Source organism: Silene latifolia, chromosome 11, assembly GCF_048544455.1.
Source record: "Silene latifolia isolate original U9 population chromosome 11, ASM4854445v1, whole genome shotgun sequence".
Classification (NCBI taxonomy): domain Eukaryota; kingdom Viridiplantae; phylum Streptophyta; class Magnoliopsida; order Caryophyllales; family Caryophyllaceae; genus Silene; species Silene latifolia.
In genome coordinates, this window is record NC_133536.1 from 118201499 (window position 1) to 118273587 (window position 72089).

Consider the following 72089-nt stretch of genomic DNA (forward strand, 5'->3'; position numbering starts at 1 on the left):
AGATTTACACCCTCAGACTTACATGTTTGACGAAATGAGATGAACTAAGATAACGATTAGTGATGCTCGACTCGAATGTAGACGAAAGTGCCCTCGTAAGAGGAATTAAAACAGATTGATTAAAGTTGATTATGGTGGAGTTGGTCAATTGGTCGGTCATGCAAAACGAGGCTGGTACTCAGAAGGATCCGAGCTTACGTGGTCGAAAGTTCAAGCACGTAAACGCCAAAAAGTAAGAACGTGGTCTAGAATGCAAAGGGAGAAGAGAAGGGCGGACACTCGCGTGAGAAATATGTGAAACCGAAGGTCTCTATTTATACTAATCACGTGGAGGAAGTAGGGTTTTTCGGAGAAACTTTGGAAGTGAATCTCGAAACGATATGAAAAGGTACGAAAAATACGCAGAAAAGGACTTGGGAAGAGGCGCAGCAGGCACTGCGTCTCTTGGAAGAGGCGCAGCACTTGCTGCGTCTATTCCCAAGTGGTTTCCTCCTGCGGAAGAAAGATTTCCGTGTTTAGTTTATGGAATAACGGAATAATTTGGTTTTCCTTAATATTTTGTGTGAATATTACGGGAAATTGTTTACCAAAGATTAAAAGATTTATAAAATATGGAATAGAAATATCCGGAACATTCCAGAATATTCCGACTCGACATTTTAATGGTTGTCAGAAAATGAAGACGGTTTTAGGCCCGGAATCCAAATGTACTCTAATTACTGCCAAAACGACCGTATCGGCACGTAGATGACATTTAAGAGGTAGACATAAATGTTTGAGCGATCACTTGACGATAAACTTACGAACTGTCACAAATTGTTCCGCGTACCAAACATGCGGCCAAATCATCACCGGGTGGTTTGCGGGAGGTGCAGAAATGAGGTATCTACACCCAGTGGGCTGCCACCCTTGAGCGGAATTGAACACCATATTGATCTTGTACCAGGTTCTGTTATGCCTAACTGACCTGCTTATAGGAGTGATCCAGCAGCCACTAAAGAGTTACAACACCAAATTGAGGAACTCATAAGCAAGGGCTTTGTCAGGGAATCTCTAAGTCCCTGTGCAGTCCCTGCACTACTTCTCCCTAAGAAAGATGGAACATGGAGGATGTGTACTGACAATAGAGCCATCAACAACATCACTGTCAAGTATAGGTTCCTAATTCCAAGGCTATATGATATGCTTGATGAACTGAGTAGTGCCAGAATTTTCTCTAAAATTGATCTCAGACAAGGATACCATCAGGTAAGAATCAGGGAAGGAGATGAATGGAAAACTACTTTTAATACAAAGCATGGGTTATAAGAGTGGCTTGTGATGCCATTTGGGCTCTCAAATGCACCCAGCACTATCATGAGGTTGATGACTGGAGTGCTGAGGCCATGCTTGGGTCAGTTTGTTGTGATATACTTTGTTGACATACTGGTTTACAGCATCAACAAGGAATAATATCTCAGGCACCTTGGGGTGGTATTTAAAATTCTCAGGAACAGAACCTGTTTGGAAAGCAAGAAAAGTGCACCTTCATGGTTGAAGAGGTGACTTTTCTAGGCTACATTGTATCTGGAAGGGGTATATCAGTGGAGCAGGAGAAAATCTCAGCAATTCAGTCCTGGACAATCCCTAAGACAATCACTGAAGTCAGGGGATTCCATGGGTTGGCTTCCTTTTACAAAAGGTTCATTAAAAACTTCAGCTCAGTTGTTGCACCAATCACTGAGTGCATGAAGAAGGGAGAGTTTCAATGGACTGATAGTGCTCAACAGTCCTTTGAGAGGATTAAGAATTTAATGTGTGAAACCCTTATCCTGAAGCTACCAGATTTTGATCAACTGTTTGAGGTTGAGTGTGATGCCAGTGGAGTTGGCATTGGAGCAGTTTTAATTCAGGCTCAGAAGCCAGTGGCTTATTTCAGTGAGAAGTTGAGTGGAGCTAAACTAAAATACTCTATCTATGACAGGGATTTTCATGCTATCATCAGAGCCCTGATGCATTGGAATCATTATCTCAAGCCTAAACCATTTGTGTTGCACTCAGACTATGAGGCCCTGAAATATATCAATGGTCAACACAAGTTGAGTCACAGTAATGCTAAGAGGGTGGAGTTCTTGCAATCATTCACATTTTCTAGCAAATAAAAGGAGGGAAAACAAAATGTGGTGGCAGATGCATTGTCAAGGAGGCACTCCCTACTATCAGTCATGGAACATAAGGTCCTTGCACTACAACAAAACTCGTTATGGACATCAGTCGACGGGCATCGGATTATCTGGTAAACCGATGTACATAACATGCACATCGGTTGTTTGCAAAAACCTGATGTGCATATAATTGTATGTACATCGGTTGCGTTAAAAAACACATGTCCATTATTTCTGATTTTAAAGGACATGTGATATTTAATAAAACCCATGTCTATATAAAAGTCATGGACATGGAACATTGCATTTAACCGATGTGCATCTAACGTGAAAATTATAGGCGGCAAAAATATTTGCCTCGCCGCCATCACTTATAATTTCGACTACTTACATTCTTCCCAAATCCTCTCTTTCACTCTTACTCCCAAACCCTAACCCCCAAAACCCCTTACTCACTCTCAACCTCCCATTCTTTCTCTACTCTCAATCACTGCTGTCTCCATATTTCTCGTCCACAACACCATTACCCGACCAAACTTATACGGCATCCTATACACTCCCTTCACCAAATATTAACAAAATCATCAAACCCTAATTGTTCTAATTGGGGGCTTCTGAAATTTTGGTGAGTCGGTGCCTAAGAAGAACAAAATGACTGTTTGGTTGCGAGTTTCCGTCAATTTCAACAACATTTCTGGGTTAAACCAAGGTTTGATAGTCTCACTTTACCTAAATTTGAATTTCCACCCTTCCCTTTTAATTTAGCTTAAGTTTCATAACTTTTGCTTATTATTAGGCCCCTGTGTGATTATTGTTGTTGTTATTGCTGTGGTGTTCTTTGTTAATGCTCTCAGTATGCCTTCTTTCTTTTACTCGTTATCATCACTTTTTTTTTCTTTCGATTTCTACTACTCCGTATTTATCATTTGAATTCGGGTTTCACTGGTGATAAGCTAAATACCGATACTACTAACCGAGATCCGCAACCGGTACATAATCCCTTTTTCCTTCATTTTCTTATTTCCATGCAATTTTAATTGCTTGAATAATGCTTATATTGTTGGAAATTATGGATGAGTTTTAATTCTTGAATGATATTCAGATTCATGGAAATTCCGGGGCCATTGCCAGAATTTTGCTAGAATTTTTGCTGCTGCTGGTTGTTAAATTACACCTTGTTGAGATTTCCTTGTCTCTCTCTATTTTCGATGGATTATTCAGGTGAGTTGTCCATTTATTTTTGTGTTATTTCTTTGATTCAATTGATTTTGAGCCATCTTCTTTCGATGTTGATTCTGGGTGAGTTGACTAATTCTATACTTATTGTTGCTAGTAATTGTTTCAGACCGATTATTGTTATTGAGGAGATGGCTTGTTATGGTATCGATCATGTTGTAATAGATTTGCCTAGTCTCCAGACTTTGAGATTGAGCGGCGATTTTCAGTCTCTAGCTTTCATAAATGTTTGCAGTCTTAAAAGCGTATCATTATCATTGCACTCAATCAAGACCTTGACAATTGATTCTGTCACTCTTCTTGCAAGCTCTTGTCAAATCCAGTACATCAGTTTTAATGGTCACCTTTGTAAGGTAATGATGCGTGTGACTTCTAGAAAAACTACTGCTTTTGTTTTACTTTGAGTAGTAGATTATATAGTTTATTTTGCTCTCTAACCTGAAGTCCTTTCTGCTTGTGCATGTAAGTTCTTCGCTGCAGGTGGCATCATAATTTTTATTGTATGGTATATATTGGTGCATTTTTTTTGTATGATATCTTTATTCTATTTCATTCCTCATTCCATGATATTAGAATCATCTGAAAATATGATCTAAAACTCGAGATATTAAGCTTTGAGTGACAGCATGTAACTGATGACCTGTGCAGTAACAGTTCAGCAACTGGAATAACTATTGGGGTTATTGTGGTGTAATAGTTGAGCATATTGTAGTATAGGTGAGTAAAAATGAAATGTTGAGTATGAGATTTGACATTCATTCTGGTGTTAAAACTGTAGTTTACTGTTAAGGGTGTGTTGCTGCATTCATCTGATTCGAGACTTTATTAATTGTAAAACAACTCAACAGTTAAAGTAGGAAAGGTTAGAGATGTTGGAATAAGTGTCCTCCGACAATAATGCGATCACAACTGTCGATCATGATGATCACATGTTTAAATCTCATTTTTAAGAATACATGTGAGATGTAATATTTTACAGTCAACTTGTCCACACATATCGGTAATGATTGGCTGACTAGAGTTTGACATTGTTGTCGTGCGACGGTGGCGATCAGAGTATCCCCTTAGGTCATACCTAAAAGGTGACACTCTTAATTGATTATTTAATTGATCGTATGTCGATACGGGTTAATTAAATTGCTTAAAATTGACGGACGATTTTGTGAGTATTATTGACGTGTCTTATTGTAATTCGATTAAATAAGATATGGTCTAAGTAATCAAATTGTTTTATTACTTAGATAAAATTGTTGTTTACGAAACAATTGAAATAGAATTAATAATTTATTATAAATACAAGTTGTTGTAGTTTATAATTATATGACCCATTTTGGTACAAGTAATTATGAATTACTAATTATTTTTGTATGTGACATATTTAATTGTATGATAATTTTTAATATGTTAAAAATACATTATAATGTAACATGTCAAGTAACATGTCACATATGTCACAATTGACAAATGACAAAAATAAAATGGACCACCATGTTATATGGGTGACCGAAATTAGAGGGTTTTAGGGTTGTTTTGTTTATTCTACAAACACAATCATAACCCTAGAGTGTAGGCATGCAAGGCTAAACATTTTGAGAAGAAAAAACCTATAACTAGGGTTGCATGCTAGTCTCTTGTGAAGAGCAAAAAAATAAAAGGCATTGGGCATGCTACCCAAGGCTTGAGATTTTCGGCCACCATGGGTAAAAAGAGAAGAGTTTTCTTTTCAAATTATTCATTCATTTTTCATAAAAACAATTTCTAGTGTAAGAAATTATAAAAATACTCTCTACATCTTATGAAAAATTAGAGAGATAAAATCTCCAAAATCCTTCCTCTTGGCCGAAATACAAGGGACAAAAACAAATAGTTTTGGGTCATTTTTAGTGAAGATTATTATTATTCTAGATCAAGTAATATTAATCTATTAAGAGGTTATCTTGGGTATAAGTCTTTGGGAGGGATTCTAAGCTTGAATCCTTGTTCATCCATATAAGGAAAGCTCAAGAACAAGTAAGAAAGAGATCTTACTTGTGCCCAAATAGCCGAAAATTAGATGGTGAGAAATAGATTTTTCCATCTCTTTTATTAAAGTTTGCATGCATAAGATCTAGATTTAATTTTATGACTAAATTAATATAACACATATATGAATATCTTAATTAATGAGATTAATAATCCTTACAAGCGGTATCATGAGCCTTAGGTTGTTTGCATGCAAATCGGTTTATAGTTTTTCCGAGTTATATGATTAACATACAAAACTAATTAATTTGGTTTTATGAAGATAAACCTAAAAATAACCTTGCATGTTATAAGTTTCTGGTCCTAAGTGATTTTTAGGACATTTTGGTTTATTTATGGATTTTATTGTTCATTTTATATAATAATGGCATTAAAATGTGATTATATTGATAAAAATGTCATTTTTGGACTAAAAATAGCTAAACTTCGATTGTTTCAGTGGGTTTTGGATATGTTTTCACATATATTATCTACTGATGGCCTGTAAATTTTCATAATAAAATGAGTTGTTATGCTCGAAATATGGATTTTTCAAGTTAAAATCGTATTTAAATGGGAAAATAGGTTAATATGAGTTATATTTCGAATCTGGTCATGGAAATTTAGTATGTTGTCACATGCAATTTTACAAGATGTGTGTAAAATATTTGGCTATAATGAAGTCTTTATGCATGATTTATGAATTTTTGATGAAAAATCACATAAATAGTGACTTTAATTAGTAAAAATGCTAAAACATACTTCATGACTAAGGAAAAATGTCACATGTTGCATTTTATCATATATTTCAGATCTAAAAGTGAAAAGTTGATAAAAATAATTTTTCTCATTTTTATGCTGATAATTGTTAAAATCAATAAACCGCAACATTGTTTTTCTCGATAAATTTTCGAACTTTTTAACCTAAGTTTTTGAACATTATGAGTGTCATGGTATTTTTCCAGAATGTTCATGAGTTTAAATTTCAAATTTTGAAATTATTTTAAATTTTTATGATTTAATTTGAAGTTTATGGCATAATTTTGTATTTTAGGTCCATTCATGAACAATATTAAGAAATCTAGGTTAATTATTGTCAAATGTTAGTGGAGACTAATTTTGAGTCCTAAGATGGTTAGGGTAATTAACTTGTACATAAATATGATTTTATGTAATTATTGTGATTTTAAAAGGTTAAATCACGCAAATCCGTAAAAACCGATTAATATACGATATTGGCTCCTTAAAGGCGATTTAGAATAAAATCAAGCATGTTCATACATATTATAATGCTGCATTTTATGATTGTAATATTTTAATTTTTATGTAATTTTTGAATTATGTAATTTTACTTAGTATGGCCTTAGTTTTAATTGATATTACCCGAAATGTATGGGAATATCGATTCGGTTGTAATTTATTGTGATCTCGTATCACCGTTTTGTAATTTAATAGATTTATTTTTATTTTTAATTAAAAATGTATAATAGGAAATTATGTAATTTATTATGTAATTTATTTATTCCGAAGTTCCTTGAAGACGGTGTCACTCGAGAAGGCGATCCATCAAAGAAAATGTTGCCTTGAAATGCGTGCCAAGACCGAAGTTCAAGGGACCAAAGGAGTTGGTTTCCGAATTTGTAGTTTATTAGATTTACTATTCTAGGAAGGCCATACTAGGATTTTATTTATGCTTTGCATTTTATTTATATGTTGCATGCATCGCTAAATCGCCATAACTAAAACATGCATTATCATTAAATCGTATATATCGACCGTGTCAATTACAATTATCGTAGTTCACCGCTTTAGTTCACTTAAAACGTGATAGATAATAAATTGACATGACCTCTCGCTAAAATAAACAATTGAGACTTAGCCTTACCAAAAAGTAGAAACCATGAAAACCTATTTCGTGAGGGAGTGCACTCGGCCTTACTGGGGTACAAACCTTGCTACGTAGGGGAAGTGGGTGATAAATGTCTATCCACTGAATTTATGTTAATAAAGGGTATTTCGGCACACCGTGCCCTAAGTTAATATGAATTTGGATCATGGACACATTTATTCGAAATTTGGATTGAACTCAACGAAAGTATTCACGACGATTTCCGGATGTGTTTCGGGTTAGAGATAAATATTAATGTAATTTTATCGACCAAGAGTTCTAAAAGTAGAATCGTTTAAAGAGTTAATCCACCAGTTATGTTAATAAAGGGTATTTCGGCACACCGCGCCCCAAGTTAATATGAATTTGGATCTTGGAATCATTTATTATAGTTGGGTAGAAGTCACTATATAAATGTTCATATCTTGTTAAAATATTTACAAGTATTAATAAAACGATAAATGTTAAGTTTTCCACTACTCCGTATCATATTGTTCTATTTCTTTACCACAATTCATATACGATATCATTTCGATTTTTGATTCAAATCTCCATTAAAACATCGTAACTAAAGACAAAACTTGAATTTTTCTTCTAAAAACCTCGTATTATCCATTGTACGGATCTCTTGTGAAGAGTATAGATAAAATTTATTCGTGATCAAAAGGGTTTTTTTATTCTTGACTAACATATCTACTTACAATGAATTGTTTCTCATATGCTTAATTGAGTTAAGTACTTTGAAACGTTACATCATTTTGGTAACTAGATTTGTTTGAAATCAAAATTGACCAAAATACCGCAACCACTTCAATGAAAGTTTTAAGACTAAACAAACGAATGAAGAGTAGTCTTCATGAATTTCAATTTTGCTTCTCTTAGCAAAAACTCATTAAAATGAGTGGGAGCTCTTAAACCGTTAAGAAAAGGATAAGGTTTTAAAGAAGTAAAATTAGAATGGAATTGATACAAGGTAATGTTAAAAGTAAAGTTATTGAGAATAACGATACTAAACCTATCAATCCCGACCGATAAAGTTTCCATTGTCTTAATTGTTGGACGCTAGAAAGGAAACTACCCCAAATTATTGAAGAATGAACAAGTTAGTTGTGGGACATCTAATGGGACCTTCTTCTTTAAATGTTTATTTGATTAACATAAATTTTGCTAGTACTACTTCGTCAATATTAGAAACCGATGGTGGTTTTCATCATTGTATTTGATACATAGGATGATTAGAATATGACGACTAGCAACAATGATGTTGAGAGATAGAGTCATTGTGTACTCAATCTAGTTTTTGGGTTTAGAGTTGTACTTAATTGTGACTATTAAATGCATAAACTCTAAATAAAAATATAAACTTGTAAAGATACGAAAGAGGTTTCACTTTTGTGACCCTATACACCACGATTTGATGTATGGCTAGCCCATTATCAAGGTGAATATATTCTAAACCAAACTATAATGATACATCATGTAGATGATGCAAGACTCAAATTGGTATCCCAAGATTAAACCTTAAAATCTGGAATGATGAACGCAAAGAGTTATCGAGTACTCTTGAAACCATTAGGTTGTTAATCTTATGGTATATGCGTATCTTGTATTCAAAGCAAGTTGTCTCGTGCTTTTTGGTTGAAAAGGAGATCGAGGTTGTAAATCATTGATCCAAAATAGGTTGATCATTTTCTTTTACCAACGATTTAGGTTGACACTAGTGTGTTCACTTAATAAGGTAAATAGAGAAATCTTTGAAGAAGTTCAAAGAGTTACAGGAATCACGATTTAGTCGTGATGGGATTATCAAAGTGAAGACTTTGATATACGCCAAAGGAAATGTGATATAGTATCACAAATTAATCTCTCTTAGCACGCATTATGGGATAATGTGTGGTTGGATAAAGAAATCAAACGCTATTCGATATGGTTTGGACTTCAATCAAGTTACTTTGAGTTACTTGATCCTTTTGGGGATTTTATCATTTTGTCTAAATTATTTTTCCACTAAATCTAAAACGAATCATATGAGATATGAAATGGTAAGGTACCATGTTTGTAAGTTTTCAAAAGAAACAAATGCTCATTTTTCCTTATTATAATCACGAGTACAACGAGTTTGTGGCTCGTGAAGCTGTCATTCTAAAATACAAGTTTATTTCTAGAAGACAGAGTGGGAGAAATTATTCAAGAGCCACAAAGAATGTTATGTCGCAAGAAACTGGTCTTTCTTGGCTACATGAGACGTTTTGTGTAAGACGTTGTTTCTTCAAAACCTAGGAGGTTAAAGTCATCACTTGTTGAAGATGATGAATTAGTGTTACTTTTAGAAAGTAAAAAGCTTACAACTTACAAAGCAATTAATTGACTCATGTTACTTCTAGAAAGTAATGAACATATGACTTGCATGAGAATGTTTAAGTCACAACTCAATACAAGGCTTAGAGCCATGAAAATCCGAAATAAAAGGCTTGATTAGTGACAAAGGGTTTTGCACTAATAAAGAGAGATTTCAAAGCTTGATTGGTAGCAAAGGGTTTTGCACTAGTTGAAATGCTTAAGTCTATTTGGATCTTCTTAGGGATTGTGTTTCATTATGATGATATACATATAGCAAGTGAATCTAAAACCCACTTCTTCAATTAGAAGGAATGTATTCAATACATGTCTTGAGTTTTGTAGATTCTTGCAATCCTGAGATAATGTGCAACTTAAGAGAGGGCCTTGAGTAGGCATCAATGAGTTGGAATCAATGATTTGATCATGGTATAAAACTTTTCTCGATAATTCGAGAAGTTGTGTTTATACATGGAGTTTAGTGGGAGTTACGGAAATTTTAATTAGTCTTATATGTGGATGACATATTGATCATTGGGAATGATTTGACACTTATGGAGTATTATAATACAACTTTAATATCCGGATTTATGGAGATAAATCCACATGATATTAGCATCAAATAAGAAGTCTTATGTTGATAAGATTCATGATTAGTTCAATCGAGTTGAACATATTTGATTGATTCCATTTGTTTCCGCTGCCGAATCAATTAAATAGGAAATGATGTATAACACTTCATATACTTTAAGTATGATGAATTGTTTCAAATCGAATTTAAGTAATAGTTACCAAGTAAGACATAAAGATTACCCTTAAGTGCTTGCAGAAGCATTAAGGATGTAAAGCAAAGTGTTTTTGATGCAATTTTGTGTAAGGGTGTTACACAAATGATTGACAATTGAGATTGCGCATGGTTTCCGACAAAACCATAATCAAAACACATTAGGATGGTTAAGGAACCATTATGGCTATGCTATTTAAGAAATAGATTTGCTAGAATCGTTCTAGGCAATAAAGAACAATGAGAGATATTTACAACGGAAATTGAGTACACTTGCAATCATGAGATGTGCAAGAAGGATGAGTCCCGCACACTGTGAAAACAGTGGGAGCTATTCTAAGGTTAGAGAGCTTATGTCTAGATTAAATCTAGACACGTACTCAGAAAGTTTTGTAATGCAAATGTATACATTACAAAGGAAAACGAGAATATAGTAAGGTTGAGTAAGGTACAAGAAGTTGATAAAACCTACTAACCAAAGCCTTCTCATAGGCTTAACATGATGAGTCATGTCTTATGTCATTTCAATTGCATTGAGATGAATAACTACACATAAGATGAAAATGGATTATAAAAATATAAAGTAGTAATCAGGTATTGACTGTTCATATGTAATCACATTTGTCGTTCGAGTTTTTAAATCTGAAAACTCCTTTTATACTTTGTTATATCCAAACGGGCTGTAGAGACAATATTGAACCCCGTTAAAGTGAACCCGGATTAACATGGTATTTGCCCATAGTCACTTGTATGAGGTGACGTCTCGAAGTTACTAGAGTGTGATGCAATTGATGGCAAGTTCAAGTGCCATAGAGTCATATGAGATGACTAGTCGATCACATAGGCAGACTGTTAGGAACACTTTGTCGGGCCTTATGACCGCTTATAGAGTTCTGGAAAATTTATATAGTCTGGTCGTGGCGAGAGCTACTATAGTATTCTAATGAGTCGATTATTTTGACTAAAGACTGTTCGCCTAAGGTGGCACAGTTTCAAATTAACTTTGATTTGTGTTACTACGACCTTCGTAAATGGGGTCAAATGGGCATATTTTGGGTTATGTGGCTATGGCTAGTCGAAGGGAATAAGTGCGATAGGAATTGTCCACCCCCTTGTCATGGTTAAAACAATATCTCAGGGCCACTCGAGGAGTAATGAACTGGAAATGCGTGGCCACGCTCGGAAGGAATCTATGGTAGATGATTCCGGTCAATCAGTTATTCTCCAGATCGAGGAAACCACTCTCGATATGATCATTTGGAAGTACGACCTGAAAGACACCTTGCATTGAGTGGAAGATAGTAACAGGACAAGAGAATTGGTGACACACACTTGTCGAGGACAAGTGAGAGATTGTTGGAATAAGTGTCCTCCGACAATAATGCGATCACAACTGTCGATCATGATGATCACATGTTTAAATCTCATTTTTAAGAATACATGTGGGATGTAATATTTTAAAGTCAACTGGTCCACACATATCGGTAATGATTGGCTGACTAGAGTTTGACATTACTGTCGTGCGATGGTGGCGATCAGTTGATCCCCTTAGGTCATACCTAAAAGGTGACACTCTTAATTGATTATTTAATTGATCGTATGTCGATACGGGTTAATTAAATTGCTTAAAATTGACGGACGATTTTGTGAGTATTATTGACGTGTCTTATTGTAACTCGATTAAATAAGATACGGTCTAAGTAATCAAATTGTTTTATTACTTAGATAAAATTGTTGTTTACGAAATAATTGAAATAGAATGAATAATTTATTATAAATACAAGTTGTTATAGTTTATAATTATATGACCCATTTTGGTACAAGTAATTATGAATTACTAATTATTTTTGTATGTGACATATTTAATTGTATGATGATTTTTAATATGTTAAAAATACATTATAATGTAACATGTCAAGTAACATGTCACATATGTCACAATTGACAAATGACAAAAATAAAATGGACCACCATGTTATATGGGTGACCGAAATTAGAGGGTTTTAGGGTTGTTTTGTTTATTCTACAAACACAATCATAACCCTAGAGTGTAGGCATGCAAGGCTAAATATTTTGAGAAGAACAAACCTATAACTAGGGTTGCATGCTAGTCTCTTGTGAAGAGCAAAAAAATAAAAGGCATTGGGCATGCTACCCAAGGCTTGAGATTTTCGGCCACCATGGGTAAAAAGAGAAGAGTTTTCTTTTCAAATTATTCATTCATCTTTCATAAAAAAAATTTCTAGTGTAAGAAATTATAAAAATACTCTCTACATCTTATGAAAAATTAGAGAGATAAAATCTCCAAAATCCTTCCTCTTGGCCGAAATACAAGGGACAAAAACAAATAGTTTTGGGTCATTTTTTAGTGAAGATTATTATTATTCTAGATCAAGTAATATTAATCTATTAAGAGGTTCACTTGGGTATAAGTCTTTGGGAGGGATTCTAAGCTTGAATCCTTGTTCATCCATATAAGGAAAACTCAAGAACAAGTAAGAAGGAGATCTTACTTGTGCCCAAATAGCCGAAAATTAGATGGTGAGAAATAGATTTTTCCATCTCTTTTATTAAAGTTTACATGCATAAGATCTAGATTTAATTTTAATTATGACTAAATTAATATGACACATATATGAATATGTTAATTAATGAGATTAATAATCCTTGCAAGAGAGTCTAGGTTATAAGAAGAGGCTATTGTCGTCCTTGTCATGCATGCTCTTTAGCTATATCCATTATGATTTTCCAAAAGTCTTGGTTGAAACTTTACATTATTTTTAGGTTGACTAAGAGTCTTGGCAAAAAAGAAACTAATAGGCTTTATGTTCTTTCTTAATAATATTGTTTTTGGTTTTGCTTGTTCTTCTACAGACTATCAAGACTTCATTAACAGAGTAACCGACTAGTAAAGCCTGGATTGAGAGATATAGAGTTGAGCAAGTTCGGGTCAGAATGGTATTGTAGAGCATTCTTCTGAGCAGTCCTCTTGCAGTGGCTATAACTCAAGATATATAGCTGACCTATCCATGATTCTAATCTCAATTAAGGTTAGCATTTCAAGCTCTCTATCCATATAAGAATGATAGCAACTAGTGAGAATAACTCCATATATTAGCTCCTAAATTCAGGCATGTAGTAATGAATAATCAGAATGTCATAATGTTCATTAATCCCTGAATTTGCATCTGAATTATATGAATGCTTGAAATTTCATTTGGCTTGTTTGCTTGGTAAGATAATGAAAGACCCATAGTCCTAACTATTATTACAACTTTCATAATTCAAGCTTTCATATTTGGAATAGCATGAATACTATCTATGAGTAGGTAGACAATAACTCAGGTTCATTGGCTTTGATGACATGTAGGATGAAGCTTGAGTTGCTGGAGGGAGTGGAATTTTGTTGAGAAGCACTAATGGTGGTAAGTCATGGACATGTGACAAAACAGCTGATAATATTGCTGCAAATCTGTATTCTGTCAAGTGAGGCCTTTCTATAATGTTCTTATACGTTGTTTGGATGAAAACAGCTGAGAGAGGTAGAAAAGGGCCTTTTTTTTAAACAATTAGTCAGTTTACATATCGGTTTATATTTTTGTATAGGTTAGTCGTCTAAGTAAATTTGACACATTATGTAGATGAATTTTTTTTATAATTGGCTTTGGATAACCGATTGATTGTATACAGATATTTTTTGTTGATTATGGAATCATTTTGCATTGTCATCATGTGTACGACTAATATGGGCAACAACGTAATATTTTATTTTTATAAAAAATAATAATTATAGACATCGAATTTTTGCAAAAAACTGATGTCCGTTGATCAAATAGACATCGGTTTTCCTAAAATTCGATGTCCATTGATCAAATAGACATCGGTTTTCCTAAAAATCTGATGTCCATTGATCAAATAGACATCGGTTTTCCTAAAAATCCGATGTGCAAATTTCAATGGACATCGGTTTAAAATCCGATGTCCATTAATCCACAATGGACATGACCAAACTCTACATCGGTTATGTATCTGATGTCCATATAGCGAAAAGTCCGATGTCCATCACAAGTTTTGTAGTAGTGTTGGATTTGAACTTATGAAAGAGATGTACAAGGAGGACCCTGATTTCTCTGAAAAATGGATAACCCAAACTGAGGGGCAGAAGATCCCAGGGTGCAAGTATCTCTTGCAGGAAGGGTTCCTGTTCTAGGGCAACAAAATGTGTGTACCTAGAGGTTCTTACAGGGATCTGCTGATAAGGGAAGTTCACTTAGGAGGCTTAGGAGGCCATTTTGGGGTCCAAAAGACACTAGACATACTGCAGGATCAATTCTATTGGCCCAGGATGATGGGAGATGTCCAGGTCATTCTCAGGAGATGTTCAGTGTGTCAACAAGCCAAGAGCTCTTTCCAGGCTAGACCATACACTTCCTTACCAGTGCCTGATAAGCTATGGGATGATGTAAGCATTGATTTTATTGTTGCATTACCCAGGACTCAAAGGGGCAGGGATTCTGTGATGGTAGTTATTGATAGATTCATCAAGATGGCTCATTTTATAGCATGTAAGAAGACTAAGGATGCTTCCAGTATTTTTGAACTCTACTTACAGGAAATTGTGAGGCTGCATACCAATTACCAAAGACCATAGTATCTGATAGGGACACCAAATTCATGAGCTATTTCTGCAGGACCCTGTGGAAGCTCCTGAAGACAAAGTTGATATTCAGTACTTCTCACCATCCTCAAACCGATGGCCATACAGAGATCACCAACAAGACATTGGGGAGGATACTGAGGTGCATAGTCAGCAAGTCCTTAAAGGATTGGGATCTGAAACTGTCACAAGTTGAGTTTGCATTCAATAGAGCACCATCTGCTACAACTGGTCATAGTCCATTTGAGATAGTCCATGGGGTTAATACACTTATACCCTTAGAACTGTCCAATATTCCAAGAGGAGAGGTGAACTTTGATGTTAAGGCCAGGGATGAGCAGATGCTAAGACTACATGAATCAGTCATGAAACAAATTGAGAAGGCCAATGAGATGTACAAGAGGCAGTCTAAGGTCCCTCAAAAGAAAAAGGAGATCATGCCAGGGGATCTGGTCTGGATACATCTGGGAAAAGAAAGATTCCCAACAAGGAGAAAGAACAAGCTAATGCCAAAAGCTGATGGTCCTTTTGAAATTGTTGGAAGGATTGGGTCAAATGCCTACAAGGTTGATCTACCAGGTGACTATGGAGTACATGGCGCTTTTAATGTGGGAGATCTCAGTCTTGTTCAACCAGGGGAAGCTGCATCAGGAGCCAGGAACCAGGCCAACACTTACCAGGAATCAGGCAACAATCCTAACAGCACTACCCTAATAACAGCCACTGCCTAGCGTGCTTTGGGAGGTCATAAGTTTCAGTACAAGCTCGACCACCAGCTACCACCTTGCTAGCTAAAACTTTGACCAACTAAGCTCAGAAAATTCCTAGGGAACCAGGCTTATTTCACACTACATCCAAGAGAAAACCAAGTTGAAAGGTAAGTTGTTGAAAGGGACATAAAGCATAAAGCATAAAGCAGATTGCCATTTCTGGCTAAACAAGAGGAGAACTGAGACTAAGGTCCTTTTTGTTTGTCTCTCCATATTTCAAATATCACCTAGAGCCAAAGTCATGGCACCAGCTGCACCCACTCGTCCTTATACTTCCAGCCAAAGCAACACAGCAGCCAAGGAAGCAACATGTCCCTATCAGTTGGAATTTCTGTTGTTTTATTGCAGTTTGCTTTAAATCATTTTGTTATCATTTTTAAAATATTTCCATCACTTTGTTTGTACCCTAAGAATTAATCTTGGCTCTTAGATGAGATTTCTAGGTTAAAATTGTAACAGAAATCCAAGGGAGAAGCCTATATAAGAACCTCTACCCCAACTGCACTGAGGCAGTTTTTTGATGAATACTAAACTTGATATTTATCTCAATTTAAAACCTCTTTAACTTATGCTTAGTCTGTAGTTAAGAGTCAGGCTTGGTGACAACCTGTTCTAGGCTGTGGTTATTGATCAATAACATGTGGCAAAGTTTATTCAATCATGTGCACTGACTGTGGGTTGTCTGATCTTTGTTGTTGATTTGACTTGTGAGTTACCTATGCATAGACTGTGGTAATTCTCAATTTATGTCGTCCAAAATATTAGCTTACTTCCCTGTGAGTATTGTCTGGGATTTGAGTTGATAATTATATCTTTTAGCGCTTGTTCAACCTCTTATACTACCCATGTGTCAAGCTGTCTGATTCCTTCTGTCAGTCAGTCTCATTTAATCCAGTTAAAATACTTAAAGTGTCTCTAAAATCTTGAAATTTCACACAAAGTTGGTTTACTCAGTTAAATAATTTGCCACCAAGTTTCATGAATTTAGCTGCTCCTTTGGTATTTTTAGTTCTTTTCCGAAAGCTCATTACATTCCTGAGAAGCTTCAAAAAGGTCAATCTAACAAAAGTTTGAGTCCTTGTGTCAACCCTGGGGTTTGACACTACAGATAGTCTATGAGGTTAATCCACTCATGCCCTTATAACTGTCCAATATTCTAAGAGGAGAGGTGAACTTTGATGCTAAGGCCAGGGCTGTGCAGATGCTGAAGCTACAAGAATCAGTCAAGAAGCAAATTAAAAAGACCAATGAGAAATACAAAAAGCAGTCTAAGGTCCCTCAAAGGAAGAAGGAGTTAGTTTCCTTTCCTTATCAAAAAGAAGAAAAGAAAAGGAAGAAGGAGTTCATGCCAGGAGATCAGGTCTGGATTCATCTGAGAAAAGAAAGGTTCCCAAATAGGAGAAAGAAGAAACTTATGCTAAGAGCTGATGGCCCCATTGAAATTGTAGAAAGGATTAGGTCAAATGCCTACAAGGTTGATTTACTAGGTAAATATGGAGTACATGGCACTTTTAATGTAGGAGATCTCAGTCCCTATTATGAATCAGATGATGAGGAGGCTACAGGCTTAAGGACAAGCCTTGTTCAACCGGGGGAGGCTACAGTAGGAGCCAAGGACCAGGCCAACACTGATCAGGAACTAGGCCACAATCCTAACCACACTACCCTGATAACAGCCACTGCCATGCCTGCTTTGGGAGGTCATAAGTATCGGTACAAGCACAACCACCAGCTGCCACCTTGGCCAGCTGGAACTTTGATCAACTAAGCTCAGAAAAATCTTAGGGAGCCAGGTTTAATTCACACTGCATTCAAGAGAAAATCAAGCTGAAAGACAAGTTGCAAATAGGGACATTAAGCATAAAGTAGAATGTCATTTGTGACTAAACAATGAGAGAGTTGTTGCATTGGTCTTTTTTGTTTGTCTCTCCATAATTCAGATATCACCTAGAGCCAAAGTCAAGGCACCAGCTACACCAACTCGTCCTTATACTCCCAGCCAAAGCAGCACAACAGCCAAGGAGGCAGCCTGTCACTATCAGTTGCAGTTTTCTATTGTTTTATTGCAGTTTTCATTGAATCATTTTATGATCATTTGTAAAATATTATCATCACCTTGTTTGTATCCTAAGAACTAATCCTGGTCCGTAAATGAGATTTTTAGTGTTATTTGTAACAGAATTCCAAGGAAGAGGCTTATATAAGGGCCTCTACCCCATCTGCATTGAGGCAACTTTTGATGAATATTGAACCTGAGATTTCTCTCAATTTTAAAACTCTTTAACTTGTGCTTAGTCTGTAGTTAAGAGTCAGGCCTGTTAACATCTTGTGCTTAGACTTGTAGATGTTGAACAAAGTCTGTTGGTGAAGTTATTCAATCCTGTGTTCAGTCTGTGGGTTGCTTGGCTTGAGTTGCCTATTTATCTGTGCTTGGCTGTGATAAATCCCAATTTAAGTTGTCCAAATTCTTAACTTGCTTCCCTGTGAGTATTCTGTGGGATTTGAGTTGATAATTATATCATTTGGTCCTCATTCAGTCCCAAATAACAGTCTTGTGTCAAGCTGTCTGAATCATCTGTCTGTCAGTTTTTTATTAAATTATAGAGTGCCTCTAAAATCCTTAAAATTTACTCAGAGTTAGTTTATTCAGTTAAATGATTTGTCACCAAGTTTCATGAAGTTAGCAGATCATTTACTATTTTTATCAGATTTGTAAACTTCATAGCATTCAAAAGATTATGTTTGAGGTCTTGTCAGAATCCCCCTATTTCTATCAAATCCTTGGGTTATACAGTGCAATTGTTGCAGCTTAAAAAACTTATGTGTAAAGTTAAGCTAGTATGATTGTTGTTTACCATTGGAGATGCTCTTACCGTTAATAAAACATGTTAATAAATTAAAGTGTCTCATAATTAAAAATGATATTCAATACATGTAAATTTTAAAAAAAAATGAAAATAAACCAGGTGCAGATGTTACTTGGACTTGGAAAAATATTTGTAAAGTTAAGGAAATCATGAAACCTGCTTACTCTGATGGAAAATGGATGCCTGATGCTCGGGGATATACTGTTAGTAGGGGATATGACTGGCTGAGACCTCACCAAACCAAACTTATCTGGTATGAGACTGTATGGTGCAGCTGGAATATCCCTAAACATTCTTTGATCTCATGGCTTATAAGGAATAATGGGATAAATAGAAGAGAGAAGTTGTTCAGATTGGTCACATTGCGATTCGATAGTTGTTGTGTCGTGAAGTCGCACGTAAACTCAGGAACATCTGTTCTTTGAGTGTGGGTATAACAAGCTTATTATGAGACAGATCAAGGACTGGTGCAGATTACAAATCTCATCAGTAGGGGGTGTAAGTTCTGCAGGATCAAAAGTGCAGAGGAATGTGTATGCTCTTGTGTTGGCTCCTAGTTATTACCATATTTGGACACAGAGAAATAATGCGAGGATGAATGCAATGCTTGATAGTCCAAACCGGGTTGTGCAACTGATTAAGGATAATGTGAAGCATAGAATCAACTATAAACGTGTGATGATCACATGTCCAGTGCTGAGAAGAATTGGCTTTTGAGTCTAGAAATCTGATATGTAAGGTTTGCTCGTAGTGAGTTTTGAACCTAAAACCTTGGGTTCATTATGTTTGTAATTATTATTCTTTATGATATATAATATACATCTCACATTTTACCAAAAAAAAAATTGAAAATAAAGTCGTGAGAAGCACGTCCACATTACCAGTATATATACATAAACACTAAGGGTGTGTTTGGATTGAGTGATTTGGAGGGAAAAGAAAGGGAGGGGGAATAGGGGATTTAAAATCTCTTGTTTGGATAGGAAATGAGGGTGGAGGGAAATGGAGGGGGAGAGATTTGGAGGTATCCAATTTCCCTCCTCCAAGCCTAATCAAAATCTCTTCACAATAGGCAAGATTTGGAGGGAAATTGTATCCAAACACCCACACCCCATTCTCCCTCCCCTTCCCTTCTCTCCCTTTCCCTTCCCTCCTTCCCCCTCCCCTCCCTTTCCCTCCACATTTGCTATCCAAACACACCCTAAGGGTCCGTTTGGATACAATTTTAGGAGGGAAAGGGAGGGGAGGAGGAGTGAGGGGAGGTGAAGGGAGGGGAGAGAAGGGGAGGGCAAATGGAATGTGGGTGTTTGGATAACAAAAATTATGAAGGGAAATGGAAGGGGAGGAAGGAGGGAGATGAAGAATGGATGGAGGATTGAAGGATGGTGGTGGTATAATTAGAGTCCAAATAATGTTTTCTTTCCAAATCTTGCCACCCTTGGAAAGATTATAATGTGTTCTATAGGAGGGAAAATAAGTCCTCTCATTTCTCTCCCCTTCCATTTCCTTTCTCCCATATTTTTTATCCAAACAAAGGAAATTAAATCCCTCCCTTTCCCTCCCCTCCCCTTCTCTCCAATTCCTTCAATCCAAACGGACCCTAAAACTCGTTTTTTATATATTCCATAGAAGGTGATGAGTGACAAAAGACATAGCATGCTCTGCATTTACTCGCATGAATATGAATATCTATCAAGTTACACAAAGTCTGAGTTCACGTGCACATATTTTAGTCGCTGCTAACCCATGCTACGCTGTACGCTTTTGTGTTTTGGACAAATATTCTTACATCTCCCACAATCACACTAGAGCTGATCAAATGGCCCAGGCCCGCTAGCCCGACCCGGCCCAGCCCGATTTTTTCACGGGCTTGGGCCTCGATTTTAGGCCCAAAAAGCCCACGGCCCGAAGCCCATGGCCCGATTCATTTAATTGGGCCGGGTTTGGGCCGATGTTAAAGCCCAAATTTTGGCCCGGCCCGGCCCGAATATATACAAAACTTTCGATTTCATGTATGATTTAAGGATGTAAATTAGTGTTAGTAAAAAAAATAACAAATCAATTTCTATGTAGTTCATGAGCCGTACTAATTTTTTTACCTGTATTAGTGTTACGAGCCTTATTAATTTGCTTACCAATATTTATGTGATATCATTATCAGTGTGATAAGTCATTGATTTTGAGCCTAAGAACAACATATACTCTACTAAGTACTAAGTAGAACAATATAACAACGTAAAGTGAAAGAGTCTTTAAAATACGCGTTATGATGACGTAGCTAAAAATTGTGCACTTGGTTGTATGAGTCACCATAAACAAAAGGTACATGAAAGCTACTTTAAGTTTCTATTCCTTATATTGACAATACTAGGAAAAATTATATAGTTTTATACAAAACTTTTGCTAACAAATGCACAAAGTATTACATATTGAGGATTTTTAAATTTATTTGAAGAGTAAAGGTTATAAGCCCAAATCGGCCCGAATTAGCCCGAAGCCCGCTTTTAGCCCGCATGGGCCGGGTTTGGGCCAACAAAATAGGCCCGCATGTGTGGCCCGACCCGGCCCAGCCCGCATGCTTGGGCTTAATTTAATGATTAGGCCCGGCCCAAACCCGGCCCGACCCAGCCCATGATCACCTCTAAATCACACTAAACGCTATCAACAAAGAAGCTATTAACTTCTCATTGTCCCTACTAAATTTCTTTGGCAATTAATGCTACTGCCCCTCATACATTCACTAACTTTTTTTACAAATTCTTATTTGTAACGGCGATATCCGTCACAAACTTGTGACGCATACTGTTTCCCCTCACAAATGATCCATGAGAGGTGAGTGGAGAAGCACATAAGAGGTGCTCCACCTTATCCCCTCTCCCTTTTTGTGAGAGGTCACAAGCTTGTGACGGGATTAGCCCGTCACAAGCAAGACTAGCTGAACTTTTTTACCTTTTTATGAGTACAGTATATGTGAGTGAATATTACTCCGTATGTAGGCGTCTATTGATCTTATCTATAAGCAGTTTTTCATGAAATTTTAAGCCCTATTTTTTATAAATTAAAGATAAACATCCAACTCGGAAAAAGAAAAAAAAAATCACAAGAAAAATTATTCGGAGTATTAATTTTGACAATCAATATGACATTAGATAAAATCTCCAATGAAACTTAAATTGTCAAAGATGATGATGACATTGTGACATTCTACAACTTGATTGACTACACTAATCACAAATATTATTGTCATTTTCACTGGAGTGTTCAACCGATGTTATGTCTATCCTAGTTGCCTATTTCCGTCACCAAGAAGAGTGTTTGGCCCGTAAAGTGGTAACGAACTACCTGTCCTCTTTAAAAGTTCCGTTTTTTGAGATCGTTCTAGACAAGTAGTAGCTCAAGCTTAGAAAAATGGTGTGATCAAATAAAGTCCTTTCGTGCCAGTCTGGCTAAAGCTAGTAGAATGAAGAGAGACCGATGTTTGCTTCTTTCCGAGATGAAGACCAGCCCTTATTCTCTACTGAAGGTTGTCTCTATCGTGGTTTTCAATTTTCATGAATTCTTTAATGTACTCCCTCAATCCCGAGGAGAGTTTCTCTCCATTTCCTAAAAAGAAATGGAGAGACCATTTCCTTTCGGTGGTCCAGATCGTATTCTGGCATCATCGAATGACTCAAAATTTATGGGTAAAAATAAAGGGATAATGAGGTATGGTGAGAAAAATATTATTAAATGAGTTTAAGAGAGGAAATGGACAGAAAGAAATGGAGAGGATCCATTTCCCTCAATCCCTCCATTTAAATCTAGTTTTCATATTTGATTTTTGCTTACTATTTATAATTTTAAGAATAATCGTCAATATTCATTCCAATATATAGGACAAAATATCATCTACAATCTTGTTTGATTCTTACATTAAAAATATAGAACTTTTATCGTTTTTACTAATATATATGTAACGAAAGATATTCACAATATAAAATGCACATTATCATAGGTGAAAAACGTAAGAGTATATTGCATTGACAATTGAATTTAAATTAAGGAAATATATTATGATACAAACAATTAAAGCTGGACGATATTGCCTTTAATTTTTTTTATAGGATAACATAGTCAATTGATACAAATCAATCAAAAGATTACGTTTTTCCATTGGATAATTGGATTTACGAAGACCCTAAATTGAATACTGCTCCTGATTGCAGTATCAACTCTCAAAAGTGTGTAACATTACATAGTCAAATTGTCTTTTTTGACCAAGAAAAAGAAAACGAGCATTATTAAATCTTGGAATAATTCCAAGTTTAAAACATCTTTAATTTAAAATTCATGCCTTTTTTTTTTGGTTTTTTTTGTCAAACTTAACCTTTAAAAAAAAAAATCTTCCAAACACCACCGTAAAAAAAAAGTTTGTAAAACACAACTTTTATAATTTTTTTTGTTGTCAAACACTATTTTTTGGCCGAAAGACTTAACATTTTGCAATGGGGTAACTTTCAATCGATGTTTGGGATAGCAAACGATGTCGGTTTGAGGTGTTCTTCGACTCGTTGGAAAGGTGAAAATACAAACTTTTCATGGGTTATCAAAATGGTGGTCAAAGGTGGATTTATGTGGGGTCTATTGTTGTGTAAAGTAAGGTTGGTCGGAGAGATTAGCGGATGGTCGAGGATTTTTAGTGGGTCTTTTAAAGAGGTAATGATGCTTTGTTTGGTCTGAAATTTGGTATGTAGGTAGCGTAGAGTGCAAGGTAGGTCTTAGTTGTGTTGTTTGTGGTGGTTGTTGGTTACAAGTGGTGATTCGATGGGAGTTAATTTGAAGGTAAAAAACATTCAAAAGAATGTCAATGTAGGCTTTTTTTTTTTTTTGGGTTTTTCCCATCTGTGCCCCTGTAGTTTTCACTTTTCCCAAATGTACCCCTACGTCTGGCACATTCCCAATTGTACCCTTAAACTTTGTTAGTTATTCCCATTTGTAGCCAATCTACCCTAAACCATTTATTTTGTCGTTAAGTGCCAACATGGAATTGTCAACATGACTTTTTCTTCTTTTTTTTTTCTTTATTCCCCCCATTTTATTCAATATTTCTCTCCATAACTTTCCTTCATTACTTCCCCTATATAATCTACTTATCCCTCAATTTTATTTCATTAATTTTCCTTAATCCAGACAACAATTATGAATAATTAAGGGGAAAAAAGGAAGGTGAAGGATCCGGACAACAATTATGAATAATTAAGGGATAAAAAAGAGGGTGAAGGATTTTGGAGGATTAAAGAAATAAAATTGAGGGATTAGTAGATTATATAGGGGAAGTAATGGAGGGAAATGTTGAATAAAATAGGGGGAATAAAGAAAAAAAAAAAGAAAAGCCATGTTGGCACTTAACGGCAAATCAAACGATTTAGGGTAGATTGACTATAGATGGGAATAACTAACTAAGTTTAAGGGTACAATTGAGAAAGTGCCAGACGCAGGGGTACAGTTGGGAAAAGTGAAAATCACAGGGGCACAGATGGGAAAAACCCTTTTTTTTGAGTCAATTCACTCACCTCAAACCACCACTTAAAATAAACAACCACAAAAAACAACACAACTACGGCCTACCTTACACTCCCCGCTACCTACATACCAAATTTCAGACCAAACAAAGCAACATAACCTCTTTAAAAGATCCACTAAAAATCCCCGACCAGCCTTACTTTACACATCAATAGTGTGAACCCCCGCAATACGCGGAAAAATATAACTTATAAATTCAAGCTAATATTAGGAAATTTTTGAAACTTTTAAAGTTTAAAGCGCAGGTTCACTAAAATCTAAAACATAAATAAAGATTGCGGAAATAAAGTTTAAATTATACAAACGTGATAGTCAAGGTGAGAGAAAATATCTCTCTCGAATGACAATACAAAAAAAAGGTGAGTCTAAATAGTCCTAATAAACTGACTACAAGGCCAAAGTGCTCGCTAGCTCACACATGTCTTCACCCCATGAATGCACCAACTAATACATGTCATTCATGTAAACATGAACACCACAGTCAGTGGGGAATAACTCAAGGTTCTCCCAGTCACAAATTGTCGAAACGAACATAACAAAGAACTAAAACAGGTAAGTCATGTAAGATACTTACAAAAGATATGAATATCAAGTTTGTAATTAAACATGACAATTTAATGAGATAGAACAAGATAGATCAACCTTAGCATAATAAAGATTCAACTATTCATGTGAGACAATCAAATGATATGAAAGACAAGAATACGATCATTTATGCAAAAGCACGCATTTCAAGAATTACAATATAGATATGAGATTAGAATCCGAATCATGTGAAGCAGTTAAGTAAAGGATCAACCAATGCAAATTACAAGAATAGAAACCGTAGCCATTATTTGGAAAACCACTTAGCAAACATTGCACGGGACGTGGCCACTAATGTCACATTCATACTTATGGCTTGCATCTCACCATAAGAACGGATGGGAGCATCAGTCCCGTCGATCACATCGCAACTAGGAGGCTTGCATCTCACCTCTAGTATCCGATAGGACCAAGACTCTTACATCCAAACAATTGACAATATCTATAACTAAGTAAGACCTTTACTACTCATTAAATATAATTTCCCTGGTAGGGCGACACTGATAAAACTCACTTGCCAGAACAGCACAAGTGACCAAAAACCGCACTTGCCAGAACAGCACAAGTGACTAAAAACTGCACTTGCCAGAACAGCACAAGTGATCAAAAACCGCACTTGCCAAAACAGCACAAGTGACCAAAAACCGCACTTGCGTAACAAAGACAAGTGATCAAAAACCGCACTTGCGTAACAAAGACAAGTGACAAAAACCGCATTTGCGTAACAAAGACAAGTGATCAAAAACCGCACTTGCGTAAACAAAGACAAGTGACCAAAATCGCACTTGCGTAACAAAGACAAGTGATCAAAAACCGCACTTGCGTAACAAAGACAAGTGACCAAAAACTACACTTGCCAGAACAGACAAGTGGCGGAAAGACTAAGATAAGACTCACTTGCCAGAACAACACAAGTGGCCAAAAGTCGTACTTGCCAGAACAGCACAAGTAGGCCAAAACCATACTTGCCAGAACAGCACAAGCAGGGCAAAAATGTACGTCAAGCACATGCGATGGTATTATGGCATTTCTACAAGAATACGACTCTTACAAGTAATTATTTATAATAACCTTTCTATACTTGTAACATATAAATAAACATTTCATTTCATAATTAAACATGCCGGTTAAATAAAATATAAATGAAATATAACAAGTAGTAACGAATAATTTATGTCATGCGAAAATTTACGGAATAAAATGGAACCGATACAAGTAGATTAGTTGTATACTATAATACATTCCCATGGTAATAGGTTGGCCCGACTAAAGAAAAACATGTAATTTCAACCATGAAGGGTACACAAGCCCAATGCTCGTGACATGGCAAACCCAACCAATGAATTATAGGGAGCCCAAAGATTATCCAAGGTTGAGCCCAACCATTAGAAAAGTAGGAGCCCAAAGCACATTGATCTTAAATCAATTACTAAGGCACACAAAGATAAGAAGAAATTAAGGAGGCATACACTTTCCAACGTGACTACAACTCGACAAAACCGAGAGACCGTTTAATTCGTCTCAAAATAGAGTTCGAAACTAGCATAGGAACGGTTTAAAAACTGTATTTTGAAGCTCTTATTTCGACTCCAAGTTGGCTCAAATCACCCATAAAATTGACTCAAAAACGGTCCATACAACCTCCACTTTGACTGCCCAAAAACAGCTCCAAAGGCTACCTAAAACCGTATCACAATGACACCAAAACAGAGTTCAACTCAACCTGTCACGGCTCCCTAGCCGAGGCCAACACCAAGCTAAAAGACGGGTTTAGCGAGTACTACAACTACCTAGCCAATATGATACATTGACACGACATTAACAAGGTAAAAGCACGCACTTATATACATGAGACGGAAGTTCGATAATGTACCCACAACAACACCAATCAAATCAGGTTCTATGTACAATGACAAGCCCAAGCTCAAAAGGCTAATAAAATTCGGCACTTCAAATGTTTCATAAAAATTGCCGTATGAGAATATTCATTATCTAGGACCAACAAAAACTCAATTAAACCATCTATTGTTCACATGTTCATCAGTCCTCAGCCGTATACATGTAGCTACCTAGTCATAATCAAGTGGATGCCATCTTAAAGAAATCAACGACTAAATTGTCTGTATAAAATCAACATGGTCGTACAATCACCAACAGTAATTCCAATATCCATTAATATAGTTCGCCACCTCTTAGTAAACTCAACCACACGTTTCATACATATAAAAAGAACAATTAAAGGTTCAAACTTTATAGTATATAAGTGCTAAACACAACATATACGGACACAATTTCGACATTATGTCGAGTAACCTATCACCGTTACCTTTTTGCCCTTCAAATCTCCGTGGAAAACGTCAAAAGAGTACGAGCCTCCGTGCGGGTCTTCGGTTTCTTCAACTAGAAGGAGGAAAACGAAATAAAGGAGCTAAAAATCGGAACTTTTATGAGGCGGGTCAAACTGAAATCACCACAAAATCATAACTTTCTTATCTTGAAAGGAAGAGGAAGGAAAGGGGAAGAGAATGGTACCAAAATTATCGAATTTGGTCGAGAAATGGGGGCGGGATCGGAGTTATAAGGACGGCGAAAAAGAGTTTGCAGCTATGCCTGTGTTTTGATTTCTTTGTTTGTTGCAGGTGAATTCGAAAAAGGGGAAAGGGGATGACGGGTTGGTGGGGTTTAGAATAATAATAATAATAATAATAATAATAATAATAATAATAATAATAATAATAATAATAATAATAATAATAATTTTATAAATGTAGAGTGTAAGAGAGGTAGGTGAGTGTGTTGTCGATACGGGATAGGTCGAGAATAAATTAGCCTCACATATGAAAATGTGACGGTCTTACGCTAGACGGGAAAATGTCTCAAATCTATATTAAGGCGGAAAACTATTATTATTATTATCTCTATTAATACTATCCGACTAAAAATATTTATTTTATATAAACAAGCTTCTGAAAATGTAACTTTTATAAAATTTATGTTCAAAAGGAAATTAATTAAATTAAATAATTTAAAAATATAAAATAAAGTAATTGAACGGTTAAATAAATTTTAAATGTCAGAATGAGAAATTCGCGGGTGTTACAATCACCCCATCTTTTAAAAAGTTTCGTCCTCGAAACTTGAAAGTAGAAAATGAAAGGTTATAAAGGCAAAACTGGACTTTTGAAATTGGTAACCCAAAACATTAAAAGGTTACAAATAGTAAGAATTTAAATTCTTTCAAAGTTTCAAATAAAATTTTCTGACAGAACCAGATTCTCATCAAAGGAACGGAAGTGCTCTCGTTGCGCATTCAAGAACATCACATTCCAAATCAAAGATAAGGTCAAAAAAAATCATTTGTATAAATCGAAAATCAAAATACTTTCAAAAACATTAATGAAGAGTTTTCAAAAGTATAAGTCTCATTCATGGAACGAAATTGCTCTTGTTGTGCACACAAGAACGCTAACTTTCCAAGTCAAAGACAAATTTAACACAAAATCATTCGCCGATAAGCGCAGGTCAAGTTATTAGACGCCTTTAATAACGAGCCTTAACATCCCATCAACGTTAAAATCAATTCAAAATGATAATCCACTCAATTTTATTTCTTTTGCAAAATTCACAATAAAAATAAAAGTTTCACTTTGAATTTCAAAAAGGAATTAAGTTCTTGAAAATGTAACATTAAATTTTGACAAGGAATCATAAATAAATCAAAGTTATTAAAGGTTGTGTCTTACAATCTTTTTTTTTAAGGTGGTTTTTGGAAGAAATTTTTTTTTAAAGGTTGTGTTTGACAAAAAACACTTTTTTTTATTAATTTCGTATTTGAATGACTTAATCCCCTTTCTATAAAAGTCACTCCCTCTATTATTTTATATATGTCATTCTCACATTTCGAGACACTCACTTCTCTTTTCAATATCTCTAAAAATATATAAGCACTGCTACAGATACAGGCTATAACAACGGTTAAAAACCGTTGTTATATAAAAAAGCGAACGTTGTTAAAGCGTCCGTTGTTAAAGGTTTTAACAACGGTTGGTTTTTCTAAGAAACCCGTTGTGAAAACTATTAACAACGGTTTAAAGTAGCAAAAACCGTTGTGAAAAGTGTGACTAAATTTTGGTGGGAAAGTTATAACAACGGTTACAGTAGAAAAAACCGTTGTTATAACTAAAGACAACGGGTTTTTTTTTTAAAAAACCGTTGTTGATTTTAAAAAAGAAAAAAAATTACATATTACTATAGATGCATGCATTATTACTGCAATTCCGATGCATAATATGCATTATTACTGCCAAATCCCTGCATATGAAAGGACACAATAATATATGGAATGAGAAGGGTTATAAGATTTGGCACAACTTCCTAAACATATATTAATTAAAAAACAACTCAAAGGACACATTACTAAGTATAAATTCATGCATTATCTCAATAACCATTCCATTATCTCACTATCTCACGTCCTAAACTGCTCCAAACCCTAAATCTTTAAAACAAACTCCAAACTTCCTTCAACACTTCCTTCAATAATGAATGATACCATCCGTAATACATGCATTATGACCGAGTACAACAAGAGTTTCATCCTCCGGTTGCTGGACATCGAGGGCAGGTACAGGAGCTACCTTGAGGACGCTCGGACCGCACTCAAGAACGCCAAAAAAAAATGGCTTGACAAAGCAGAAGATGTTGCAACTATATGACGATATAGCAACTGCGGAACGAAACCTCCAAATAGCAAAGGAGTAGAGGATGGATATCATAGAAGAGAATAAGACTCTTATGCATATCTAAGAATTGCATTTTTAGCAATGTAATTCATTTTTTATTTATTTATATATTAATTAATTAATTAAGTTTATTATGCATTATTCATGTCCATCATCTTCTTCTTTTGTTTTATTTTATTTAATTTGTTTTACAAGCTAATAAACGCAGAAAAAAAACAGTGACAAAACTAATTAAGCGAATAATACTTAGAGAAAGAACAATAATGATCGATAAAAACACATGCAAATGAAATAATTAGAGAAAGAAAATAATGACTGAGATGATGACAAAACCTAAAACCATGCATATAAATTAAAGCGATACCTGATAATTAGAGAAAATAAGAGACGACGACAACAACAGTGACGGAGATGATAAAGCGACGATGAGAAAGAGAGAAAGAGACGATGAGAAAGTGTGTGTTTGTGTTTGTGTTGTTTGTGTTTGTGTTAGGTTTGTGTTTGTGGCTGTAGCTGATCTGCTGTGTTTGTGTGGTTTATATTGGAAAGTATTGACAACGGTTTTTACATAAAAACCCGTTGTCATTAGAGAATATATTAACAACGGGTCCTTAGAAAACCGTTGTTAAAAAGTATTAATAACGGGTTCTAATATAACCGTTGTAATTATTTTTCACTAATTTTGCGCCAAATTATTAACAACGGTTATAATGTAATACAGAGTAAATTGTTGTTATTAGTTATTATATTAACAACGGTTGTGAAAGTTTGACCCGTTGTTAAAACCTATAACAACGGTTATCAACACATAACCGTTGTAATTAAGTTTAATAAAATTCGCGTCATCCATTCTACAACGTCTTATGGTGATTTTCGTGAATAAGAGTTGTTAAAGGGGCGTTGTAGTTGCCTGGATTTGTAGTAGCCTGGATTTGTAGTAGCCTGGATTTGTAGTAATGAAGTTAATAATATGAAATGTATACTCTTTTGAAATCAAATTTTATGACGAATCTAATGATATAATTTTCATAATTTTTTCTAGAGTATATTTTTATATAATTGAAAGTCAAAGGCTTATCTCATAAAACAAAAACGTCATATATAAAATAATGGAGGGAGTAGAACATTTAGACAGCTTTCATTGGCTCCTGATTTTTAGGGTTGAAATTTTCTTCTTTTTTTTTCACTGATATGAAGACCCACGTTCATGGGTGGGCGGGATTTAATTACTGAGATTCCTCCCAATACAACACATTGAATATAATTACCCATATAATATACATTTTTAAAATTATTCTCAACACAATTTACACATATAAAAATAAAAATTACAAATTGAATAAAAAAATTACAAGTTTTAAAAAAATTAGTATACTCCGGACAATATGAGGACAACAACAAAACTATATTTATATAAATTTATCAATCATATACTCACATAAGATTATTGTACATATTAGGTGATTTGATAAAATAATCATCATTCAACTGATATAACAAATAAATTTCACAAAAATGAAATATTTGATCAATAAGGCAAAATAATAACCCCAAAATTTAAAATGCATGTTAAAAAATTTGAAAAAATCAAAATTTTCTCATTAAATCTAACCTATTCAAACAAATATAATTCACAAAATATTAAAATAACTTCATAATAGCCAAACAAAATAACTAAAACAATTTGCCAGTAAAAAAATAATACCACAGTAAAAAAAATCGAGATTCAAAACGAATTATTAAATTATTTTTTAAAAAAATCCAATCTTTTTTAATGAATAGATCTGAATATTTTCATTAAATGGCATTAAAAGGAAAATAGTACCCAAAAAAAGTAGAAAAAATACATTATGAATAATATATCTATTTGAGTTGTCAATTTTCTTATACCCATCCGTTGTACTAACACGACGTAAAATTTGCGCCTTCAATATGCTTTTTCTTCAAATAAAAACGATAAAGTGATTTTTTGATGTTGTGTTTTTATCATAATTATTAATTACTCCCTCCGTCTCGGTCAATTGTTGTCCTTTGGTTTGGCAAAAAGATCAAGGAAAGAGGAATGAACCAATTACATACTAAATGACAAGTGGAACAAATTGAGTGAGAATGATCAAATTGTTCATCAGGTTCATTCTTAAAATAGAAAGGACAACAAATAACTGAGACACCCCAATATGGAAAAAAAACAACAAATAACCGGAACAGAGGAAGTATTAATTATTAATTAAAGGGAGTAATAAGGAGAAATAAGGCAACATGCAATTTATATGGAGGTGGGATGCAATTTGTGACCGTGGGAAGTGAGAGGTGACTTAGAATAATGAAGTAGAAAGATTTATATGGAGATAGATAAAAGAGTTTATGTATAGGGTTATATTTTTTGCATATTTTTTGGGTTATATATGAGCTTTTATATGAATTTATTTATGATCCACAACACTCAATAGTAGTTTAGTTAGGATGTAAATTGTTCCGTATAATTTTTCCTTTATTAGATGATATACTCATTTTTTTTCCTAAGTACGTTTTTTTTCCTAATTACGATGTATTTATTTATTTTTAATTAAAATTAGACATGGCAAACAGATTGTATTGTGTTGTATTCGTGCCCGTATTATATTCACATTTTTTTCCTAATTACAAAGTATTTATTTATTTTTAATTAAAATTAGACCTGGCAAACAGATTGTTTCGTGTCGTGTTCGTCACCGTATTAACTTTAAACGGGTCACTACTACCCCAACTCTAACCCACCCAATTACATAAACATGACATTTGTCTCAACCCTAACCCACCCAATTTAATTTTTCTATAACTCAACCCGATCTGTTTAATCCATTTATCTCTAAGCAGGTCATTATTCACCCCCTTAACCCGTTTAACCCAATAAACTAATAAAATAAAATAAAGCTTTGCAGCTCTATTATCTTAAAAATGACGAATGAAAATGCATATTAAAAAGTTGTCTGGTTGAATTATTGACTCAACCCAAATTTATAATGACATTTTTAAATAAACGGATTAGTCATGTCGGGTTCGTGTCAAAAGAGCTCAACTCTAACCCGAGCCATTTAAGTTTCGTATCGTGTTCGTATCAACCCAATTACTTAAATAACTCGCAACGACTTAACCCTAACCCACTAACTTCGTGTCGGGTTTATGTCATGTCTTCGGGTCGTGTCAATAATTGTCACCTCTGAATAAAATATTCAATAAAAAAAAGTATATAAATGATTAAGATCAATAAAATACTCCGTAGTATTTTAAATTATACTCCGTAATTTGTATTATAATCCAGGGAACTTCCTTCTTCCCCTGGATTTTCCTTTCATCCCAAGTGTGTTAAACTCAAGCTTACTCATTTGGTTTTTGCTGATGACCTTCTAGTCTTTACTCGTGGGGACCTCCCTTCTGTGCTTGTTGTGGCTGATTGTTTAAATACCTTTGCTGCAATATCCGGCCCGACCGCTAATCCCATGAAGACTTCTCTCGTATTTTGGTGGGGTGGCTCCTCAGGTGAGATCACTCATTTTGGCTCATACTGGGTTTTCTGAAGGGGATTTTCCATTTAAATATTTGGGATTGCCTCTCTTTACTTCTAGGCTCACTTGCACTATGTTCCAACCTCTCCTTGACAAGCTTAGAGCTAAAGTTGGGAATTGGGCTAACCACATGTTAACCTATGCTGGGAAGGCTCAATTGATAAACTCGGTTTTATTTGGCATACACAACTTTTGGGGTGCTTGTGTGCTTTTACCAAAACAGGTGATTAAAAAAATGGCTCAAATCTGTAAGAATATTTTGTGGGGTATTGAGAATGATGGCAGGAGGTTCTTGTGTCAAAGTTGGGCTGCTCTGTCTAAGCCTAAAACTGAGGGAGGCTTTGATATTAAGGAAATACTGAGTTGGAACAAAGCTCAAGCTATCAAGTGGATCTGGAAACTTGAAACTCAACCTCACTCAGTTTGGGTCAAATGGGTTAAAGCCTATTTACTTAAGGGGAACTCTGTTTGGGATGTTGAAAGAAATTCAGCTACATCCTGGTACTGGAATAATCTCTTAGCTGCTAGGACCGACCTTGTTCGGCGGGTAGGTTTAGAGGGCTCGGGCCTTGTTGGTCGCCATGCCTAACTCCTTTCTTTGGACGGACAAAGTTTATGACCGCCGAGAAGCCCAAATCCTAGTGTTCCTTGGCGCTATACTGTTTATGATACTGCTGTTTATCCGAATCATGGGTTTGTTGGTCACTTGGCTATTCAACATAAGCTACCTACTATTGATAGATTCATTAGCAGAGGCTTCCAATGGATAAACATGTGTGTGCTATGTGGTGCTGCTGAGGAGTCACATACACATTTATTCTTCGAATGTTCCTGGACTGCTATTCTCTGGTCTACAATTCAGCATGTTTATTCTTTTGATACTCATTCTACTCATCTGTTCAATATTCTGGATTGGTACTATGTTCATAATAGAGGACGCAACTGGGTTAAGAAGAGGAGGAGAAGTGCATTGCTCTGCCTCTTATATTACATCTGGCAAGAACGTAACACTCGTATTTTTCAGGATAAGACAAGGACTACTGAGGAGCTTCTGAGTTTGATCTGTACTCGAGTAAATCTTAGGATGTTTCATTGTACTTTGGGTTTTACCGAGTAAATTTTGTTTGTTTGTTTCTCTAGTTTTTTCATTGGCTTAGGGGACTTCCATGGTCTCCTTGTAGATTGGTAGTGGGATCTTGTACTTTCTAATTATTTTATTAATGAGAAGATCCTCTTGCATTTCTGCAAAAAAAAAAAAAAAATAATAATAATAATAATAATAATATATTCAATATTTATACATTTTGTCAAATCTTTTGTTCTTTACCAATATTTACTTTAATCTTTTGTGTAATAGTGTCTTCAATATTTATGCATTTAGTTAGAAAATTTATTCTTCTTTAATATTTACTGTATCAATTCTTTTACATTTAATTATAATAATTGTTAAGTATGCATACCCTTATTGCACGGGTTTAAAACTAGTACACTGTTAAATTTGAAATAATAAAAAGTTTGTAATTTGTTAACAAGCCATTTATACCACTAGCTCCCTCTCCCATTAAACCGTTATAATTCCACCATTTATTCAATATATATCTCATAAGCACTTTAAGTTTTCATCTAACAAAATATTGACGAGTTACTCACTTCGTCTTGAGTCATTTGTTTATATGTTTTATTTTTGTGTAAAATTCACGTGATAGCCCTAAATTTTGCCACTTTGTATATGACACCCAATATTTTATGTTTGTGTACAGGTTACCTTTTACGTTTGATTTTTATGCACAACATGTCATTTTTGTCGCTCTAAGAAACTTCAATTCAGCATAACCCATTCACCAAAAATCGAAATAGACCAATTTTTTGTTCTACACACATTTTCTTGTCATAATTTACGATTTGAGAAAGAAAAAAAATTGTCGACTGACATTTTCTAGGGTTTTTTCTCACGAAAACCTAAAATCGACCATAACCTCGATCTTAAATTTTCGAATGACCATTTTTTATTTTATCAAATTATAAATCTCGAAGAGGTTATCAATTTTAAAAAAAAAACTGGCCAATTCCGATTTCTTGTCTACAATTTATGCTCAATTGAAGATTCAAAAAACGATAAAAAGAGCATGTCGTACCTGAAAATCAAACCTCAAGGTTATCATGTGCACAAACTTAAAAAGTTGGGTACCACATGCAAAATGACATAGTTTAGGGGTACCATGTGAATTTTCCGTTATTTTTGGGTGTCACATTCATTTGTATAATTTTTCTATATTATGAATGTTTCTAATAGGTTCATATTCATTATTATCCACTTATCCTCCAATAATAACAAATAATCTCATTATATACATGGGCGGATTTGAGGAAAGTGAGGGCGGGTGGCCTTACAAGACCCCAAAATTTCAGCTATATGTACCAGTTAGTTCTCCCTTGTATGCAATGTAATATTACTATTGTAGTAGTAAATGTAGGGGGCTTATAACATTGAGCCCTAGGTTCAATTCTCACAGTCGTCTTTATTAGCTATAAAATATGAGAAAATTTATTGATTTGCATTTTTCTCATTGTTTATTTTAAACCTATGTAAGATGTACTTTTATTTCCAGTATTCTATGAAAATATATGTAGTCTTTTGCGATATTAAATCATGTATGTATGTTGATAAAAGAGTACAAATACGTAAGTAAACGCAAAATCATATTAGAATTATAGCAAAAAAAAATATGCCACCCAAACTAAAATTCCTGCATCCACCCCTGATTATTATATCTTTGATTTTCGTGGCAAAGTAAATGTAAAAAAGAGGAAGATGAACGAAGTATGTTTAGTAAAGAAGCCATTACATTACTATCTACTCCGTACAACCTAATAGCCTAATAGCCTATAGGGGTTGTGGAGATGGGGAATTTCGGGAGAAAGGAAGGGATTTGAATAACATTTGGGATACGAGGTAAATGGAGAGGCATGAATTTAAAAGGGATGCATTTTTCCCCAAGGCAAATAACATTCCCTCCAATATTAGGAAGAATTTTGAAAACAAAATTATGGAAACACCCAAATTTTGTAGAGTTAAGCTTACTACCTAGTACTCCCTCTTAATCACTATAATGTTCCCATTTTTCCGAAACGGATTATTCAACTAATGTTCCCATTTCCTTTTTTGGTAACTTTTATTCTTATTTTATTCATTCCTCTACCCACACACCTATTTTACTCCTATTTTATTACTTTCCTTTATGTTTTGGTACCACAATTCTTTATTTAACTACTAATAATTCATCCATATCTCTTATCACCAACCCCACACAACTCTTTTAGTCATATTTTAATACTTTTCCTTAAGTATTGTGCCCATATCAAATGGGAACAATATAATGACCGGGAGGGAGTACTATTTAGTAGTTACATGTCCGTATTTACTCACATGAGGCCTGAAATAGTCTCTCATAAACGGATCTCTTAAATTTATTTGATGGCCCTGTCCACTCCCCTCATTTTCCTTCCTACTTTGGTATCGAGAAAAGTCCGTAGTATGTCACTACATTGCTAACCCATTATATATTTAAGACACAAGCCAAAGCAGTGAAGTTGATGTTTGCCTTGATCGATTCTCATAAAGTGTTTAGCAACATTTCCTATTTCATGAGCATCTAATAGACCATCTAATTGTTAATCTTTTGATTTAATTAATTACGAGTAGCAAAAAAAAAAAAAAAAAAAAATCTTAAGCATAATAATGCCAAGCCCTAATTCTAGTCATCTTTTATGCGTTGCGATTATTACCTATGTAAATATGTGAAGATGTTAAAACTTGACATGATCATTTTTTAGTCAAAGTGTGGAGGATGGAGTCTATAGGGTAATTGAAGTTTACCGAAATAAAATTTGCATTTAAGATCCAGAATTGGCATTAGTTGTTTTGATTTGGGATTATTCTGCGACAACTCATATATAGTCGGAAATTTGAAAATAATTTAGACTTGAATATATTTTCAATAAAACTTAAAATTAATAAACAAAAGAAGTGATAATATTAAACCTAAATATCCCGAAGGATGAAAAAATGTGCACCTCGATAAACGTGGAGCTCCTCAAAGTCATTAACTTGAAGCTCATAACTCATAAGTTACCAACATTCGTACGCCGTACCGTACGTTTAAGAGAAATCTGATGACACACAAAGAGTAGTTAAAACAATCGATGGGTGAATGATAAATAACCAATAATTCTGTAAAATATACTTACATTCTTACAATACGGAATATTAGGCATATCCTAAATAAAAAAGGTTAGTTTTGATCTCATTATTTCTTTCTTGCACACAAATATTATAGAAACTTACAACTTGACGCCAAACTATAATTTGGCTAAAAGAGATCGAATGCATGCTTGGCTCCTCATACGCCATCCACGGAGGCCATCGATCGACCGGTAGGCTCCGTATATGGCATACAGGGAGCCAGGCATACACGTACTGACTTACATAATCATCTTTGTACCCAAGGACATTATAAAATGGTTAAACAGAAAATGAAGATGGATGAATATATTGGCTCTCATTTTGGTACAGTAGTATGTATTAGGAGAAATGAGACGGTTTTACGAAAAGACTATACATATATGAGATTTGTATGTAATCGAGTTATTAAGGATTCAAAAACAAGAAACGGAAGCTAAATATAGAAGAAGAAAAGAAGGAGGAGGGGAGAGGAAATAGGGAAGAAAGGGCCTAACCACGCATTTAAACAAAGCTTTTCTCTCTTAGTTTGTGGTGAGTTTAGGGTGGTTTGAAGTCTTCTCCTTTTTAATGGGTCGTAAAGCAAAGTGTTTGCTTTTTATTTCTTTATTCTTTACTGACACCCAATTTGTCCGGGAGTGCTTGGAGGACTTGGAGAACATAGATTCCTGATCTCACCCCTTTATTTAAAAATCTCATCAAAATAAGGCAATTAAAAGATTGATTGATAACAAAGGAAAATATTCCTAAAGAAAAGCTGCTGCGACATAACATGAGTTATTATCTTTTACTTTTATGTTTCCTCAATCATCTTTGATTGATTCATTTTCCTTTATACATCTTTGACTCCTTTTCTTTGCATTTGAAAACACATTTATCAATATAATTCCATTTCATTTTTCTCAAACCAACATCCATATTTACACGATTACAATCTCACTCCCAAGTTTTTAAACCACTATTTTATTCTTTTCAAAACATTTGTTTTTTTTATTTGATTGAACGAAATTACTATGTTTATATATAGACCTGGCAAACATACCAGATTAGCAGGTCGTGTCGTGTTCGTGTCTGTGTCAACGTTAAACGGGTCATCACTACCCCAACCCTAACCCGACCCAATTACATAAACGTGTCATTTGTCTTAACCCTAACCCACCCCATTTAATTTTTCTATAACCCAACCCGACTTGTTTAACCCGTTTATCTTATAGAGAGTCATTTTTAACCCATTTAACCCGTTTAACACAATAATATAATAGATAAATTAAGTTTTATAGCCTTATTATCCCAAAAATGATGAATGATAATGTTTATATTTTTAAGTTGTTTGGTTGGATTATTGATTCAACCCAAATATATTATGCCACTTTTAAATAAATGGGTTATTCGTGTCGGGTTCGTGTCAAAAGAGCTCAACCCTAACCCGATCTATTTAAGTTTCATGTCGTGTCCGTGTCAACCCAATTACTTAAATTGGTCACAACCTTCCAACCTTAACCCACTAACTTCGTGTCGGGTTCGTGTCGGGTTTTCGAGTCGTGTCAATAATTGCCACTTCTATTTATATACTAGTCTTTGAACCCGTGCACTGCACGGGTAGTAATAAAAAGTACTATCTATAAATATTATTAAAAGGCTACCCTAAAATAACCAATTAAAGCCACGTAGACAATGCCACATGACAAAAATTTATTATGACATGACAAAAATTTAATTGTGACATGGCACTAATCTATACAATGTAAATTTACTAAATTAACCCTTTTATATATGCATAGAATGTCTAACAAAAATGTCATTATTATCATCATCATTCTTAAATAAATTAATACAACAAGCACAAAAAATAAATTAATATAAACTTTTTATTTTCCACTTACAACTTTGGTTATGAATCTATCATATTTTTGTAACATATACTTCTTTTATTTAATGGTAGTATATTATTAATCACCATTATTAGTAATTATGTTATGATAATTTTTAATCTTTCCTTCATTCACAAAATTTTTCTTCTTCCTCCAAATAAATTTCTGAAATTAATAGGAGAATTAATTACAAAAATGATCTTATATAAATATCACACAAATCCTAATTTTCATTTTTATTACAAAAGTCGATAGGTAAAAAATACATAGAGAACTAAATGTATTGTTTCGATTTTTATCTTTATTATGTTTTGAATTAATAGTTAGAATCTAATTTAGTTATTATTTTGTGTTTGTTTTCGAATTGCAGGAGGGTGACATACTCACATATCAATAACATTACATGAAATTAGAAAATAATGGTAATGTTTACACTTTTTTTTTGGCTTGAATACTTTCATTTTTGTCGGGTTTTTCCTTTTTTTTATTATGGTGTGTAATATAAAATGATAATATGAATCTCTGATATGTGGTGACATGTTATATCTATCTACAATCTATAAACAAAATAAAAAGGCTAGATTGAACAATGTGACATGACATCTTCTTAAGCCATCTAAAACATATGTGACATTTCTTAAGTAAATTTCACTTATAATACCCTACCAAATTTAATTAGAAATTTTCATATCTATATCTATAAATATTAATAAAAGACTACCCTAAAATGACCAATTAAAACCACGTAGACAATGCCACATGCCAAAAATTTATTATGACATGGCAAAAATTTAATTGTGACATGACACTAATCTATACAATGTAAATTTACTAAATTAACCATTTTATATATGCATAGAATGTACTAAAATGTCTAACAAAAATGTCATTATTATCATCATTATTCTTAAATAAATTAATACTACAAGCACAAAAAATAAATTAATATAAAATTTTTATTTTCCACTTACAACTTTGGTTATGAATCTCTCATATTTATTTAACATATACTTCTTTTATTTAATGGTAGTATGTTATTAATCACCATTATTAGTAATTATGTTATGATAATTTTTAATCTTCCCTTCATTCACAAAATTTTTCTTCCTCCTCTAAATAAATTGTTGAAATTAATAGGAGAATTAATTACAAAAATGATCTTATATAAATATCACACAAATCCTAATTTTCATTTTTATTACAAAAGTCGGCAGGTAAAAAATACATAGAGAACTAAATGTATTGTTTCGATTTTTATCCTTATTATGTTTTGAATTAATAGTTAGAATCTAATTTAGTTATTATTTTGTGTTTATTTTCGAATTGCAGGAGGGTGACATACTCACATATCAATAACATTACATGAAATTAGAAAATAATGGTAATGTTTACCCTTTTCTTTTGGCTTGAATACTTTCATTTTTGTGTTTTTCCTTTTTCTATTATGGTGTGTAATATAAAATGATAATATGAATCTCTGATATATGGTGACATGTTATATCTATCTATAGTCTATAAACAAAATAAAAAGGCTAGATTGAACAATGTGACATGACATCTTCTTAAGCCATCTAAAACATATGTGACATCTCCTAAGTAAATTCCACTTATAATACCCTACCAAATTTAATTAGAGATTTTCATATCTATATTTGCTTCTTAAATGTCTAAACAAATAATTGAGCAATTTAATTAAAAAAAACTATCAACATTCTACTATTTACTCCGCTCATCTATGAGTTTGTTACTTCTACGTTTTTTTTTTAGGAAATTAATTCTACCATTTGAAATTCCCTGTTTATTCCATTTAACTATAAGTCTTATTCATTTTATCATTTAAATTATTGACATCAATAGATGAACACCATTACATGTCGATATCCAACTTTTGCTCTACCAATTACATAGTAGTTGCATCTTGGTTTTATTCAAACCAAAATATTTGTTTTGCATATGAAAGTTTTGTAGATTTTAAATGATGTGTTCCACATTACAAACCAAATGCATTATGTGACGCAAATTGTTATCGAGTTGAGTGTTTATTGGAATTTGTTTCTTATTTTGCCAGGTTTATATGTTTTGAGGTGTTTAATGGTCGCTTTCTAAATCACCAAAACCTCGAGTCTTTAAGTAATTTGTTAGTAAGTGTTTAGCGAAATTTGCTTACCACAATCATAAAATTATCTTAACTTTTACTTTATTATTTATTTTGTAGGATTTTTATCGGAATTCAAATACACTGATATATTGTCTTCTAATGGTACAGATTTGAGATGTAAGCAGTATGCATGTTTTATCTTGCCATGATTTTTGTTTGCGTTTTTTAACAAGTAAGATTTGATATAGTACTCTAGATTATTGTGCCTTTAATTATTTCATGTCATGTCCTTATATGGTTTTCTTATTTTGTCAGGTGTATATATATTTTGAGATGTTCGGATGAAAATGGTCATTTCCTAAATTCCCAAACCCCCGACTACGTAATTTGTGTGATTTTTTAGCGACTAATCCTTTTGGTTGAATACAAAATCGATAGACGAAAACTTTTAGACTACTAGCTACTAAAGTGAGTTCGAGAATGAATGATAAAATTGTAATCCTTATTTTTTAATAATAATTTGTCTTATTGTAATTCCATCGTTTTTCGTATCTACTCTCAATAGCTTTTTTGGTATGTTTAAATGTTATAAGATCCTTTTATTTAGGTACGATGTTAAAATTATGACTTTATTTTAGTGATAAATTTTTTCCAGTGATGCTAGTAATGTGAGATCCAAAAAATTAAAGAGGAATCATTGCAATATAAACAAACTAATAGCTCAATGACTATTTACTCCGTAACACAAATAATAGATATGAGACTTTTCATTTGTGTTAACAAAAATCATTTGTTGGTGATAAATAAGATGTTTTTTTTCACAATAGGACTGTTTCAATTATTATATTATTCATATAAGAAAATATTTGTAATTAATTTTCGCATTAATTTCAACAATTTATTATAGGGAAGAAAGATTTTTCGATTGAAGGGTAAGATAAAAAAAAATTATGGTAAGGTAAATACAAAGTATAATAATGCTGAAGGAAAACAAAAAGGTCATCCCACTAAATAAAAGAAATAAAGGTCAAATAAATAGGGTAGTTTAATAACAAAGGAGAGGAAAATAAAAAGTTTTTTTTTGTGTGTTAGCAACTAATATTTCTAAAAAAAAAATTCTACTTATTTGTTAAAATTTTAAATAAATAAATAAATGTGTAGTTTTTAAGTAGTACGATTTTTGAATAATTAAGTTGAACAATTATCAAAGAAAAAAAATATATATCATTTTCAATCAATACTTTATCATAATAAAGCAGTTAAAAAAATTAGTATGAAAAATCTTAATCGATTCACTAACACGTTTAGTTATGAAAACTTTAATTAAAATGTCAATTTTAATTATAAAATATGAAAATTAGATGTGATCTGTAGAATCTTGGAATTTTTTAACTCGTGAAAATTTTAATGTAAATAATTAGTTTAATATAGATATAATGATATTTTGGTAAGGAATTTTAAATTAGGATTATTATAATATTTATATAAGAAATTTTTTGTAATTAATCTTCACATTAATTTCTAACAATTTATTATAGGGAAGAAAAAAGTTTTTGTTAATGAAGGTAAAGATAAAAAATAAATTATGATAACATAAAGGCAAAGTATATAATAATATTAAAGGGAAATAATATGTCATCTTATTAAATAAAAGAAATAAATGTTAAATAGGGTAGTTTTTTTTTTAGGTAAAATGTGAGTATATTAAATATATAAAAAAAACAGCCATAATTACAAGGACAATGTTCGAATCCCGGCTAAGGCATTCTAACATATAAATCCTATATATGCTTGCCTGCCAGTCAATGGCACCATAGATTACACATTTTGCTACGAATTCTCCTCTCGAATTAGTATTGCGCTTGAGATTGTTGTGCTATAATGTCGGTCTCGAACACACAATGTTGTCTCGCATTGTTTCTCCGAAACCATATGGTATACCAGAATCTTTGTTTGAACACACACGAAGCCTTCCATTGATAGCATCTGTTCTGTTTTGCAGATATTAATGCAGTAGGATCAGGCATTGGCTTACCTATTCAATCTGCAATACTATCCTTAACCTTACTAGTAAACCTGCACTCTGAAAAGAGGTGGTCAATTGTCTCAGGCTGTTCCCCACATAAGATGCAGTCATCATCAAGACACAAACCAATAGCATATAGCTTGGTTCTAAGATTTAGTCCATCTTGCATAATCATCCAAGCAACAACAGAGTGTTTAGGGATGTTCCAATTATTCCATACAAGATTAGACCAGGCAGTTTTGGGGTGCTGACCCATCAACCATTCATATCCATTACGTATAGAGTATCCTTTGGTCGAAGAAATCCAAAGATTACCATGAAAACCACTCTTAATCCTTTCCTTAACCTTACAAATGCTCTTCCAGGTCCAGGGGGTATCATTTCCAGGAGTATAATCTTGCCATTCAACTCCCTTTAAATACACATTAGCAACCCATTTGATCCACAGCCTGTCAGGCTTGATATATAGCCAATTCACCAATTTCCCCACTGAGGCAGTATTCCACAGCTCTGCGTTTTTAATTCCTAGACCTCCTTCATCCTTTGGCAATGTAACTCTATCCCATCCCACCAGTGGAACCCTTTGGTAATCAAATGAGCTACTCCATAGAAAGTTCCTGCAGATAGCTTCTACTCTTTTGATCACACTCTTTGGGATAATGAACATGGCAGCCCAATAATTGTAAAGAGTGTTAAGCACTGAGTTTATTAGAACCACTCTTCCTGCATAAGATAGCTTCAAGGCTACAAATTTTTGCCACCATTTTTTCTATCAGGCAATTACAGTCCTTCTTACTCATCTTCCCTGGCTGTATGGGTACTCCCAGATATTTAAAAGGCATTGTGCCTTCCTGGAAACCAGACACAGCAAGGATGTCCTTCTGTAAGTCCTCCTGCATCCCATTGAAAAAGATTTCTGACTTACTGTTATTCATGCTTAATCCTGAAGCTTTAGAGAAGGAACTGAAAGCTCTCAAAAGTAGGAGAATAGAAGGAGCATCCCCTTTACTAAACATCAACAGGTCATCCGCAAACATAAGGTGAGTGAGCTTGAGTCCCTTACATAAAGGATGATAATGAAAAGTCCATCTTGCTGTAGCAAACTTAATGAGTCTTGTCAAGTATTCCATACAGATTGTAAAGATGAGAGGAGACACAGGATCTCCTTGACGCAGACCCCTCATACCTCTGAAATATCCAAAATTATTCCCATTCAAGACCAAAGTAAAGGAAGTGGATTGAATGCAAGCCATAATCAGAGTAATAAAATGTTTTGAAAGCGCAAACCAGTCAACATTTGCTCCACAAATTCCCATTCAACTGTATCATACGCTTTTTGCAAATCTATTTTAAACAGGCATCTAGGTGACACATTCTTCCTGGAGTACTGATGCACAATATCTTGGCAAATCAGGACGTTTTCAATGATGGACCTCCCTTGAACAAATGCTCCCTGACATTCATGAATAATATCTGGCAATACTAGAGCTAATCTGTTGCAAAGGAGTTTAGAAATGATTTTGTATAACATATTGCAGCATGCAATGGGCCTAAATTATTTCACAGAAGTTGGTCTCTCACATTTGGGAATCAGGCACACATTGGTTGCATTTATCTGGCCAAGTAATTGACCAGTTACAAAGAATCCCTTGACTGCCTCAAAGACATCCTGCCCAATCACACTCCAAGCATCTCAAAAGAAACCACTTGAAAACCCATCAGGTCCTGGGGCTTTGTCTATGGGAATAGAGAACACCACCTGTTTCACCTCCTCAAAAGTCACTGGCTTGGATAGAATCTCAACATGCTCCTCATTACAGACATTACCATAAGCCAAGACAGCATCCCTCACACCCTCAGTAGTCTTTTTACTTCCAAGTAAACCTTGATAGTATTCCAAGAAGGCATTCTGAATGCTACTACTATCTGAACAAACAATTCCATTCTGATCTTCAATTTGGATGACAGTGTTTCTCATGCATTTTTTCCTGATAATACCATGGAAATACGCTAAATTTGTGCCCCCCTCCTCTAGCCATTGAGCCTTGGTTTTCTGCTGTAGGAAGCTGTCTCTATCCTTACAAAGTCTCCTGAGTTTTGCCATAATACCAATCTCCTGGCTAATCAGATCAGAGCTAGTGGGGTTCCCACTTAACTGCAGCTGAATAGTATTTAGTTCTTTCTCAGTCTCCACAGTTTGAACTTCAATATCAGCATAGCAGGTTTTGTTCAAATCTTTGAGGACTGTTTTCAATTCCTTAAGCTTTTTCACAATACAAAACATCTTGGTGCCTAGGATATTCCTGTCCCAAACCTCCTGGACTTTAGGCAAAAATTCTGCAGCCCCACTCCACATAGAGAAATATTTGAAGCTCCTAGTTTTCTGAATAGTTAGCTTGTTGTTATAAACAACACATGGGGTATGATCCAACACTCCTTCAGGGTAAAAATGTCCAACCATTTCAGGAAACATGGTAGTCCAGTATGAGTTGATAAGAAATCGATCTAACCTACTATACTTCCTATGCATATCATCTTGTTTATTCGTCCAAGTGAAGAATGCCCAGTAGCCTGAATATCAACCATATCACAATTGTTCATACAATCCACAAAAGCTTCCATATCTTTAGGCTTAGTCTGACCACCTAGCCTTTCATCAGGGTTCATCACTGTGTTAAAATCACCTACAATAGCCCAAGGATCAGTGCATCCAAAGCAAAGATAGTTATTCAAACAGTTCCATAACCCAATTCTGTCAGTTCCTTCATTAAAAGCATATACCATAGTTAAGAAAAAACATTTCGCAGTAGCTTTGACTTGAACTTTAGCATGAATGAATTGAGGATCATATTGCAGCACCCAAACATCAAAAATATGAGGTTTCCATAACAACCACACCCTACCTCCCTTATGTGTATGACAATTGGTAGTAACACACCAACCATCAAACATATTGAGAGAAATATTACTCACATTAGTTCCATTTATTTTAGTCTCAAGTAAACCAAAAAGGCCTACTGAGTGATTATTCATAAAGAATCTAACCAACTTCTGTTTATTTACATTATTAAGACCTCGCACGTTCCAAAAACCAATGCTATTCATTAGAAATAGGTTGTTGAGGAGGGTCACCGTTTTTGTGTCGCCCGATTCTCGTTTTCTCTCTCAATAGCATCCAGATCAATTATGTCTTCCAGTTCACTCTCCTCATTCTCCTCATTCTGAATCTTTGTTGGAGTTTTAGGTGGCAGCACAGGATATTCCTTGTCTGATAACACATTATTGACTTTAGGGACCTGTCTCCAAACCATTTTCCCACTTGGTTTTGGCTGTTGTTTATTTTGAGACCTCCTACATTCATTCGTTTCATGTCCCATACCTTTACATTTCAAACAAATACTCGGTTTCCATTCATATTCCACCTTGATCTTCAATAGAGTGCCATGCTCATCCTTGAATTGCACACTAGTTGGAAATTTATGGCCTACATTCAATTCAACCATTACTCGAGCATATCCCAATCTAGTTTTCTCCTCTGTGGCTTGATCAGGCTTAACAAATGGGCCCACTAGACCAGCTATCTTGGGCAAGCATTTACCCCAAAATTTCAAAGGCAAGCCATACAATCGCATCCATGCTGGTACCACCTTAACCTCCTCTTTTAACAGATCAACATCACTTTGCCACGGCTTAACCACTAATGGTTTATTGTCAAACATATGGTATCCAGCCTGCAAGACTGCATCCCTATTCTTCATTTCCTTAAACCGAACCAAGAATATACCATTTGGTAAAAAAGAAATCTTATCAATGCCATATTTAGCCCATATTCGATGAATAAATCCTTCCAATACCTCCCATGGAGGATTGGCTCCTAACACAAAGCATATCACTGCTTGATTCCAATATTCTACTTCCTCCTGCACATCTTCTTTGGAAAACTGAAGGATCTGTGATGCCACTTCTGTTGGTTGCTCCAAAACAGAGGGAACCTCTGTTTCAGGCTGTGTATCAGTTTTCACTATTGAACTAGGTTTCTTACCTCGTTGCGTAACCCACTGAGTATTTTCAGAGGGTGTCTCTTCATCATCAAAAGACAGTCCAGGGACTCCATTAACATCATGCATAGGTTTCGTACGTATCACATCCTCCTCCGATGGTCCCTGTTTCCTTCTCTCAATACGGCTGCTACTCTTTGTTTTATTAGAATTAACACGTTTAGTAATCGTAGATTTCTTATTGCTGGATTTCTTTGCAGAATTTCGAGCCATATTGAAGAGAAATCAAGCCCTAATTTTGGCTGCAAGTCGTCTTCAAAATCGTCTCAAAATAGCCTATCATTAGGGTTTTGCGGTTTTTATTTCGTCTCAAGAATATCAAATTTTTATGTTAAATAGGGTAGTTTAATAAGGGCCTTGATGATGATTATTTATCACTGAACCAAATAATATCACAATACATGTAAATGATTTAAAACTCAATTTTCCAAGGTATTACTCCTTATATGGCTGTATCACAATTTTACGGTTCATTTTCTCCAAAAATTTATCCTAAAATTAATGTTCTCTTTTTAATCTTTGAATATCCAATAATATTGCCTATATATTAACTTCCCCCATCTCCATCATAAGAGCATTGTCTCAACTATCTTTAGTTAAAATGATAAAGTAGTATGAAAGTTCGTGTTTAACACAAACAAAAATATAACAAAAACTAAAATAAGGTTCTAAGCTATTCTTAATTCTTCACAAGATGTCAAGATCGAGTACATTGTACACATGACATCAAACAATAAACATAAGCGAAAAAACCATAAATAGTCCCGTGAATTCTCACGGGTAACAAAACTAGTTTGCTTCTTAAATGTCAAAACAAATAATTGGGCAATTTAATTAAAAAAACTATCAACATTCTACTATTTACTCCGCTCATCTATGAGTTTGTTACTTCTACGTTTTTTTTTTTGAGGAAATTAATTCTACCATTTGAAATTCCCCGTTTATTCCATTTAACTATAAGTCTTATTCATTTTATCATTTATATTATTGACATCAATAGATGAACACCATTACATGTCGATATCCACCCTTTGCTCTACCAATTACATAGTAGTTGCTTCTTGGTTTTATTCAAACCAAACAATTTGTTTTGCATATGGAAATTTTGTAGATTTTAAATGATGTCTTCCACATTACAAGCCAAATGCATTATATATGTGGCGCAAATTGTTATCGAGTTGAGTGTTTATTGGAATTTGTTACTCCAATCGTAAAATTATCTTAACTTTTACTTCATTATTTACTTTGTAAGATTTCTTTGATGGGAATTCAAATACACCAATATATTATCTTCTAACTTAGGAGATTTAAGAGGTGAGTAGTATGTTCTATTTTGATATGATTATTGTTTACTTTTTTTAGCAAGTAAGATTAACTTATTAATATATTACTTTGGAAGATTCTGCCTTTTATTATGTCATTCCTTGTCCTTATATGGTTTCTTATTTTGTCAGGTTTATATGTTTTGAGGTGTTCAATGGTCGCTTCCTAAATCACCAAAACCTCGACTCTTTAAGTAATTTGTTAGCAAGTGTTTAGCGAAATTTGCTTACCACAATCGTAAAATTATCTTAACTTTTACTTTATTATTTATTTTGTAGGATTTTTTTAATCGGAATTCAAATACACTGATATATTGTCTTCTAATGGTACAAATTTGAGATGTAAGCAGTATGCATGTTTTATCTTGCCATGATTTTTGTTTGCGTTTTTTAACAAGTAAGATTTGATATAGTACTCTAGATTATTGTGCCTTTAATTATTTCATGTCATGTCCTTATATGGTTTTCTTATTTTGTCAGGTGTATGTATTTTGAGATGTTCGGAAGAAAATGGTCACTTCCTAAATTCCCAAACCTCCGACTACGTAATTTGTGTGATTTTTTAGTGACTAATCCTTTTGGTTGAATACAAAATCGATAGACGAAATCTTTTAGACTACTAGCTACTAAAGTGAGTTCGAGAATGAATGATAAAATTATAATCCTTATTTTTTAATAATAATTTGTCTTATTGGAATTCCATCGTTCTTCGTATTTACTCTCAATAATTTTTTTGGTAATGTGAGATCCAAAAAATTAAAGAGGAATCATTGCAATATAAACAAACTATTAGCTCAAAGACTATTTACTCCGTAACACAAATTATAGATCTGAGACTTTTCATTTGCGTTAAAAAAAATCATTTGTTGGTGATAAATAAGATGTTTTTTTTTTTCACAATAGGACTGTCTCAATTATTATAATATTAATATAAGAAAATTTTTGTAATTAATTTTCGCATTAATTTCAACAATTTATTATAGGGAAGAAAAACGATTTTGCGAATGAAGGAGTAGATAAAAAAATTATGGTAACATAAATACAAAGTATAATAATGTTGAAGGAAAACAAAAAGGTCATCCCATTAAATAAAAGAAATAAAGGTTAAATAAATAGGGCAGTTTAATAACAAAGGAGAGGAAAATAAAAAGTTTATTTTTTTTGTGTGTGTTAGCAACTAATATTTCTAAAAAAATTCTACTTATTTGTTAAAATTTTAAATAAATAAATAAATGTGTAATTTTTAAGTAGTACGATTTTTGAATAATTAAGTTTAACAATTATCAAAGAAAAAATATATATCATTTTCAATCAATACTTTATCATAATAAAGCAGTTAAAAAAAATTAGTATGAAAAATCTTAATCGATTCACTAACACGTTCAATTATGAGAACTTTAATTAAAATGTCAATTTTAATTATAAAATATGAAACTTAGATGTGATCTGTAGAATCTTCGAATTTTTTAATTAATGAAATTTTTAATGTACACAATTAATTTAATATAGATATAATGATATTTTGGTAAGGAATTTTAAATTAGGATTATTATAATAATTATATAAGAAATTCTTTGTAATTAATCTTCACATTAATTTCTAACAATTTATTATAGGGAAGAAAAAAGATTTTGTTAATGAAGTGAAGATAAAATATAAATTATGATAACATAAATACAAAGTATAATAATATTAAAGGGAAACAATAGGTCATCTTATTAAATAAAAGAAATAAATGTTAAATAGGGTAGTTTAGTAAGGGCCTTGATGATGACTATTTATCACTGAAGCAAATAATATCACAATATATGTAAATGATTTAAAACTCAATTTTTCAAAGTATTACTCCTTATATGGCTGTATCTCAATTTTACTGTTTATTTTCTCCAAAAATTTATCCTAAAATTAATGCTCTCTTTTTAATATTTGAATATCCAATAATATTATTGCCTATATATTAACTTCCCCATCTCCATCATAAGAGCATTGTCTCAATTCTCTTTAGTTAAAAGGATAAAGTAGTATGAAAGTTCATGCTTAACACATACAAAAATATAACAAAAACTAAAATAAGATTCTAGGCTATCATCTAAATCTTAATTCTTCACAAGATGTCAAGATCGAGTACATTGTACACATGACATCAAACAATAAACATAAGCGGCAAAACCATAAATAGTCCCGTGAATTCTCACGGGTAACAAAACTAGTTAAAAGTAAAAACTTATGTATTTTTTGATTTAGTAAATAACTAAATTTTAAGAATAGTATTATTAAAAGAAAACTTAATTTTAATCGAAGTACCCTGCTTTTTTTTCTCGAGTTTTTAATATATGTGAGGTAAAATCTGAAAAGCGGATATAAAGTTATTGGATATTTTATAACCCGTTAATTTAGGCAATATACATTTAATTTTATTCATTGTTTTACGTTTTTTTATATCATATTACCCCTATTATTTGTTATCCTCTCAATTCTCTACCTTATCTGTCATTTTCTCTCCCACCCACTGTTGGAGCTTGTGTCCTCCACAAATTTGTGTGATAACATTTATAAATCTCTTATAGGTTCACATGGGTATACTTCGTATTTTATCAGTTGATTAACGATTACCTAATAACGGTTGGCTTGCTAGAAAGTTTGACGTTATTATCATACTGATGGCGGTGATCAACTGGTCCCTAAAAGTCACACCTAAAGGATGTGTTTGAGAGATGTGGTTATGGAAATGTAATCACATTGATGTCTTATATAACTAAACAGTTAGTCAATGTGATGATGAGACGATTATTTAATGGCGATAAAATAATATTAGCTGAGACGAATTAACTGTCAAATTCGTAAATTGAATATAAACAGTTATATTCAATTAATGTATATAATGTTAGCTTGAACGAATTAAGTTGTTAATTCGTAATTAAATGTAACCAATTATATCTAATTAGCTAATTATAAATATGCGATATTTATAGTTAAAGTATATTTTATTCGAGATTGTTATAATAAATAATGTTGTCAGGCCGGATTTAATAAATCGACTACAATCGGTTATGTATGGACTTATTAAAACGGGACAACATATATGATAATTAATAAAAGGTACACATAATATACATTTTGATAACTACCCAAAAATAAGAAGATATTTTCTCCTTATTTTTGGTTGGTAGTTTGACCGAAAAAAGGAAGAGAAAAATCTCCCCATATACTCCTCTTTCACGGTTTAAAGAGGAGAGAGGTTAGATTATTTTCTCATTTTTTTCTTTTTGACCTAATTTTTGCCTCTCATCAAAACACAACAAAACCCTAAAAATTAATTAGTGAATTTTAGGGATCTATTCTAGGCAAGAACAAAGGCATATCTCATATCATCTTGGGTGCAACTGATAGGCGAATATCATTGCGATATTGTTCTTAGGCTGATTTTGCTAGGACCGGAGGTTGATTTCATAATCTCTCTATTTTGTTTATGCAAATTTCATTTATGACTAGTTTTCATATTTATAATTTCGTTATAATCCTTATAATGTTAATGGAAGTATACCGATATTTCCTACAAGTGGTATCAAAGCCAAGGCCACGAAATTATTTTTGTGATTTTCATAATTGAATTTAAACAAATTTGAAGAAGAAAAAAAGGTCACGGCTGTTTTTTTTAAAAAAAAAAAAAAAAAAAATTTCCGTGTAAAAGTTTTTTTTGCCGTGAGTTTTTGTTTTTGTTTTTGATGATTAGATTTCCATTTTGATTCATTCATTTTGTTGTTTTAATAAGTTAAAATGATTATATGATGAATTTGTAGATGTTTGATTTAATGAAGATTAAATTATAATGTAAATGGAAATCGTCTTGTTGATGATGTTAAATTTGTTTTTTTGCTATATAGTTTTTGGCATATATGGTTAATCATGTTTCATTAATTTATATGCTAATCTTATTCTAATAGCAACTATAAACGAATTTGTTCATCTAAATGTTTTTTTTTCGATGAAAAAAATATGGGGGCTGTTCTCGTTTTTTGATTCAGCCAAGTATAATAAAAAAAATATGTTTTTTTGTTGTTAGGGCATTTTGCCGAAAGAAAAAAAGGAAGGTTTTAGGGTTTTTCTTTCGCAAATGCTGAGGGCTGGAAAAATAAAAAAAAAATTCTGTTTTTTTTGTTTCGGTTATTGAGGAATTACCGAGAGAATAAAAAAAAAAACAAATTTCTTGTTTTTTTTGTTTTTTTTGCTTTTGCCGAGACAATTAAAAAAAAGGGCTTCTTTTTGTTTTTGTTTTGGCCAATATTGATTATACATTAAATTTATAATGTATGATTATTGTTGTGAAAAGGTTCACAAATTAAGATACCTAATTATTTTAAATAAGTTTAAAATAATGTTGGATTAAATTCATATTACAAGATTAATGTGAATTAAGATTGAAATTAATGTGAGTAATTGAGGAATTGTCACTTAATTTGATCATTTAAATAGGTGGTTTGGGAAATTAATCTAAGTAATTAAGGAATTATGTCTTTCATGTTTAATTTCTAGTTGATGCAATTTTTATTAGTTGAATGAATCGTTGAATGGATTTATTTACGTATTTTTGCAATCGGTTGTAATTTGTAATACCTAGTGTGGCCTTAGTCAAATTATGTTTTCGTAATGATGGAAACATAATTTTTAATGTAATTTGAGATCTCGTATCTCCGTTTTATTTTCTTTAAGTGTAACACCCCCTCATACCAAGGTACCTTACCAAGGACTACCTTAACATGAAAGGCTGTTACCATCTCGGTTTCCCGAGGTTAGTATATCAAAGTTATAAATTCCAAACAACATTTATTAAAGTATAAAAGTTAAAGATAACATTATCTCAGACCAACTCAAAATAAACGTACAAGGTCTCAATACAAATGAAATCCAAGACATCTAAACTCATAACAACGGAAGCTAGACTTGACGTGATGACTCCCCATGACTGTCCCATAGCTAAACATCCGCATTACTGTCACAATCGCTCACCATCCCCGAATGGATCACCGCAGTTTTACAAAACAACACGGGTCAAGTACTACTCAATCAATATAAGACAACAACAATACAACCAATCGATCACCGATCTCACACAAGAACCGACTACACACCGAAGTGTGTAGCCCCCGCCAGATTACCCATCGCAAAGGTAATCCTCGCCGCCGATGGGTGACCGCAGACCCATCCCCACCTAGTCCGGCTCATCAACGAGCGACTAACAATCCCCTGTCCCTTAATGTGCACATCCCCTCCCGTGACGGGTTCCACGGAGGGCGAACTAGGGTGTGAAGTCACTCCCGCAAGTGACTCCACCACAATCACACACACAGCACCACAGCTGTCACAACACCACAATCGTCACAGCACAACCACACCAATACCGTCACCACAACACCCAACCTCCGATGATCAGCAGATAACGACAATTATAAAACATATGCAATCTCAATCAATTAACAGTACTGAGTAGGAGAAACCCTACCTTTTCGCAATCCGCTACGCTGCAATCAATCATACAAATGCACAACTAGTAACACATCATCACCTACAACAGCGATAATCAACAATCAACGACATATGACGACCAAAACCCTAAATCCCCAAATTAACCAAATTAGGGTTTGTTAACTTATAAGAATGACAATAGATGAACAAGTATAAGACACTTACTACGGCGATTGACACGGAATGAGATGCTAGAACCCACAATCGACAACCTTTGACTTGGAATTGATGAAGATGATTAGAGAATAATGAACGTAGTTTATGTTTTTGGGGAGAAATGATTTTAGAAACTGACGAACGATGATATATAACCTCTAATCATTATAACCAAAATCGCGGAAATAATACCCGTCAGGCCGGATACTCGGTCGAGTAAGGTGTATACTCGGCCGAGTATCCTCTACTCGGTCGAGTATTCACCATACTCGGCCGAGTATTCCTCAGCAGAACCCAAACAAACTACACTCCTGACACTACTCGGCCGAGTAGGCTCTACTCGGTCGAGTACTTAGCTTATAAAAATCCGTAGTGTTACATTAAGTATTATGGTTTTGAAATTAGAATGTAAATAGGATTATTATGTAATTTTTAATTGTAATTTTAAAGAAGACTAAAGATGGAGATTGGATTGCTCACTCCCGCTACATGGACCAAGATGGAACATCAAGACAAGCTTGTCGGGTCCAAGGATGGATTCCAAAGTTGTATTTATGTTCATTTTGTTAGATAGGCCACACTAGGACTTTATTTTGTTTTACGTTTTACCGCTTATTGCTTTTCATTCACATGCTAGTTAGTGCATCATTTTCCGCCTAAAACCAAACCACCTACTAAAATGCATGAAAATTGACTTATATAGATTGTATGTTAGTTTTCATAGACATACAGATGTCACACAGTTTAAGCCATCACCTTAGTTTATTCATTCACGCATGCTAGATATTAGTTAACTTAAAATGAATTAAAATAAAGTTGATGGGATGTTCCTCTAAAACGGAAATTGAGACTAGTCTTTATAAGGGCAAACAACTATGAATCCCTTCTTCGTCGGTAGGCATAATATGACCCCTTCTACGTTGGGTAAGTAGTTTGTGTTGACTTAGTTTATCTCAACATTATAGTCCGAAGAGTTTCTCGTGATTATGATGGACTAAAGATAGAATTTACAGAAATTTATCGACCAAGAATTCTAACAGTAGAATTAACCAAAAGGTTGGCTTATCAATTTACAGATAATTGAGTCTTGGGATCATTTATATAATTCTTGAGGGAGGTCAATTGTATAAATGCACGAGTCTTCGCTTATAACAGTTTTGCATTAAGACTTAAAATCATAACGATGCATATGCTTATTATTTTATTCTTCTTTTCGCAGTGTAGAATACGTTTATTTTGATAATACTGTTACAACAAATGGCTGGAAATAACGAAATCCCAATGCCGAGTGCCACACTTGGACGTGAGTCCTGGCTTAACGTTTTTATGGACAACATGAATCAGCTCACACGACTGAAGAATGATGGGTCCAACTTTGCGGACTGGGAGGCAGCACTACGGAATGCTGCCATTGCTGACGGTAAGCTCAGGTACTTAACTGAGCCAATACCGGTAAACCTAGGCCCCAATGCAGGAGTTAACGAGTCACTTGCTTATAGTGATTTCGTCATGGAAGCGGGTGCGATAAAGAACGTACTCATCTTTGCAATGGAAACCAATTTGCAGAGACGCTTCATTGCCCAAGGTGCAAACAAGATTTTCACCACGTTCACTAACGAGTTCTCAAAAGCACCGAGAATCGTTACTTATGAGCATACTTGTCGCTTCTTTGATGCAAAACTCCAGAAGGGCCAACCGGTTAGCCCACACATTCTTAACATGATTGAGAATGTCGAGAAGCTGGAGGCACTTGATTGCAAAATCAGTGAGAGTATAGTCATTGACCGCATGCTTCATTCACTTCATGATGGTTTTGCCCTTTTCAGGGCGAATTACTACATGAATGACTTGAAGAAAAGTTCTCATGAGCTACACTCACTTCTCGTACAGACCGAGAAGGATATGAAATTGAGTGGGAGCATGAAGCAGGATGTTCTCATGATTTCCAACAAGAATAAAGGTAAGGGCAAAGCTCCAGGAGACCTAACTGTAAGTAAGCCAAAATTCAAGAAGCCAGGAAACGGTAAGAGTGGGCCTGGTGAGACTAGTGGCTCACAAGGCAAGGCAAAGAGCAAGGGCGGTGACATTGAGTGCCACCATTGTCACAAGACTGGACATTGGAGGAGGAACTGTCCCGTGTCTTTGTGAGGACATAAAAAAAGCCGCGTCGTTCTGTTGGTATGTCATCTTATATTCATATGATTGAGATTAACCATGCAAGTTTCAGAACTTGGGTACTTGATACTGGTTGTGGTTCTCATCTGTGTAATCATTTGCAGGGCCTAAAAAACATCACGCCTCTCGGAAAGGGTGATGTGGACCTGCGAGTCGGGAATGGAGCTAGAGTTGCTGCAGTCTCGAAGGGAACATACGTAATCCAACTCCCTAGTGGTTTTGAGTTATATTTATATAACTGTTACTATGTACCCAGTTTGTCTAAGAACATTATTTCTATTTCCGTACTTGACAAGGACGGTTTTTCATTTTTAATAAAGGATAATAGCTGTATTTTCTTTTTCAATGAAATGATTTATGGCAAATCAATTTCCATGAATGGAATTTACATCTTAGATCAAACCACGGAAATATTACACGTGAATAATAAGAAATTAAAGGTTGGTGACAAAGATCAAACCTATCTATGGCATTGTCGAATGGGACACATAAATGAAAAACGTGTAAAGAAACTCGTCGATAATGGGACTATTCCCGCATTCGATTTTTCTACATATGGCACGTGTGAATCATGTCTCATTGGCAAAATGACTCGAATTTCCTTCAAAGGTGTTGGAATGCGCACTAGTGACCTATTAGGACTCATACATACTGATGTTTGTGGACCTATGTCAATTACCGCTAGAGATGGCTATAGATATTTTATCACTTCACGGACGATTTGAGTAGATACGGATATGTCTACTTGATGAAGCATAAAAGTGAGTCCTTTGAGAAATTCAAGGAATACAGAATAAGGTTGAGAACCAACTGGTTAGAAAGGTTAAAGCACTCCATTCAGATCGGGGTGGCGAATATCTTTCAAATGAGTTTGATCAACACCTTAAAGGCTGTGGAATCGTTTTACAGTTAACTCCACCTGGAACACCTCAATTAAATGGTGTGTCCGAACGGAGAAATTGAACATTACTTTATATGGTTCGATCCATGATGAGTCACACGGTAGTACCTGATTCATTGTGGGGATTTGCTCTTTTGTCAGCTGCTCTTATACTTAACCGAAGTCCGACTAAAGCTGTCGACAAGACTCCATATGAAATGTGGAAGGGAACGGTCCCTAACTTGTCCTTTATTCGGGTTTGGGGCTGCGAGGCTTATGTCAAGTGGAGACACGAGGATAAGCTCGGCCCGCGATCGGTCAAGACATACTTTATTGGTTATCCAAAAGGAACGTTTGGTCATTACTTCTATTCGCCTACCGAACATCGAGTTTTTGTTGCGGCTAGTGCGACGTTCTTAGAGAAAGAATTTCTCGAGAACAAGACAAGTAATAGAACCTTCGAGCTGTCGGAGATTCCAGAACCAACAACCGAGGAACAGATGGAGGAAGTTGTTCCTCCTACTGATGATACGGTTAACATTCCTCAGGAACCTAGGAGGTCGGGTAGAGTCTCTAATCCTCCGGACAAATACATTGGTATGATCGAGGAGAGTGACGTTTTGCTCCTAGAGAGTAATGAACCCGCTACCTATAAAGGTGCCATGACCTGTTCCGACTCAAAGCTACGACTCGAAGCCATGCAATCTGAGATGGACTCCATGTATGAGAATGACGTATGGGATCTTGTTCATTTACCTAATAAGGTAAAACCTCTACAGTGCAAATGGCTTTACAAAATAAAGCGTTCTGTAGACGGGCAACCAGATACCTATAAGGCACGACTAGTGGCAAAAGGTTTAACTCAAGTGCACGGATTGCATTATGATAAAATTTTTGCACCCGTAGTTATGTGGCGTTCCATTCGGATTATCTTAGCGATTACCGCTTTTCATGACTAGGAAATTTCGCAAATGGATGTGAAAACCGCCTTCTTAAACGGTTATTTGGAGGAAGTGTTGTACATGGTGCAACCCGAAGGTTTCACAGATCCTGAAAATCCTAAGAAAGTATGCAAGCTTAAGCATTCCATTTATGGACTTAAGCAAGCTTCTCGGAGTTGGAATCATCGTTTCGACCAGGTGATAAAAGAGTATGGTTTCACTCGATCGGTCGAGGAACCATGCTTATATATCAAGTCGAGTGGGAGCAAGATTGCTTTCTTGATATTGTATGTCGATGACATACTCTTGATTGGGAATGACATTCCTCTCTTATCTTCGGTTAAAGGATGGTTGAAGAACCATTTCCAGATGAAAGATCTGGGTGAGGCACAACGCATTTTGGGAATCCGTATCTACCGAGATAGATCACGACGGATGTTATCACTGAGTCAGGAGTCTTATTTGGATAAGATTCTTGATAGGTTCAGCATGACCAACTCCAAGAAGGGGAACCTTCCTTTGACGTCTGGGATGCAGTTGAGCAAGTCTCAGTCACCCACGACGCCTGAAGGGATTGAGTGCATGAGTCGTGTTTCTTATGCATCTGCAATAGGATCAATCATGTATGTCATGATATGCACACGTCCAGACGTGGCATATGCATTAAGTATGACGAGTCGGTACCAAAAGAATCGAGGTGAAACACACTGGATAGCTGTTAAAAACATCCTTAAGTACCTACGGAGGACTAAGGATAGGGTATTGACTTATGGAGGAGATACTAAGCTATGCGCAATCGGTTACGCAGATGCTAGCTTCCAAACGGATCGAGATGATTCAAAATCTCATTCCGGGTTCGTCTTCACTCTTAATGGTCCTGCGGTCAGCTGGAAGAGTTCCAAACAGGATGTTGTAGTAGATTCTACTACTGAATCCGAGTACTATGCCGCTTCGGAAGCAGCAAAGGAAGCTATATGGATGTAACACTACGGATTTTGTTAAGTTGTATACTCGACCGAGTAGAGCCTACTCGGCCGAGTAGTGTTAATTGTGGAGTCTGTTTTAGTTCTGCCGAGTAATACTCGGCCGAGTATGGAGAATACTCGACCGAGTAGATGATACTCGGCCGAGTATAGCTTTACTCGACCGAGTATCCGGTCTGGCGAATGTTATTTTATCGGTTTGATTAGGGAATGTTAGGGTTATTTTATATTCGACGTCAGTTTCTAAAACATCACTTCCAACCCTAATCATTCTACGATCTCTCCCTAATCATCCTCATATCTCGTTGTGTGTGCAAATCGTCGTGATCCTTGCGTGTAGTCTCTTATTCTACTGTTGGTAAGTTTCCTTCCCTTGTCATTTGTATTCTTTTGGGGTTACTGTATATATGGAATTGGGGAAAATGGGATTGTGCAATGTGTAATTGTATTATGTGATTATTGTTGTAGGTGACGATGTGATATTTGTTATGCATTTGTATGGTTGATTGCAGCATAGCGGATTGCGAAAAGGTAGGGTTTCTCCTACTCAGTACTGTTAATTGATTGAGATTGCATATGTTCATAATTGTTGTTATCTGCTGATCATCGGAGGATGGGTGTTGTGGAGACTGTGATGGTGTGGTTGTGTTGTGATGGTTGTGGTGTTGTGACAGCTGCGATGCTGTGTGCGTGTGATTGTGGTGGAGTCACTTGCGGGAGTGGCTTCACACCCTAGTTCGCCCTCCGTGGAACCCGTCACGGGAGGGGATGTGCACATTAAGGGACAGGGATTGTTAGTCGCTCATTGATGAGCTGGACTAGGTGGGGATGGGCTGCGGTCACCCACTGGCGGCGAGGATTACCTGTTGCGATGGGTAATCTGGCAGGGCTACACACTTCGGTGTGTAGTCGGTTACTGTGTGAGATCGATGATCAGTTGGTTGTATTGTTGTTGTCTTATATTGATTGAGTAACCGACCCGTGTTGTTGTTTTGTAAAACCTGCGGTGATCCATTCGGGGATGGTGAGCAGATTGTGACAGGTAATACAGATGTTTAGCTATGGGACAGTCATGGGGAGTTATCACGTCAAGTCTAGCTTCCGTTGTTATGAGTTTAGATGTCTTGGATTTCATTTGTATTGAGACCTTGTACGTTTATTTTGAGTTGGTCTGAGATAATGTAATCTTTAACTTTTATACTTTAATAAATGTTGTTTGGAATTTGTAACTTTGATATACTAACCTCGGGAAACCGAGATGGTAACAGCCTTTCATGCTAGGGTAGTCCTTGGTAAGGTACCTTGGTATGAGGGGGTGTTACAAAGTGGTATCAGAGCCGACGATTCCGGCACCTAAAACTAATGAACTCAATGAACTTAGGGAGTCTAAATAAAATGAACCCGGGGAGAGTTGTTTGGAGCTACCGCAAAGACTTGGGAGACGTCCCGGAGTCGCACTAAGGCCCTTACGATCTCAAGCCGGTCACATGGGGGGAAACTGTTGTATGTTTGAGTCATGTGAGTGTGATATCTATAGTTTGAATCTTGTGCATAGTTGGATGAAATTATGGAAGAAGTGGAATGTGATAGTTGTTGACAGATGCATCGAGGATTGTTGATGTTAAACTTTGAGCATGAATATGTTGGCATGTTAAGTGTTGGAACATGGTAAAATATGAAAAGTGAATTGTGAAATTGTATCTGGTTGATATTGAGCATGAAGAATGTGATCATGTTACCTGTTTAATACAATGTTGAACATGAAGTATGGTAGTGGTACATGTGCATATGAACATGATGATTTTAATGCTTGATTGTTGGTAGAAGCATGTGATTAAGGTCATGCGTATATATATGTGAATGTCGTGTTTAATTTTCATGTGAGTATGATAAGAGTTCACTTGTGTACTGGTTTCTTGGGGTTTTGAGTTGTTGTTGTTGCTTTATGCATGTTCAAATTGTTTTGGTTTAGGAAATTTGATTGGTATGAAGATCGATTACGGAAGGGTGGTCTTAAAACTGTCATAAGTAGAGTTCTAGAAAAGATATTGTTGTGATTCCAAGTTGAGGTGATAGCTTGTCCTCTTACGATTCTAACGATAGGTCACACGCCCAAAATGACCAAGTAACGAGTGAGATATGACTGTTTTACGAAAACTGGACGGTGCTGAGAACTGCGCCAATACTCGACCGAGTAGTCCCTACTCGGCTGAGTATCTTTTATACTCGACCGAGTATTCCATATTCGGCCGTGTAATCTCTCTGTGATAATACTGTTTAGCGTCTGGAGTCGTGAACTCGGCCGAGTAGTCTCATACTCGACCGAGTAAGGTCTATTCGGCCGAGTATTCCCAATACTCGACCGAGTATTCCTTCTTCGACAATTGAGTTTGCTTCTGGAGTCGAAAACTCGACCGAGTAATATAGTTACTCGACCGAGTACCCTGTGCTCGGCCTAGTATGCCACGTACTTGACCGAGTATCTCAGTGGGCGGCCGTTTTGAGACGGTGGCTATGTTTTACCATAATTTTTAATCGGTGGTTATGTTCTTACATTGTTTTGAGTCGTAGGGCATGTGTACATGTATGTTTTGGGTCTTAAATTATTCTTTTATTTATGCGACGATCTTGATACGTAAGTTACCAAATGCTATGTTAGGGAGAATGCCGGCTTATGAAGGGATAGGTGTTGGATATAAAGGACATGAGTTATATGTGGTTGTGAGCGTTAGTGGAACAAGAAAAGAGTAGATTGATGAGCTCATTGAGACAAGGAGCATGTTTTGTGAGATATGATGAGTGATATAGTCATGGGTTGAGTAATATAAAAGTAAATGTATATGGACAAGGGTGATGTAAGTGTACAGAAATGTGAGAATGAAAGATTGAGATGAGTGATACGAATAGTGGCGTATCGGGATGTGTAAGGATTTATGGAGGGAGACGGTTTGGATTGAGTTGCTTAAGGACATATGTGATAAAAGGTCGCTATAGAGAGATGGAAATGAATAGTGTATAGTGAGGTCAAGTTATGCCGTGATGAGTATATAGTAGTTGATTTGGGAATTTGGAATATCACGATGTGAGCCTAGTGAGTAATTCCTTGGGCAATTAACGGTATGAGATGAATTTTTTTTTGGTTTTCTAGTGATGTAAAAAGGAAGATGCAATTGTTTGAACATTAAACGTTGATTTTATGGATAGATTAGTGACAATTGGGAGTTATAGTATAATGATAGAAGACCCATGGTAAGAAAGAATGAGATGATATCGACATAAAAATAATGGGATTTGAGTTTGGAGCAATGTGAAGGTAACCGGAGCACTAGAGAGTTAGATAGAAATAACGAAGAGTTGAATTATTAAGGGAGTTTGTCGAGGGTAAAAGAAAAGAACAAGGGGAGTAAAACTAAGAAAATGTTCACCGGAGTTATGGGATATAAAGTAAGGAATCGCCGAGGTGTATGATACTAGCATGAGGATTTGAATTAATGGTTATATAGGACTTTCAGAACAACATGATTAGTCAGGAGTTTCGAGGAATTAAGTAAAGTAAAAGTTGGGTAGAGAATTTGCACGATATGAAATCTTGGTGGTGAGTCGGGTAATAATACAACTAAGAATAGTATTGGGAAGAACGTTGAGGTAGTTTTGTTGATGGATTTGATGTTCGTTATTAGGGATGTTGACCAAAGTTAGGAAAGAAATCGTGATGTTTAGAGATGAGTGTAAGAGGCTGATGTCCGGACAATGGTAGTGTTATCGTTTGTGACTAGTGGTTAAGGGTGATGGTCTATTAGAAAGGTAGCAATCCTAAAGAGGTTGATTTTGTAGAGACCAGGTTGATGTGTATAGTTGTGAGAGAGCATAAGATGTGGTTATATGAGGCGGTTGTTAGTGGTTGAGTATTAATGGTATGGTTACATTTGGCATGGGGTGATGATTATGCGAATGGGAGAATATGTCATGAGGGGTGTACGAGTTAAGCTCGGGTGAGAGGTAACTTTTATCAGGTGGTAACTTACGTGATCAGGATTGACTAGTTAGATGTGATTATGGGTCTAAGATGTATATAAATGTTTGTGTGAGGTTGTGACCTCACGAGAAGCGGTATGGTGTGATAGTTATAATGTTGTTATCTGAATGTTCTGTAATATATGTTGGATACGGTAACTTAATGGAATGATGATCAAAAGTGATAGTTTGGGTGGTCTGACAAGACTGGTTATACTTGCATGTGTATTCATGATATATGTTTATTCCATGAAAAAGTATGGATGGTATGCATGAGATTCTTGTCTATTTATTCCGTATGATATATGGTGTTGTGATCTGGTAAAGTAGTTTTGAGTAAGTTTTTCTTGTCCGAGATGTTATATTGAGTCAGTATTTATGGGATTGTGTATGTTGTGATGTCTATCGGCGTGGTTGTGGTGCCTCGGGTGGTGATCCGGGCACGGTACTTACTGTTGTGATGCGGGTATTTTCGCACTGCGGTGCCGCTGTTGGTGGCGGTGTTGCGATGCCGTCACCGGTTGTGTGGAGTAGGTGAGATGACTATGATACGAGTTTTCGAAAGTGCATACCAGTTAAACATTGATTGTTGTTTTGTTTGCTGCCGTTCCTTGTGAGTTTTGGTTGAACATAAAGACTGTTGTTTTGGTTTGTTGATGTTTCTTACCAGTTTCAGTTTGGGAATGAGGATAGAGTATGATATGAAAGAGAGTTGTATATGTTTTCGTTGTTGTCATGGTATAGTGATATTTTGTTGATGGGACACAGTTGTGAGAAGTTGTTACAGTAATTTTGATCTTGTTTTAAGATGAGGCATCGGTAGTCATGGTAATGATAAGTGATTCGTAAAACATGTGTGGTAATGACCTGAAAGATGCAGGTGGTTCATAATCCTTTGTTGAGACAGTGAGTGTAGGGTGTTGGGGAATTAGTGTCATGCTAAGTTATGTATGAGTTTTGCGATAATGAAGGAAAGAACTTGAGGATCTAGTGTGAGCGTACGTAACGAGTGTGGATCGTGAGTTATGGTTTTGGGAGATAGGTGCTTTACATATAGAGGTATATATGTTGTTTTGCAGTAATAATGGAGAGTTAGTAAGGTGATTTTGCTACGAGTTTTATGGTATAGGTTAGGTGGTGTGCCGAATGAGTTGAGGTATGAGAAATGTTTAAGTAAGAGAGCCTTGGATATATGCATGGCGACTGTTCAGATTATAAGTGGTTATCTTTGACATGCGGTGGTGATGGGGATAATGAGAATATATAGCTAGGATTTAGTATTAGCGAGTTACGAGGACGTAACATTTATCTTAAGAGGAGTAGGATGCGATATAAGAGATTTTGATGGTTGTGCATATGGTAGTATAATTGGAAGTAGAGTGTTGGTGTAGCATAAAGGACGGATATTTGTGTTGATTTTATTAAAGGTCATGACCGTGCTTGTAGTAGTTCGATGTTTAGGAATGAGAGAATATTTCAATAGTGTTGACAGTTGAATGATGATGATTATGAGTCTGATAGTTTTGACAGTTGGAAGATGATGTTTATGTGTTTGAGTAAACTTCGAGGACGAAGTTCGTTTTAAGGATGGTAGAATGTAACATTCCGTTTTGATGGTTGATCTTCTTTTGTGGATTGAGTGCTATTGAGTGTTGTGGAAGTGATACAAGGTTGGCAACATTATATTGTGGTTATTGGGTAATGTTATGGAGTCAGTATTAGGAGCCTATGCTATAGTTGAGACGATATCGTGACCCATGTTGTGGAAGTAAGCGTGGTTAGTTGAGCTGGTGTTAGGTGTCCATGTTTTATAGGTTGGGTTGGAACTTCGGGGACGAAGTTCTTTTTAAGGGGGGAAGATTGTAACACTACGGATTTTGTTAAGTTGTATACTCGACCGAGTAGAGCCTACTCGGCCGAGTAGTGTTAATTGTGGAGTCTGTTTTGGTTCTGCCGAGTAATACTCGGCCGAGTATGGAGAATACTCGACCGAGTAGATGATACTCGGCCGAGTATAGCTTTACTCGACCGAGTATCCGGTCCGGCGAATGTTATTTTATCGGTTTGATTAGGGAATGTTAGGGTTATTTTATATTCGACGTCAGTTTCTAAAACATCACTTCCAACCCTAATCATTCTACGATCTCTCCCTAATCACTCCCTAATCATCCTCATATCTCGTTGTGTGTGCAAATCGTCGTGATCCTTGCGTGTAGTCTCTTATTCTACTGTTGGTAAGTTTCATTCCCTTGTCATTTGTATTCTTTTGGGGTTACTGTATATATGGAATTGGGGAAAATGGGATTGTGCAATGTGTAATTGTATTATGTGATTATTGTTGTAGGTGACGATGTGATATTTGTTATGCATTTGTATGGTTGATTGCAAAGATAGCGGATTGCGAAAAGGTAGGGTTTCTCCTACTCGATCGTTAATTGATTGAGATTGCATATGTTCATAATTGTTGTTATCTGCTGATCATCGGAGGATGGGTGTTGTGGAGACTGTGATGGTGTGGTTGTGTTCTGACGGTTGTGGTGTTGTGACATTTTGCGATCTTTGTGTGTGTGTGATTGTGGTGGAGTCACTTGCGGGAGTGGCTTCACACCCTAGTTCGCCCTCCGTGGAACCCGTCACGGGAGGGGATGTGCACATTAAGGGACAGGGATTGTTAGTCGCTCATTGATGAGTTGGACTAGGTGGGGATGGGCTGCGGTCACCCACTGGCGGCGAGGATTACCTGTTGCGATGGGTAATCTGGCAGGGCTACACACTTCGGTGTGTAGTCGATTCTTGTGTGAGATCGATGATCACTGGTTGTATTGTTGTTGTCTTATATTGATTGAGTAGTACTGACCCCGTGTTGTTGTTTTGTAAAACCTGCGGTGATCCATTCGGGGATGGTGAGCAGATTTTGACAGGTAATGCAGATGTTTAGCTATGGGACAGTCATGGGGAGTTATCACGTCAAGTCTAGCTTCCGTTGTTATGAGTTTAGATGTCTTGGATTTCATTTGTATTGAGACCTTGTACGTTTATTTTGAGTTGGTCTGAGATAATGCAATCTTTAACTTTTATACTTTAATAAATGTTGTTTGGAATTTGTAACTTTGATATACTAACCTCGGGAAACCGAGATGGTAACAACCTTTCATGCTAGGGTAGTCCTTGGTAAGGTACCTTGGTATGAGGGGGTGTTACAATGGATGCGTCAATTCTTACAAGGACTTACGATAGTTCCTAATTCGAATGACCCGATCACCATCTATTGTGACAATAGAGAAGCCATCTTCCAGGCATAGTGATTGACAAGATAGCTTCAGATGATAACATCGCGAATCCTCTCAATAAACCGTTGAATTATGATAAGCATGAAGGGCACGTTATTTCCATGGGAATTAAACGTGTTCCTGAGTTGTAGTAGTTGATTATGGATTTGATACATTATCTTTTTCATATACTATTTATAACTTCATCGTTTTTATAATATTTTGTTTTTCATGTGGATTGTACTGACAACATTGAACGCCACAAAGTGAGCTGAATTACATTATATTTGTTTTGGTCCGTAATCGCCTTAATGAGCTGATAACTCTGGCTATTATATTGTGCAGTCGATTAATGGTGGGTTCAACGAGCCACAAGTCAAACGGTTGACTGATCGATCACAGATGCGAGATTATAACGATACCTCGTAAGACAAGTTGTTGGTGACAACGTAATGTAGTCCTAAATGTTTAAAAACATTCGGTGCCAGGTCGTGGATTGGACGTCCATTGTGTTCCTAGAGTCGATTCTTTTGACTATCGACTGTCTCTTGAGATTAAGGCAGTTTTTGGGTGACTTTGGTTTCTTTCTCATGGTCTGCCGTAACTGGAGACTAAGTAGATTTTTTCTGGGTCATTTCATACTGTGCTTACATCTGCAGGATTCGAGTTGAGGAAAATATCCAACCCTTATCAGGTTTAGTTATTTCTCAGGGCCACTCGAGGAGTTGTAACTGAAATGCATGGCCATGCTCGAATGATGATTCGTTTATCAGTTAAGTTACTCTCTAGTCGGGGAAACCACTCTTGATATTGATCACTTGTAAAATACGACCTTTGTGAATACGGATTTTGCAAATTGTTTTACATTGAGTGGGAGAAATTTTAGGATATGAGAATCGGTTATCGCACATACACTTGTGAGGAAAAGTGGGAGTTTGTTGGAGCTTGTGTCCTCCACAAATTAGTGTGATAACATTTATAAATCTCTTATAGGTTCACAAGGGTATACTTCGTATTTTATCAGTTGATTAATGATTACCTAATAACGGTTGGCTTGCTAGAAAGTTTGACGTTATTATCATACTGATGGCGGTGATCAACTAGTCCCTAAAAGTCACACCTAAAGGATGTGTTTGAGAGATGTGGTTATGGAAATGTAATCACATTGATGTCTTATATGACTAAACAGTTAGTCAATGTGATGATGAGACGATTATTTAATGCCGATAAAATAATATTAGCTGAGACGAATTAACTGTCAAATTCGTAAATTGAATATAAACAGTTATATTCAATTAATGTATATAATGTTAGCTTGAACGAATTAAGTTGTTAATTCGTAATTAAATGTAACCAGTTATATTTAATTAGCTAATTATAAATATGCGATATTTATAGTTAAAGTATATTTTATTCGAGATTGTTATAATAAATGTTGTCAGGCCGGATTTAATAAATCGACTACAATCGGTTATGTATGGACTTATTAAAACGGGACAACATATATGATAATTAATAAAATGTACACATAATATACATTTTGATAACTACCCAAAAATAAGAAGATATTTTCTCCTTATTTTTGGTTGGTAGTTTGACCGAAAAAAGGAAGAGAAAAATCTCCCCATATACTCCTCTTTCACGGTTAAAAGAGGAGAGAGGTTAGATTATTTTCTCATTTTTTTCTTTTTGACCTAATTTTTGCCTCTCATCAAAACACAACAAAACCCTAAAAATTAATTAGTGAATTTTGGGGATCTATTCTAGCAAGAACAAAGGCATATCTCATATCATCTTGGGTGCAACTGATAGGCGAATATCATTGCGATATTGTTCTTAGGCCGGTTTTGCTAGGACCGAAGGTTGATTTCATAATCTCTCTATTTTGTTTATGCAAATTTCATTTATGACTAGTTTTCATATTTATAATTTCGTTATAATCCTTATAATGTTAATGGAAGTATACCGATATTTCCTACACCCACAATCGCCTGAACATGTGAAAGCAGCTAGCGTTCACTATCACTGATCGATTACCTCGAGATTCACCAACAGACCCTCCACCGTAGTGGTGACCCCACCCAACATCTCGGACCCGACGTATATCTCAACCCCTATCTCCTCCCCCTCCCCCCCACTATACTACCACATCTTGCGCTTCACCATCCCCGTACGTCTCGTACCACATCCAGCATAACCACTATCTCGGCCCTACTCTCATGCGTGATCCTTAACCCTTATGCTAATCTTTTGCGACTTCTCACCCCCATCATTACACACTCATCGCGACCTCCCACCATCAACACCACTCATTATTCATTCGCCTTTCAAGTCGCCAAATACTAATTTTTTTGTTTTGTTTTTGTTTTTGTTTTTTGAGTCATGTTAATTGTTAACACTTGTCTCTCAACATTGTTAATTTGAGATAATTTAAAATGAGTGATTTGAACAATAAAATTAAAACGGATAAATCATTTTTTTTTGCTAACAACTTATTTACTCATTTTCTTACAACATCATAATGTTATGCGTTAGTTGCTAGATAATTTTTTAAAGTCACTCCAACTTTTATAAATTGAAAATAATACTAAGTATCTAAATTGATTTTTTGAGAACTCTATATTATCTATTGCTCATGACTTGATATATATTATGGACTTAATTGAAGAAATGTTATTAAAATGGTTTTTTGGTACATAATGTTATTAAAATGTTAATGTATGTTCATACATTAGGTGTGAAATAATGATATGCTTAAATTTACAGATTAAGCATCTAAATTGACCAAACTCAAATTTAATTGGCTAAAACTATTTATATGCTAAAAATATTTATTCTTAGGTTTTAGTATTTTCTTTACCAGTCGTAAACCATTTTTTTCCATTTACCTCAATTCTATTTTCGTCGTTTATATTTTGACACAAACAAACAAATTTGTATTTGTAACAAAATTAATGAGTTTCTTACTGGTCGGTTGGGTAGCTATTTCACAACTTTAATTAGCTATTTTTCCCTTCTTTGATGTAAGAGTCTCATGATTAATTACCTTGTACCTTGTAAGTGACTGAATGATATTCTCTTAAGGTTCAAGCTTCCTAAGTTGCGAAAATGACTCATTTTTTTGCTATACGTTTGTCTTGGTAATATATTAGAGTAATTACTCTTCCATTTCATTTTCTTCTTTTTTCCAAAATTTATTCCATATTATTTGTCTCATTTTTAAATTTAGTATGTTAAATATATTAACAACCAATCTTATTCAAACTCTAAAATTTAACCCAAATTAATTGCATCATTTTTAAATTTAGTATGTTAAATGGATTAACATGCAACCAATCTTATTCATAAAACTGTAACTACCACTCGTCCACTCCCTTGGTCAAAATGACATTGTCTCCATTCATTTTAATTAAAGGGTAGAACTGTTATTTTACCCAAGTCTCTTAATTTTTTTTCAAAATAGAAAGTAAGACATTAAAAGTGGAATGAAAGAGTATCATTTTACTGAAATATGTTTTCTATAAATAATAAAAATGCTTTTTCAACGTGTGCGTTAAGGATACCCATTAATATATGAAATTAAAAAATATATTATTTTTTTGTGCCACTAAGTAGCAATACTTTCATATCTTCGTAAAATGTTGTTTAGTGTCTAATTATCTAATTATCTATATAATATATTTATTAATAGTAACAAATTTTTTATAGAATATAACCTCTCATAAAGTAATCATCTCACAAATAGTGATGTATGTATACGGTTTTCCATAATTACTGTGTAAAACGGCCCTACAATATGATTGTCATTATATTAAAAACACATATTTATTCACTAATAGCATTAAATTATTGTCATTATATAAAATCGTCTTCAAATCTATCAAAATTATAATGGATGAAATAATATTTTTTGTAAAAAAAAAAGAAGAAAAGTTTTAAAATTAGGAATAGTATTTAAATTACCAAAAATCCTAAAGAATAAAAGATGAAAGCGGTGCAATTAAGTATTAACGGATGACTCGATCTTTCATAATTATCATCAACTCTTAATGCTTCATCCTACTCATCAAACATACTCTATCTTCAAAATTACCTCTATTTCAATTTCTTCTAATGTAAATAAATTTTAATATTGATTCACCGAAAAGGATAATTATAATCAAAGTTATAATATTTGGCCAAGTTATATGATCATCTCTGAACATGATTTTAGGGATTTCGGGAAAGATTCTTTTTTGATTTATAGGTAATATATGATAATGAGTTTAAAAGGATAGATTTTCAAAAAGATACCCATCTTATTTTGGAAAATCTTCTAAAAATCTTTCAAATACGGAAATTATGCTGATTATACGAAAATGGAATATTTAATTTGCAAATGACATGTGGCAGAAGCCATCTGCCGATGACACGTGACAGATGTTTTCTGCTTTAATATAATATATGATTGAGTAAAGAAATTACCATAAACAATATATATATATATATATATATATATATATATATATATATATATATATATATATATATATATATATATATATATATATATATAATCCGAAAACCAAGACACTTTAATTTAATTAAATAAATCTATACAAATTAATTATCCTATAAATTTTAAATCGATCACTTTGTTATAGACTTGACCAACAAACATCAATGTAAATATTATATAATTTTGGTTGAAGTATAAATTTAGAGAACACTGGAATATTGGTGATTTTGCTTAAAATAAACATGTCCTACTTATACTATTAATGAGTATAAAGATGTTAATTATATAATATACACAAATATAATACTCCCTCCGTCCCGGTCATTTGTTGTCCTTTGGTTTTGGCACAAAGACCAAGGAAAGAGGAAAGAGCCATTTACTAAATGACAAGTGGAACAAATTGAGTGTGAATGATCAAATTGTTCATCAAATTCATTCTCAAAATAGAAAGGACAACAATTGACTGAGACACCCCAAATTTGAAAAGGACAACAAATGACCGGGACAGAGGGAGTATAAGCATGTTATATTTTGGAAACTATTAAAAGATAAAAAAACCAAGATACATTTTCAAACTTATATGATATTTCATAATTATTTCTATTTGATTTAATGCATATATGTAATATATTTATTGTAACACCCCCATTTATTTAGGAGTCTTTAGCAAGACATTCCCAATAAATAGGACTGTTACCATCTCGCTTGCCCGAGATAAATGATACAAATTAAAACAAACCAAAGTACTTTAATAACTTTAAATGAAATAACGGTTTTATTACATTGCCAACTAATTAAAATTATACCTTAACATTTCAATTTAATACGCAGCGGAAATTACATAAATAAAGTTGTATAAGTCAACTAAGTGATCTAGACAGCAACTATGGTCCAAGTCGAGCTCATGTCCCAATGCT

At 34.7% G+C, this 72089-nt stretch overlaps 1 protein-coding gene and 1 long non-coding RNA gene across 2 annotated transcripts; both read right to left on the bottom strand.

Moving 5' to 3' along the window:
- Positions 1 to 25702: 25702 nt before the first annotated feature.
- LOC141611872 (uncharacterized) lies at positions 25703 to 38008 on the bottom strand. Its single transcript, XR_012528850.1, has 3 exons — positions 37856 to 38008; positions 37193 to 37288; positions 25703 to 27231 (listed from the first exon to the last, which is right to left on the bottom strand). It is a non-coding gene; the product is annotated as an uncharacterized LOC141611872 (long non-coding RNA).
- A 7038-nt stretch (positions 38009 to 45046) lies between these two features.
- LOC141613861 (uncharacterized) lies at positions 45047 to 45826 on the bottom strand. The gene has a single exon (XM_074432601.1). It carries the CDS (start codon positions 45824 to 45826, stop codon positions 45047 to 45049), a length of 780 nt encoding a protein of 259 aa, XP_074288702.1.
- Between the last annotated feature and the right edge of the window lie 26263 nt (positions 45827 to 72089).

Excerpts from the sequence above, each read along its gene's own strand:
- LOC141613861 (XM_074432601.1), bottom strand. The coding sequence starts at position 45,826 with ATGTTTCCTGAAATGGTTGGACATTTTTACCCTGAAGGAGTGTTGGAT.